Source organism: Oncorhynchus masou, chromosome 6 (assembly GCF_036934945.1).
Source record: "Oncorhynchus masou masou isolate Uvic2021 chromosome 6, UVic_Omas_1.1, whole genome shotgun sequence".
NCBI lineage: Eukaryota > Metazoa > Chordata > Actinopteri > Salmoniformes > Salmonidae > Oncorhynchus > Oncorhynchus masou.
Window position 1 is genome coordinate 70,098,600 of NC_088217.1, and position 72,089 is coordinate 70,170,688.

General features: G+C 42.9%; 1 protein-coding gene across 1 annotated transcript; it reads right to left on the bottom strand.

The window, feature by feature from the left end:
- Positions 1–3,662: 3,662 nt before the first annotated feature.
- Positions 3,663–24,310, bottom strand: LOC135542529 (cAMP-dependent protein kinase catalytic subunit PRKX-like). The gene is made up of 8 exons (XM_064969559.1): positions 23,546–24,310; positions 18,628–18,796; positions 17,838–18,101; positions 15,721–15,840; positions 10,591–10,686; positions 7,459–7,516; positions 5,900–5,977; positions 3,663–5,712 (listed from the first exon to the last, which is right to left on the bottom strand). Exons 1-8 carry the CDS (start codon positions 23,709–23,711, stop codon positions 5,587–5,589), a joined length of 1,077 nt encoding a protein of 358 aa, XP_064825631.1. The 5' UTR covers positions 23,712–24,310; the 3' UTR covers positions 3,663–5,586.
- Between the last annotated feature and the right edge of the window lie 47,779 nt (positions 24,311–72,089).

Genomic DNA, 72,089 nt, shown 5'->3' on the forward strand with positions numbered 1-72,089 from the left:
TAAGGACTAGAGGCCAAATTCAATATTTTATCAAATAATGTTTTTTTAAAATCTTTTGGGGATACCTAAAGGGACCCAAAAATTCAAAATCAAACAGCTAAATGATCCATGGTATGATCATATTAAAACAATTCCATATGTTAGCTTAGCTTGAGAGAGACAGCGGTAGAGGAGAGAAGGAGAAGACAGTGGGCAGAAGAGAGGCCAGGCAGGCTGTGTTTGGACCGGTTCCTTGCCTGAGGGATGATACATTTCCCGGCTGTCTTCCAGCCGTCAGGTTTTGTTTAATGTTTCCTTCCTCCATGCCAGAAATATGTATTTTGGAGATGATTCCAAATCATGCTTGACATTTCTATATTGCACCGATGCCAGGGCGGCAGCCAAAACTGCTTATTTAGTGTGTCAATAGGTTAAAAAAAAAAAACTACACAGCTTTAACTTACAACAAGCATGTACGAACAACCAAACATTTCTACAGCTGCTGTCTGAGCACTGTCTAACGTAAAAACTGATAAAATAACCAATCAAAACAAATCAAAAATAGACCTCAACTAATAAGGATAATAACTGTGCTGGAAAAATATGCCAATATTTCAAAACACATTGAGATTTGAGGTATTTGGAGTCGTGAATGATTTAGCCCTGTGAAGCGCTCCAATATGGGCCTTCAGCACCAGAGGACGTAGCTTAGGGACAAGACTTTGTGAGACACAATCACATCCAGCTGTTCAGCTGTTTTGTTGATGGATTATTTTTTTGGGAAGCATATGTATCCATTTACTAGTGAAAGGGTTAGGAAAAATAGTTCAAACTTACAAATATGCTCTCTATCTCCTCTACCCCTCTCTCTCTCTCTCACTTTGTTAGGATAGGAACACAAGTGAAGAAGAGAATGCAAGTAAATAAATATCACTAAATATGGTCAGATTTCAAACTATGCAGTAAGCAAAAAACTATCTACTGAACAAAAATATAAACACATGTAGTGTTGGTCCCATGTTTCATGAGCTGAAACAAAATCACAGAAATGTTTCATTCGCAAAAAAAAGCGTATTTCTCTAAAATATTGTGCACAAATTTGTTACATCCCTGTTGTGAGCATTTTTCCTTTGCCAAGAATCTATCCACCTGACAGGTGTGGCATATCAAGAAGCTAGTTAAACACCATGATCACTACACAGGTGCACCTTGTGCTGTGGACAATAAATGGCTACTCCAAAATCTGCAGTTTTGTCACACAACACAATGCCACAGATGTCTGAAGTTTTGAGGGAGCGTGCAATTGGCATGCTGACTGCAGGAATGTCCACCACACAGAATTTTTCAGTTGGTCCAACCGGCCTCACAACCGCAGACTGTATGGTGTCGTGTGGGCGAGCGTTGCAGATGTCAACGTTGTGAAAAGTGTGCCCCATGGTGGTGGTGGTGGGGTTATGCTATGGGCAGGAACTACAGACAATCAACACAATTGTATTTTATCGATGGCAATTTGAGATACTGTGACGACACCCGAGGCCCATTGTCGTGCCATTCATCTGCCGCCTTCACCTCAAGTTTCAGCATTATAATGCACGGACCCATGTCGCAAGGGTCTGTACATAATTCCTGGAAGCTGAAAATGTCCCAGTTCTTCCACCGATTTCCTTATATGAACTGTAACTCAGTAAAACCTTCGAAATTGTTGCATGTTGAGTTAAAATTGTTGTTCAGTATTTTCTTATCCACCAATCTCTCAATAGTGATACTTCCCGGGTCGTGAGTCCTTGAAGGGAACATGTCATGTAATTCAAATCCAGACCCTTCTTAGGCCATTAACCCCTTGGCTATAAGCCCAGACATATGCTACCTCTCAAATTTAAGGGGTGCTCCGTGCTCCCACTAAATAACCCATCATTAAGGTCATTTGCTAGCTCAGGTTCTCTGTCTCAGGTAGGCTACCATCCCCAGAGAGAGACAAGACGCTGAAGTCAAAACCTACCAGTCGCTGACTGTCGCCTAGCCTCCATGATGCGCTCATTCAGTGGTTAAGTCAGGTATAGCGTTGAGGGTACATGCACTTGCTAGCACCTCTCAACAAGTCCATTTCACAAGGCAATGCTAAACTGATGACAGGTGTCATTGACAATCTGACATAACAACAATGTTTAAAGTGTCATCAGAACGGACCTCCGCTTGTCATTAAGGGGTGGGTGGGGGATGCTCGGAGGAGCGACTAGTCTTTTACTTGTGGTCAGGCGTCCAGGCGGGGCTCCTGTTTACGACTGCCCGGAGGTGAGAGGTTAACACTAAAGCGTGTTGTTAGGGCTCTAGAATTGTGTCAATGACAGAGCAGAGGTACCTCACAGCACTTTTGTCCTAAAGCTTGAATTTGAATTTTAGGGAACGTAATCGTTTTTGTAAAAGGGTTTAATTCAATGAACTTATTCTCAACCACTCATAATGAGGAATGATTTACAGTTACATTTCCTTCAATGCCCAATGGGCGTCTATGGTAAGACTGTGATATGGAGTCATTGTGGTCGACTGGATCCCCTCTCCCCAGTCAAACATGAGTCACCATTAGCATCTGCTGAACAACACAGAAACATAAATGGTAAACACAGATGTACAAACGTCCATTACAGTATAACAGGACATGAGCTGCACTGTGCAGCAGGTGGAACATGTGATATTCCCAGAGGAACACCCCCCCCCCTTTCCTGGGATGTCAGGGAAAGAGTGTTAGTGTCTCAAATGGCACCCTATTCTCTATATAGTGCACTACTCTTGACCCAAGCCCAATGGACCCTGGTCAAAAGTAGTGCACTATATAAGGAATAGGGTGCCATTTGAAAAACAGCCGCAGAGTCTCAGTGGAGTCTCTCTGATCATAAGGGATTCATTAGTCAGTTATTACAGAGGCAGCTCCACTCTGCTCTGCGTCTCTGGAGTAGTCTTGGATGTCATCACCCAGCATGCAACACAAGGAGGTCCAGACAACACATGAGTCACTTTCCACTGTAAACACTAATGACTTTCTTGAAATAGGGCACCTTTAAAATGGTACCTTGCATTCGTACAGGCACCAACTATACCTCTATACCTTTTAGATGAATTTGGATGAATGAGAGCCTTTAAGAGAGGGGATAATGAATCTCCAGAATCGATGTGCGGTTTAAAGTGTTCATGCACACACAACTCAATTTCAATGTTGGGTAGATACAGACTAGGCCGGTGAACTTGTAGACAAATTACCAACCGACGGTAACACTCCGAAAGTTCATTTGTCTGATGACTTGAAATAGTGGTAGCTAACACTTCTAAGGCCAGCTAAGAGCTATTGAACCATAGAGAAGATTAAAAGGTTTTGATACTGTAATAGCATTTGGCCAACCAGACAACAGTCAGTCACATCAATTACATATTGTCTACATTAAATACAAAACCAATGTGGAAATAGAAAATCACATCCTACGCTGAATTACAAATCGAACCCTGGCTCCTTCCACCCCAAGTACTCTGGCATGTCTGAAATGATTCCATAGATGTAAGCAATATGGAGACAATTCCACCTAGCCTATCAGAAAGCAAAGTATAGCAATTACCAAATTATTAACACTTTATACATTACAATATATTATAACCACACTTCAGAGAGGAAAGAGAATCAGTTGTTGAGTCAGTGGATTGGAGGTGTTTTTAATCCTGGTTGTGTGGATCTTTTAAACAGTATCTGAAGAAGTTAAATACAATACTGAAACATTAACCATATGAAAAGGCCATGTAAGGTAGGCTGTTAAATAATAATAAAACAAATCTATACACTTTGACAAAAGGCATTGGTAAAATGGTATTGGGTATAAAATATATGCTTGTATTGACCTAAAAGTACAGTATTTTTTCTTTCATATTTGTTTTCCTTTTGCTAATACATAAAGATATTTTTTTTTTAAAAGGCAAAAGGCTGAGGATTGTAAAAGCAAAATTCCCTAGAAACACACTTCACACTAAAAAATAATAATAATAATAATACGTAAAAAAAGCTATACAAACGGACCGAATAAACTCACTGAGTTTTGTTCCATGATTGGTTAACAGATACATAAAACATGACATAGACGCAATCAAATTGTTCAAATCAATAATTTAAGTTGACTAAAAAGGGACAAATTACTTACTGTTACTAAGTACGTTTTTTGAGAGACAGTTTGTGATTGCCTCATGATGTGCTTTCTACTAGCCAGTGATATGATTGGTGGAGAGAAGACAAGAGTTTATTGGATGCCTGAAGCAGATGGCCAAGCATCTTACTGAGACTACTTCCTGCTTGGCTATACATGAAACCAGCTGGAGATATGTATTCTACAGTTCTTTAAAAGTATGTGAAAGAGACCTAGAGACAAAGATAGACACCAGTCAATACACAGGGTCATTTTTTGTTACTGTGTGAACAGCAAAATAGGACGAGGTGGACGGAAGAAAGACGGGAGGAACCAGATTCCACATATAGTAGCTAGCTACACTTCTTCCGCACAACAATTACTCCACATATATTATGATTAACAGTCAACGTTTTCAACAGCACAGCTCAAGTATAAACAGTGTGTGTTCTATAAATAAAAGTTGAAAAAGTGCCGCTAGCTTGTCAGGAGAAAAGAAGAAGACATACAGTATGTCACATCCAAGCTCCTGAAGTAAGTAAGGCACCTTTTACAAGAGCTTTCTGGTCTGGCCTTGATGCACACATGCATGGATATCCGGCCGATAGATAGCCAAGTACTTACAGCTCAAAATGACAAGTTTAACAGCCTATTTGACTAGCGGCCAGTCAATAAAATGATATTACAAAGCTTGCTTGGCATGATATTGTACTACGTTCCTGTACAAGTTTCATACTTTCTCATTGACAAATGTCAAGTACAATCTACTAAGTATGGATGTAGTAACTACACATGTAAATTCCATTTACTGTACAGCTCAATACTGAGTCTACTGTATGCGTGATCATTTTTGGATCATAAGCTTTGCTCGGTTGGTTGAGTCCTACAAGTTCCAATAAAGAAAACTGGAACCTTTTTGGCCCAACAAAATACATTAAAAAAATCCTGAATATTGCATTTTAAACATATTCATTTCAGTAACAATGCCCTTTGGTTCAAAGAGGACCATCTTTTTTTTTTTTTTTGCATAACAGGAGAAGGCTCAGAGAAACAAAGAAACTGACGACTGAGGTGTTAGTTAAGTGGAAAAAAACTTTTTCAAACGAAAGGAAATGAATGCTAGATGATTATTGTGGCGATATGATGGCTCTTTTAGTTACTTTTAGGTCAATTCTGTCCTGCTGTTCCACCCAATGTGGAACACTTCAATGTCTTCAAGCAAGATAAAGTTCTGGGACTTGGACGCTTGGAAGTTCTCTTGCTGACCATACAATGGTGACATCTCAGATGATTTACCAGTCTTTCTGTTATTCAGCAAGATCCAGAAGTCGGTATTTTTTCAACATCTAGAAGTTTGACTCACCTTCTCCAAGGTCTAAAACTTCCTGAGTCTCTCTCTACAAGACCTAAATGTTTTTGAAGTATTTCTGGCGTTACTTCCGCCTTTCTAGAAGTTCTTGAAGATTTCCAAGTCCTTTGCAGGCACAGGTGCATCTTTCTTCCACTCGTCCTCGGGGTAGGCATCAAAGTTAGACGTGTCACCTTCGTGGGACACCTTGGGAACTATGGGTGGCTGAGGGAACAAAAATAACATGACTCTGAATACATCAAAGAGCTAAAAAAAAAAAAGCAGGTGTTTTCTTTTAAAAAGTACATCAACTCTAAAATGGTGAGTTGAATGAAAACAGTACATCCTGAAAATAAAGTGTACGTTTACATGTGTTCCCATTGATGTGTGTAATATCGCCAACGTGACAGACCTTCAGTTTCCTCAGAGGTACACCATCCCAGTCTATAGACTTGAACCATCGGTGCTTTTTCACATCGTCTGCTCCGTTCTGCAAGAGAAGACACTGTGCATCAGAGCCGTCCGCGGGCCCTCTATTCGACACAATCTGGAATCAAGATAAATGACGCTCTTCACGTCTGGAATAAAGGGTTTGAAATAATAACGACAATTAGGAGCAAAACACTTCATTCTTTCTAAACACTTTGTGGTGTCTGTGGTGATTCTTCCTGTATACTGGGAGTGTGTGGCTAGACCACACCTAGAGTCGGCTAGCTAGTCAGCTAACTAGCACATGTTCCTCAGAAAACCCTGAGGCACAAGTTAATAACAGACCGTGTGGTGATTTATGTTTACTTAAATCATTGTGCTTACCAACAGTTGTTTAATTGAAAAGAGACATCATATACTCCCACATTGACTCTTATATGCCTTTGAACAGTGTAATTCAAAACACTCCGAACTCATCCTTCGATTGAACGTCAGTGCCAGATACATATATGATTCCAATGAATGAATCATAAAATGGCGGTAGACTACAGGGACGAGAAGTCTGAAACAGATAAACACTTGGTTTTTTTCCTTTCCATCTTTGGTGGCTGAGTAAAAGCCAGGCCTGCAGTGTTCCTGAGGCATACAGACAAACTGCACAAAACGGAGGCAAGCAAACAAGGAATAATCAGTCCGCCATGAGAGTTAAGATGTGCATGGCGCCTACATTGGACCGCTCGGTGTCTAGTGGAAAAAATTAAATCCCGCCTGTTACGACGGAGAGCCAATTCCATCACAGTGGTGTAAAAAAAGAACATTCATTTATTCAAGAGGAATTACAGATCACTCTATGGAGTGACACGGCGTCCCAAATGGAACCCTATTCCCTACATAGTGCGCTGCTTTCGACCAGAGCCCCCCCCCCTGTTACCAAGAGGCCCGTGTTCATTGTGGTGGGAGACTCCAGTTCTCGCTGTGCAAACACAGCTTCTCTGTTGCGTTCTACATATTTCCTGTGCAGATGGCTTCTGCATACTGGCTTCACTCCTACTACTACAGTGGACATCCTGGCTACCAAAAGGGAGCATCTTTTCAGCAAGATAGAATTGATATTTGCATAGAATGCCCAGTCATGTTGAAATGACAGGACTAAGTAATAAGCCCGTACCCCATGTGATTAACTACTAAACTGACTTGTGCAGGGGAAGAAATATTTCTCTGTGATCCACCCTAAACCCCTGCTGCCCCCTCCCACGCCTTTAAGGGTGCAAACTACCTCTACAACAACTCCCTCTATGTATCCAGCTAATTGGAACCAAATGCAGACATTCAGTCACTCCCTCAGCCCTTTCCTGTTTCAGCGTTGAGACGGTGACGTCAAACTGCAAAAGACTCACTCCACGACCTGACGAGTCAACAAAATACTGAAACATGGGTTTCATTAGTACCGTGTATCTGTTCTTGTGTAATGTTTTAGTATAGCTTGGGACAATAAACCTTTATAAATCTGAATCTCAATCATGGTTTGATCTTGAAACTCACCTTCATATTGCCTAACCTCCTGGCTCGGTCAATGACGAGTAACTTCTTGATGAGATCTCTGGAAAACAATAGAAAGACGGTCAGGGAGACAGATTGTTAGTGTGAACTCACTGTGACTGTCTCCAGACAGCAGTGTGTTTGTGTGTGTGTGTGTGTTCAGACAGCAGATCGACTGCAGGTCTGCAGTTTTCAGTCAGAAGTCAAGAGGTCCGTCTCCGTCCAAAAGCTGACAAGATAGATGAGCTTGGCTATTGGAACAACAGATACACTGACAGACTCATAAAGGTGCCATGGGGTAACAGAGAGGTACATCCTGTGTGTGTGTGTGTGTATGTGTGAGGTTCATCCAGACAGAAACTTCCTCTCTTGCTCGTTCCCTCTCCCTATTTTAATTGAGGGAAAGTGACAGGTTTTAAAGTGAAAGTTTTCACATCTATGAAGATGCTGACGTAGGGATACTTTCGGGATGAATTTGGGATGATTCACAATGCCTTTAAAAAAGACTGTGTAAGTTTTCCGATGATATGCGGCCGGCGCTGACAGAGTGAGCCTTCAATAAAGCTGCCGTATCTCACAACCAACGAGCTTGCCAGCGCAGGCGTAAATATACCAGCCGATTATTGACAGTGTGCATTATAGTGTCTTAAACCCTCCTAAGTAACAACAACTTCACAATCCTACAGCCTCCGCTCTCATTCAGTGGCTCTCTTTTACAGTCCCTATACGACAAGGACTGAAAATGGGGAAGCAGCCCCCCCCCGAAGAAAAATAACTAAATACATATAATGACAATCCTACTCCGATAATACTCCCTTGGTCCTGGAACGAACTACAAAATACTTTAAAAACTGGAGGAGAGTTTAAAGCTCTGGTCAAAGAAAATATCACTGACCATTGTAATTGTATGTACACACAGGCTACTTCCTGCTGACCTCTCTCTCGGTCTCCCTCACAAAAGACATTTTTAACATCAATGTTCCCCCCCCTGGTTAAATAAAAATATGGCCATGTAGCCTGACTTATGAAACGTTGAGGGGAAATACAACTTTCCTTAACTCCAATTGGTTGCCCAATCTGAGACAGTTCTATTTTACGCAATATGTAAGCGATAAACAATGTCACTGTACATTTCTATGGCAATATACCAGACAGCAGAGCTTTTTTTCTGGATCAAAATGGGGCTTAGGTGGTGGGAATGGCAGGGGCGTGGCCAATGGTTAAGTCACCAACCAACATGTGTGGAATTCTACACATTTTGCCTTGTGGTGGAGATCATTATTTACTTATTTTTTAAAGCACATTTCCTGCAAATCTACGCATTTTGCCATGACTTATGCATGTTTCTATGCTATCGGAGTGACTCAAAATCAACGGGGCCCAATGACAAAGACCCATTATCTTTTCTTCATAGTTTCTATCTGGTTTTAGTTGTTTAAGTTTTGTTTCTTTCTTTCTGTTTGGAGTAAGGCGGCCTGAAAAAAAACACACAAAAAAACAAAAAAAACTTTTCTATGCAGAAAGTCCTGCGCAGCGACCTTACTAAATTCAGTATATTCTGAATAGCATATTTATTTAAAAATATATATTTCTCTAGGCAAGGCAGTTAAGAACAAATTCTTATTTACAATGACGGCCTACTGGGGAACAGTGGGTGAACTACCTTGTTCAGGGGCAGAACGACAGATTTTTACCTTGTCAGCTCGGGGATTCGATCCAGCGACCTAATACTGTAACACGTCTGGCCCAACGCTCTAACCACTGGGCTACCTGCCACCCCCTATTTGAAAGGCATATAACACTTTACAACAAGTTGGTCTTACACATGTTCAGTAATACTGTAACACGTCTGGCCCAATGCTCTAACCACTGGGCTACCTGCCACCCCCTATTTGAAAGGCATATAACACTTTACAACAAGTTGGTCTTACACATGTTCAGTAATACTGTAACACGTCTTATCTTCTCTGCGATAGAAAAGAGTTACTGCAATGGACAGACAAACACAGACAGAGCCAGAGACAGACAACTCAGATTCAGGTTCTACCCATCAGTTCTGATGGATGGGACTGGGTCAAAGTGACAGTGATATAGCTGGAGGGAATATTAAAAAAACCCTTCTGTCTGTCTGGGGCCAAAAGATAGACGGCTTAAGTGTTTGGGGCTCTTTTGTTAGTGTGTTATGTAGCAGTGGGACTGTGTGTGTGTGTGTGTGTGTGTGTGTGTGTGTGTGTGTGTGTGTGTGTGTGGTAGCAGTGGGACTGTGTGTGCGTGTGCGTTAGGTAACACTGTATGTGTGTGGCCCCTCCCAGGTATCCGGCTGGGCCAGTGTCAGGGCTGATTGAGTACTGCCCAGGTCCTTCTCTCCTTCTAAAGCCGGTAATCTCCTAACATCCATCCTCCAGCTGTTCTGAGGAGCAGTGTGATGGTTGTGACGGGTTTAAAGGACGAGTTCCAACTCAGCAGAGTGTGTCATTAGTGAGGGCCTGCATCCGACATTTAGTGTAGCTAGCTCTTCATCTTCTGCACGGGAGGCTGATTGACCCTGCCGTTTGGGAGGATGGTTGCACTGTGTGATGCAGCACACACACACACACGTTGTCTGCGTGCGCAGGCAGGCAGGCACACACGTTCATCCACACATGCGGTGGTCACACACACACGCACGCACTGGAGAGATAAATTAAATATTGGATATGGTACATTCCTAGATGCACATACACAACTAAAAAGGTATTCACAATGCAGCCCTGCCAAATTCCAATTGTCAGGTCCTAATCATGAGTATTGGCAATGCATTTCCAAAACACACCATGTTTGTTATGGGTAGAGAGTGTGATGGTGGATGCGGGTGTGTTTCCAATAACATCTCAGGAACATTTTGTTTCCTGCACGCCAAGACCTAAATCTAAAAATCTGATTGAAATGTGATGTGAAAACCAACATCCATACATTCTCCTCACAAGTCAAAATTTTATAAGATGGGCTTATCGTATATTATGTATCATAATGGAATATGCTTGTGCCGAGGTAGTGGTAGACCTTGGGGATTTTCCCTCCATTATTTCACCCACAATCCCCTGTGCTTGGGTGTGTGCCTGGGTGCGTGTGTGTGTGTGTGTGTGTACGACCTACTTTACATAAAAATCCAGATGCCGCGGGAATTCCAGCTTCCCGGCGAGGATCTTCTGATAAATACCAAAGGGATTGTCGTCAAAAAACGGTGGGTACCTGGAGGGGAAAATAAAAGAACATGTCATAAAAACAGTCATCTCTCCTCAAGCGGTGATAACTTGTCAACTCCTTCAAAATGTTTGTTCCTATTGGCAAACACTAATAAAATTACATTAAATCACAGAGGAAAAATAGAATCATAAACCAGGTTTCCATCCAACCTATTGACGCGAGTCAAGCACGTCGGATTAAAATGTCACGACAGGCTTGCTGGAAGTTTGTCGGTAAACTTTCCAAATGTCTGCCAGGAAAAATACGCTATACCAAATGGGGATCTTTTTGTCTCTGTAAAATTGATTATGCGAGAAATGGCAGTGGAAATGCCTTTCAGGCGCAAATATTGACAACCATTATATTTGAAGTGAACTTAGAGTCACACAATTATATTTTGTGTGGTCCTGCGTAGCCCAGTTGGAAGAGCATGGCGCTTGTAATGCCAGGGTTGTGGGTCCAGTATGAAAACGTACGCACTCACTACTGTAAGTCGATCTGGATCAGCTGCTAAACTATGTAAAATGTCCTCCCACTACGACATGGGAAAGCATGCAGTTTATTAGGCTACAGATGAAATAAGTTGTGATGAACATCACAGGGTGGTGAAAGTGCATGGTGATGAGCTTGATGGTGACATGGTGATCAATGCATGTCTGCTGTTTGACAAATCATCTGGCTTTTCAGTCCATAATAATCTCACACATGTAGGTAGCCTACCCACACTGTATCTGAGAGCTGTTGACTTGGGGGCAGGTGCCAAGACCAGAGTGGGCACATTTGCTATATAAAACAAATGTTATTTTGTGACAAAACCATCAATAGAGTTGAAAATGCGATGGAAACCCATTTACTAGTATATTTTTTTTTCGTTACATGGGAATTTAACCGCAAAGGTTTTGATAAAAGCACAGCTTTTTATGAGCAACAAATCATTTTTGATGGAAACACGCCTGTGGTGGGAAAACGCACATATTTTTATGCAGATTTTTGATGGACGGAAACCTAGCAACAAAACAGGAAATTGAAAGGGCTGCAGTAAAGTACACGACAACACAACGCAGTGAAACACATGACCCTACAGTTTAATTAACTCATCTGGTGACCTGTGTGTGCTGTTTAACTCTCTGTGTGTGTGTGAGACCTGTGTCTGTGTATGTGTGTGTGTGTTGCTCCTCAGACCAATCAGCTGCATTCTGGTGACTGATGGTTTAATGGTGAACGCTTCCCCAGCACTGCTCCAGCCTGGACAAACCATTAACCGTGCAGGCTGCTTTACATAACGGGCCAGGCCAGCCTAGCTAAATGCATTACACATGCAGCAGACAGGCGGATCATCACACCAGTTTGTCACAGGGGCTGCCGAGCTGAACCAGTCAAAATGGAGACAGAGACCTCTGACTGTGGAATTGGGGCCTGGAGGCTGTTAGATGTGTAACACAGACCAATATTCGTTTTTTTATGTAGAAGGTCAGAGAATTGTGCAATAGATTCATTCAAGTCAGACGGTCAGACGAAAGCCAGATAAGACAACTATCAAAAGGAGGACTGCATCAGTGGACGACAGCACGCATCAGTCAAAACCTGTCAATAAACTGAAATGACTAAAACGGACAGGATAAGGAAGGGAGAAATAATGCCCGGTAATGATTTTTGGTCATGGCCTGAGATCAGAATAAAGTCCTTCAGAAAAGCTGCTTTCCAAGGGGAATGTAATGTCTTTAGCAGGGACAGGTCTCTACAGTGAATGTCAGAGCAGAAGGGAGGGGGGAAAAAAAGAAGAGGAAGAGTCAGGGTGTTGGTAGAATACGAGGGGAGCCAAAGGATGAATCAACAGAGAGCTGCTTTCCTGATGGGTCCTCCTCTTACTGGATGGTGAAGAGGGAGGCCAAGTGCAGGCTACCATCTCGCTCCCCCAGGCACGCCCGCCAGCCTGCCGGTAGATTAGTCTCGGTCCCCAGTGATGAACAGTGAGAGACTAGAGACTTGGCTCCTCTTATGCAACAGCAACCTACGGTTTACGTAACACCTGAGGTGTCGCCAAGATTCCACAGGGAGGAGGATGGGGAGAGGAACGGACGGAGGAAATGGTGAAAACAGGATAAATCAAAACAGGGAACGACTAACATGTTTAGCAGTAGGAGTTAGGATCGTCTGTACGCAGGAGTAGGCCTAGGTGTTTTGGGAGTAGATTTAAACTAGCACGGCTACAGTAAGAATCGACAAGAATGCTCATCTTCCACAGATTGCAGAGAAACAGAAATTAAAACGGTTTCTGGTTAGCATGGAACTGGAATAGGCTACATTGACCAGAGAAGATGTTGTGATGTGAGTGGGAGGGAGGACCACACACACACACACACACACACACACACACACACAGCGGTTTTCATTAAGGAGAGCAGGCTCCCCCTCCAGGCAGAATTAGATACAGGATGATACAAGCCTACTGGACTGTCTGTGTGTGTCGGTGTGTGTGTGTGTGTGTGTAAGATACAGCTGGGCTGGATTGAGTGTGTGTGGAGCTCAGTGCACAGGTGACCTCGTCAAGATTATTCCCAGAAGTCAGGACCCTGGGGCGGATGGATGTCTGAGTGTGTAAACCTACCGCACCACGTAACTTTCAGAAGCCCCCCCCTTTTACATTCCTCCACTACGGAAGCTACAGGACCTTTGACAAAACGGTTACACGGCAGGCAACCTTTAGGGCGTGTTGTTCTGAAGGGAGCTTTTGTCTCCTGGAGCGCTGAGTGTGTGCGCACACTTCAAAAGGCCAGTGTGACGGATGCTAAGGAGAAGGTCACGTTTTTCTTCACTAGAAGCCCAAGGCCACTGAATTCTCTACTGGCACATGAATATACTAGGGTGATGTGAGGAGGCACTTCACTAACACTCTAGTACAGAAGCACGTTTCTATATTCATACAGATTTAATCAATACGGTAAATAACAAAAAATGATTCATCAAATTCATGTTACAGATGATATTTTCCCAACTGTTCTGCCACGTAGTGAAGAAAAGCAGAGTGATTGTTTTAAACATCTAGCTGCTAAGTACTAGGCCTATCAATGTTCATTTTATTCAAAAGGCATAGATATGAAGTCAAATCTCTGATTTCACAACATTTTTACCCATTCTGGGGATAAGGGCTGTGCTACATTTTCATAGCAAAACAAACAATACACACCCAAACCCATCCTGTGTACTGTGTTGAGGTTATAATAACTAGTGCCCTCTAGGGGCGGCTAATTCACATGATAGGCAGTGGAGCCCAACTTTTTTTCGGGTTACTGTACCACCAACTGAATTTTGCTCGGCTGGAGTGCCCCTGATTTACCCCCTCATATGAGTATTTTACCAGTAGGACTATGGTCTCATGAATCTTTTCAAGTACCCTCTGTGGACAGGCCAAGTGCTCCTGGTTGGGAGCCTCTGTGATAGTGTTATGTTCAGTACACTATCAGAGCCCTTCTCACTTGCTGGGTGGTTCGAGCCCTGAATGCTGATTGGCTGACAGCCGTGGTATATCAGAATGTATACCACGGGTATGACAAAACATTTATTTTTACAGCTCTAATTACGCTGGTAACCAGTTTATGACAGCAATAAGGCACCTCAGGGGTTCGTGATATATGGCCAATATACCACGGCTAAGGGTTGTATCCAGGCACTCCGCGTTGTATCGTGACAAAGAACAGCCCTTAGCCGTGGTATATTGGCCATATACCACACCCCCTCGTGCCTTATTGCTTAATAATATGGCACTTGGCAGACACTTTTATCCACTCACCGTTCAGTGAGTGCACACACAGGCTACACCCTACATATTTAGCCTAGTACATGTAGCCTATGTGACGCCTGCAGAAATGCATGCTGATTAGAAGCAAAAAGCAAGCACTTAACTCATGTGTAGGATGGGCTATATAGAACAAATCATTTAACTTGGTTCCCTCGTCTCAAAGAGGAGCGGAAGAGCAGCCGGCCACGTGATTGATGCTATATGTTGCTAGCAGACATCCACTCAGTCATTCATTCAGTCATTCATTCAGTCATTCATTCATTCAGTCATTCAAGGCCAGTGCACTCCACAGAAGCACTGCTGAAATAGGATTTCTATAGGCACCAGGTCGCAGATGTACCATAGCTTAACGACGCCGGGTCTGTGTTCCAAATGGCACCCTATTCCCTATGTAGCGCACTACTTTTGACCAAGATTCTGTTCAAAAGTAGTGCACTGCATCGGGAATAGGGTGCCATTTGGAACACAGACCCGGCGTCGTTAAGCTATGGTACAACTACGGCCTGTCTACAGAAATCGTATTTCAGCAGTGCTTCTGTAGGTCTTGAATTAATGAGTGACTGAGTGGGGTTCTCAGACGAGAGAGCACAGCTTAAAGCCACCAGAGTTTGTTATCATGAAACCTTGGTCTCCACAGATCACACACAGGTGGGAATGTGTCAGAATAAGTTACCTTTGACCTTTCTTCAATCTGTAACCTTCCTTTCATCCTTAAGACCGTCCACCTCTGTCATCACAGAAACACAAGGCAGACTGGTCTTGGAATTAAGCCCACTACAGAGTGACGTAACCTCATAAGGGCAACTCTCTGAATAACAGCACACTTGTCACTCCATTGACTCGCCACAGACATTCTGCTGGATACTACCCATTGTTCATAGACAGAGCCCACTGTCCATAGAGGATAGCCACTCTTCATACATACTACTACACTAGCACGGGATCAATTCTATCTCAATTCAGGAAGTAAACTGGAATATCGATTCCAATATTTTTCATTAAAAAAATCAAATGAGGAGAATTGGAATGTTAGTTTACTTTCTGAATATAAATGAAATTGACCTACTGCTACTACTATGGCTACCTACTGCTACTACTGCTACTACCACCCAGTCATCTTGTCCTCTGGTGGACTGGGGCCCCCTGGTGTTCAACCCTGCCCTGTCAGGAGACATGACACTAGTGTTCAGCTCAACACCAGTCCTTCCCATTCAGTCAGAGGACAGGACAATACTACTCACCCAGCCAGCATCTCAAAGACAAGGATCCCCAGGGCCCACCAGTCCACCGCCCGGCCATGACCTTTGCTCTGGATGACCTCTGGGGCCAGGTACTCTGGGGTTCCACACAGAGTCCACGTCCTGAACGGAGCGATGGAGAAAGAGACATTAAAGAGAAACAATATTAGGTTTGAACCATTTACATTTGAGATGTTACGTTACTACAACAGAACACAGGAACACGCAGACACGTACAACGTTTATTTGGGATGTGTAGCCGATAATAGCGGACTGATGATCAATCCAAGCCTAGGTTTCCCCAAGGGTCACCCTGTACGCAGCACACACTGCACATTCCAATGAGTTCACCCGAGAGAGGAGACTTCTGTTACATACAGGGAAAGACAACCCCAGTCTTGTAAAGTGATCACCCTGCCGTTTATAGTAGTGTCCTGTATGTAGGTTGCTCTCACAACAGTATCAGCGGTCAGTCGACTGGTCCTTCCAGTCAGTAGTAGTGCAGCCTATGCAGACTGATCTCACAGTAGCATGTAGACTGACGTGGTATAACTAATACAGCCTGATCTCACAGTACTATCGGGTGGTATATGGATCCAACAGAGTGACGGAGCTTTAGTTTGCTGGAAGTATTGGTTCTGGTTGTGTTATTGGTAGATCAATGTCTTTGGTTCAATAGTACAGCTGATTAACACTGTTTGGAGGACATATACAACCCTGGATCACTATTATCAGGCCAGCAGGGAGGGTATCTGAAGTGGGGAGCAGAATATGACACAACAAACTATAATTTTCATCTGATTTATTTTTATGTTCTGAAGAAGAAGAAAAAAAAACTGGCCCTTTGGAAAATAACTCTTGGTCAGTTGCCGTGGTGATGGTTAATTTGTATGCAAATGGTTACTCTGTTTAAAGAGCAGGCTCGAGGTCCCTGATTTCAATTGTACATTTCCACCATTAGTATAGATTTTGATGTGAATGACAAATGGGACACTTTTTTTGTTGCATGCAACCTTTGTCTGATAGGCATATCTACCTCAAACTCAGAGTACTCTCTGGACAGAGTGCTACTCTACGACTGGCAAAGCTAGTCTAAAAAAAAACGGTAACCTCCGAGCACATCCTAGAACCAAAGCGGGTCCATTCTGCCATTAGGTGGCACTGTGGAAGCATCAACAGTGTGGTGTGGTATCGTTTCACCTTCTAAACTGATCGCCGGAGCACAGAAACACCACCAGTGGCAAGGCATTCAACTCAGCTCATTCATTTGTTCTTCACACCCTCGCCGCATTCGAGGCAATTCCTTCCGTTTCTTTAAGTGGGTCACAAGATGCACATCAGAGACACATCTACTCCAAATCTGGTTTACTCTCCCGGACAGAGAAAATGTCATCTTAGTCCATTTTGTTTACATGTCAGTGGGTCAGGTTTGTGTTCGGCGAGGCTCCCTGCAAAACACTAGTGCCACTGCAGTCTTACTACACTACCGCAGTGCAGATACAAAAAAACTGGTTTAACCCGGAGTGCTGTAGCTTTCCAATCCTACGGAGGTTACCGAAGAGGACTAGCTGCTTGTAACGCTAATATAAAAACTAAATAACGGCAATTTCCATCGCATCTTTGCATTTTTTTTCCGGATTCCGTCTTAGATAGAGCGAGGATTCCCCTCCATACACTCGGAATATTATATGGGTGTAAAATGACAACTTCAGGAAGGATATCTATGTCCCTACTGTACCAATCACGCAAATACGTCTGAATGGCTCTTACAATGAGACAGAAAAACAAACAGCATTCACTCCCGCAATTAACATGGCAGTCTAATAATATCCTGGTAATGACTTGTCAGGGGGCATAATATCTAACAATTAAGGATGTCCTGGCTGTGCAACACACCTGTTCCCAGATGGGATGATGCCTATGGGGATAACAGCTCATACTGGGACGCTGCTCTGCGGCCGACCCTGTGCTGCTTACAGTCTCTAGGGTGTGTGTTTCTGTGTGTGTGTGTGTGTGTGTGTGTGGTCTCAGGGAAGTTGGAAATATAATAACACAGGCCAAAGACACATTTCCGTGTCTCGATGGACAATAAAGTTGCACTCTACGGCATTACGTCATACCTGTCCGAGAGCTTCTTAGCGAAGCCGAAGTCCGTGAGGCGGATGTGTCCCTCGCTGTCCAGCAGTATATTCTCCGGCTTCAGGTCTCGGTAGACGATCTCTTTGGAGTGGAGGTACTCGATGGCACACACGATCTCCGTGGAGTAGAAGAGGCCCGTGGTGTTGCTGAAGCGCCCGCGGCTACGGAGGTAACTGAACAGCTCCCCGCCTGGAACGTAGTCCATCAGCATGTAGAGTAAACGATCGTCATGGTGGGTCCAGAACCTGGAAGGTATAAACAGGAAATAAACACAACGGTACATTTGAACAAGGTGACTCTTGTCAAAAACAAATATTGGTCAGGTAACAGTGGTTGGATGTAGAGAGTTAGACCACACGGTAGTCTGGTCAGTGTTTGCTCAGCTTACAGTATGTGGCATGGGCTTTGTCAAAACGGTTGTAGAGGACAAGTGGAAAGTGGCCCTGTGTGGGTAGGAGCGCGGTGCTAACAACACCAAGGTCATGGGATTCACCACGCTTAATCACACACATATTCTAGAAACGTATACACTCACTGTAGGGGAGGTCACCTTGGATAAAGACTTCTGCTTAATGGCATATATTATTTATATATTAAATCCACTTCCAACAGATCTGTGGCTGACAATGGCGTTGAGGCGATCAGACAATAACAGTCTGATGAGGAAGGGGTGGTGGACTTCGGTCAGGACTTCCTTGTCTTTATGTTATGACAGCCACGTTAGGCTATGTTTGGTGACGTTATGTGTCGATGAGGTGATCAGACACTCACAGTCTGATGAGGAAGGGGTGGTTGACTTCGGTCAGGACTTCCTTCTCGTTGTGGACGTGCTGCTCCTGCTTCAGCCGGATCACGTCGGGGATCTTCATCGCCTTCAGAGCGTAGAACGCCCTGCTCTTCTTGTCTTTCACCAGGAACACCCTGCCAAAGGTCCCTGTGCCTGAAGCAACGAGAGAGAGAGGAACAGTCATTGGACAAGGCGTTAAGTTCTCTCATCTCCCACCCACCCAAAGGTCATAGAGCAACATTGAATTCAGATTATTTCTGCAAAAAAAATCAACCACCATTATTTTTTACTTCACACTTATTTTTCTTAATAATGCATTGTTGGTTAAGGGCCTGTAAATAAGCGTTCATTGTAAGGCCTACACCTCTTGTATTCGGCATATGTAAAAAATAACATTTGATTTGATAAATCAGGAATAGATCTCTGGATCAAGTAATTTCATGAAATCAGAATGACATTTATTTTTGACATTCAATCATGCCTGACATGTCTTCCACCCTTCCATCAATTAAAAGAGGTTGAACCTGGAAGAACTGTCCAAGATTCCTTGAGTTGTCTTCTCACTCTCTTACAAGTCTGACCTCATTATTCCGGTCCCCAATTCAGATTGTTTCTCTATTCCCATCCCCAGGTCTAGAGGAGTACAAAATAACACCCCATGTCTAGTCATATTTCACTGTGAGTAAGGAGAGAGGGAGTAGACAAACAGAGAGATGGACTCACAATCCCAGATAAAGTTGGCTTCTGGCACATTTGGGCTTACCTCGCACAAGGATTCTTTGTCCTTCCCTGTTCTCAGTCTCCATAGTAATCTAATAGCAGCAGGCAAAACAAAGCCCAACCCCTTTCTTTGTCTTCTTCATCATATCACAAGACAGAGGTTAGATAACTGTCAGGTTTGACTCTGAGCTCAACTGTACTACTATACCTGAAAACATTGCTGGTGTAACATAGCGCCTCAAAGCAGATACGTTCTTGTAAAGTCAGCACAATCAGATGGATATTCTACGGATGTTTGTCCTCTCCTAGTGGGCCTAATACTACTTATCTAGAGACTCCCAACAAGCAGGCTTTAGGCCTACACTAATAAAGCACGAAAAACAGCTAGAGAAAATCTTTTGGCAAACATAGTGAGCACCTTGCTCAATATAAGTGAGTTAATAATGACATGTGTGTAGTCTTTAGGCAACAGCTCAATCAATATTTTGTTTGTATTCAGAAGGAATCTGCTGCAGAAGCCAATCGTCTAGGGAGATTAGGACTAGTACCTGTCGGCACAGTAAAGACATATGGTAATGTCCTTTTGCAATCACCGTTCGTTGCTCCCTCACGTAGCCTAATCTTGTGGATGCAGCAAACTGATATTTTTCTTCCTCTGATTTTGTAGCTACTGTTGCATTTTTAGATGGGTGCATGTACAGTTGAAGTCGGAAGTTTACATACACCTTAGCCAAATACATTTAAACTCAGTTTTTCACAATTCCTGACATTTAATCCTAGTAAAAATTCCATGTCTTAGGTCAGTTAGGATCACCACTTTAATTTAAGAATGTGAAATGTCAGAATAATAGTAGAGAATGATTTATTTCAGCTTTTATTTCTTTCATCACATTCCCAGTGGGTCAGACGTTTACATACACTCAATTAGTATTGCCTTTAAAATTGATTAACTTGGGTCAAACGTTTCAGGTAGCCTTCCCACAATAAGTTGGGTGAATTTTGGCCCATTCCTCCTGACAGGGCTAGTGTAATGGAGTCAGGTTTGTCGGCCTCCTTGCTCACACACACTTTTTGAGTTCTGCCCACACGTTTACTATAGGATTGAAGTCAGGGATTTGTGATGGCCACTCCAATACCTTGACGTTGTTGTCCTTGAGGCATTTTTCCACAACTTTGAAAGTATGCTTGGGGTCATTGTCCATTTGGAAGGCCCATTTGCGACCAAGCTTTAACTTCCTGTCTGATGTCTTGAGATGTTGCTTCAATATATCCACATATTTTCCTTCCTCATGATGCCATCTATTTTGTGAAGTGCACAAGTCCCTCCTGCAGCAAAGCACCCTCACAACATGATGCTGCCACCCCTGTGCTTCACGGTTGGGATGGTGTTCTTCGGCTTGCAAGCCTCCCCTTTTTCCCTCCAAATACAAAGATGGTCATTATGGCCAAACAGTTCTATTTTTGTTGTTTCATCAGACCAGAGGACATTTCTCCAAAAAGTACGATCTTTGTCACCATGTGCTGTTGCAAACCGTACTCCTGCTTTTTTATGGCGGTTTTGGAGCAGTGGCTTCTTCCGTGCTGAGCGGCCTTTCAGGTTATGTCGATATAGGACTCGTTTTACTGTGGATATAGATACTTTTGTACCTGTTTCCTCCAGCATCTTCACAAGGTCCTTTGCTGTTGTTCTGGGATTGATTTGCACTTTTCACACCAAAGTACATTCATCTCTAGGAGACAGAACCATTCCTGAGCGGTATAACGGCTGCGTGGTCCCATGGTGTTTATACTTGCATACTATTGTTTGTACAGATGAACGTGGTACCTTCAGGCGTTTGGAAACTGTTCCCAAGGATGAACCAGACTTGTGGAGGTCTACAATTTTTTTTTGAAGTCTTGGCTGATTTCTTTTGATTTTCCCATGATGTAAAGCAAAGAGGCATTGAGTTTGAAGGTAGGCCTTGAAATACATCCACAGGTAGACCTCCAATATACTAAAATGATGTCAATTCGCCTATCAGAAGCTTCTAAAGCCATGACATTATTTTCTGGAATTTTCCAAGCTGTTTAAAGGCACTTAGTGTATGTAAACTTCTGACCCACAAGAATTGTGATACAGTGAATTATACGTGAAATAATCTGCCTGTAAACAATTGCTGGAAAAATTACTTGTGTCATGCACAAAGTAGATGTCCTAACTGACTTGCCAAAACTATAGTTTGTTAACAAGAAATTTGTAGAGTAGTTGAAAAACGAGTTTTAATGACTCCAACCTAAGTGTATGCAAACTTCCGACTTCAACTGTATATTCTATTTTCATCATATTGAATGATTACCACCAGAAATGTCCAGTGATTTCATTTGGCAATGTGACATAGGTTTTCCCCTGCAAGTGGGTCAAGCCTGGTTTGTTCTTTTCTCTCCAATACAGCAACGCCGAAGCAAAGAGATATGCACCAAATGCTGCACTGAATACTTGCATGGTGTACTGAATATTGTTTCCAAAAAAATAAAAACAGCTAGGCTATATGATAATAAATGGCACAAAATGGATGTTTCTCACAAAACCAACGTGAGGTATTTTGCATGGAAACAAACCAGAGGTCTAGCTAACTTGGAAAAGTGAAGGGGAAATGACTGACCTATTTTTGCTCCACAACTGAACTGAATCAATTAGAGGGAGAAAGAGTGATACCTGTTTTCACAGCGACACTTGTGCTATTTTGTCAGATTCTTGGCTTGCTGGATGCTAGCCTACATGTATTTGAATAGAATACATAATGCTTCTTGTTCTAATTCTGTGGTATTAGAAATAGATAGTCAAATCAAATAAAACACACAGGCCTGACACTACATATTTGACAGAACAAGGCCAGACGTGGACTGATAAGAGCCTAGCTTGTTGATGCTACTCAATGCACTTGGCTTAGGCCCCACCATTTTTGCCTCATCACCAAAAAAATGTTTCCTATGCATGAAAGATGGGCAAAATGCCTGTAATGACTGTAAGCTTCGAATGTCACGTGAGAGCGAGGCGCCTCATTATTTCAATGACCATTAGACAAAAGCCGTCCTCAAGACGTGTAACTGATTAGTCATAAGAAGTAAATCCCTCTCATCATCATCATCATCATCTAACAAAAGGTTTTGCAAATTGGATGATTTTATCTTCGGCCTATAAGCTTCATCCGCTCCCTGATCGCGTGGGGCTTAGAATGATGGGAATTCTCTATTAGCTAAGTGTCCTGCTCGTCATTAATCAAATATGAGAGTAAAAGATGAAGTGGTTTTCGTGATCAGTAGCCTGTGTTCAGTGTTGAAGTAGTGCATGTTGTTTTAACATTCTTGGTTTCTGGCATTAGACTCACCACAGAGGACTCCACCCATGTGAAAAAAACACTGTTCAACAGCTGAGCCTGCTGACACATTACCCATGCAGCGAAAGGACTTCTTACGTGCCCATACAAGAGTGAGCAGAGCCAAACACAAACTTTGACATTCCTTTGACATTCACAGGGCACTGCTCACAATAACAAAAAGGAACATCTGACACCTCACTAATATAGCTATTTCCTTTTTTCTTTTTTCTTTTTTAATACAAATAATACATACTCACCCTCTCTGAACTAGTCAAAAGGGTTCCAATGTTGCAAAAGTCTGATAATGAGGGAAGTAAGAGTTTCCTCCATTAAGCTTTCACTTCTCAAGCTGGTTATTTCATGTATGCAATGTGACCATGTACCCTGCTTGATCCCTGAGATATACACAGATATTTCCCCTAATGTCATGTCAAGAAAATGTTGACCATCCCAGCAACTGTGTGGGCTGACAAATTGGGCACAGGGTGGACTTTAAACCTATGGGTGGGCTTGACCGAAATGGAGAATGTTCTTGTCACCATCCAGTTGACAAGTTAAGTAGCAGACCGAACAGGGTCATGACAGCTTTCTTCTGACTCAAGAGTTGAATGATGTTTCATGTTCAGCACATCACCATGTCATGATCTCATATCCCATGGAATGGCTGATCACACAGTCTCCTTGGCAAGAGCCAAACATGTACCAGTAGTAGCAGCCTATATAGCCTAGTTGATAGGCAGGATAGTGTGAGAAGCCCTGTGATAGACAGACCAGTTATACCAGCGTGTGTACTGTAACATACTGGCTTGCTGCCTAAACTTACCAACTGTGGCAATGGTGTCCAGGTCATCGAGTGAGTATGTCCTGTTGTTCAACGTTAACGATGCTGCTCCGGCCAACAACATGGGACTGCTCGCGCAGGTCTTGGCACTCTCGCGAATGGAGTTGCTTTCATTAGTTATCCCAACCTTTGCCTTTGTTGATGCCATTTTCCGTATGCATCCAAATGTAGCTATTCTAGCAATCACTTTAGCCAGCTAGTTAGCTACCAAACCGGTTTCGCCGAGGATAGATTGCCAATGACGGCTTTACAGTAGCCAATTCTCAAGATCAGTGTCCGCCTTATTCCCGAATACCAACTATGGTTTTAAATCAAATGTGGCTACTTCCCTTGGACCAGCGAGCATCTTGTCTTGATAGCTAGAAAACAGGTGCCGATCGTATCCTGGCGGAATCGCATGTCTTTCGAGCGGTCACTGCTGTCAAATGCAGGCGTTAGCTAGCCATAGCAAACAGAGTAGCTAGCAATATATAGCTAACACAAAAGAAAACCATCCCACCGCTAGCGACTGAATGAATGACCAACGCTACTATAGCTAGCTAATGTCAAACTACAAACGCATACTGCACATTTCCACACAAGCCGCCGCTTGAGTAGCTAGGGGGTCTCGTGTTGTCTTGCTAGTTTAACTTCCGTCATAGGAAGCTAGTTGGCTAGCAAGAAAGATATTTGAGACATTTAAATGATTTACTCATCCGCTTCGTTCGCAAGTAGAACCTCACCCAGTTCAACAACACACATACAGGGCAAAGGAGCGGTGGGGAGTGCTTTGTGTTGACAAAAAAACGACCAATGAGTAAACACCCCATGTGCAAATTGACCAATGGTATGATTAAAGGGGCGGAGACCCGTTTGACAGACAGCTGGGAAACAGTCGTAACTGTTCTTTCCACATGTACAGTTTGAAGACACGCCACTCAAATGAAACACGGTCTGCTTTCCACTGTGAGATTAAACTGATACAGACAGTAAAGAGTGCCAGTACACAGCACCAGCTAAATGTAGCCTAATAACAAATGGCAAGGTTTTAGAAAGCGGACTGAACTCCACTCTTTCTGTAAACCCTTGATACAGTAAAACCTGAAAGCTCTGGGTAATGGGGTGTGCATTATTTACTCATGGGCTGCGGTGGGGATGAGATGCTGGGGTGTGGAGAGTGACTGGTGGAGTGCCTCACTACCTTCTCAATTTTCAGAGGAAAACCCAAGACATGTTTGCTAATGACCTACTGTCAAAATACCCAAATGAGAACAGCTGTTTCCGGGCCTCAGATGACTTTTCACGTGACACACTAAGGGGCCTGGCTGGCTCACAGGCTCTCTCTCTCTCTCTCTCTCTCTCTCTCTCTCTCTCTCTCTCTCTCTCTCTCTCTCTCACACACACACACACACACATATGTAACGGATGTGAAACGGCTAGCTTAGTTAGCGGTGGTGCGCGCTAAATAGCGTTTCAATCGGTGACGTCACTTGCTGTGAGACCTTGAAGTAGTATTTCTCTATGCTCTGCAAGGGCCGTGGCTTTTGTGGAGCGATGGGTAACGATGCTTCGTGGGTGACTGTTGTTGATGTGTGCAGATGGTCCCTGGTTCGCGCCCAGGTATGGGCGAGGGGACGGTCTAAAGTTATGCTGTTACACACACACACACACACACATAACAGATGTGAAACGGCTAGCTTAGTTAGCGGTGACACAATAAGTGTCTGTACCTACTTTTTCACCACATAAAAAATACTACCGTTTACTATAGAACACTACAGTTTAATATAAAATACTACTGGAAGCAGAATAAATTTGGCTTGTTTTGGCTTGTCACCTAAAACCCTCACAAACTTTTACAGATGCACAATTGAGAGCATCCTGTCAGGCTGTATCACCGCCTGGTACGGTAACTGCACCACCCACAACCGCAAGGTTCTGCACAACGCATCACCGGGAGCAAACTACCTGCCCTCCAGGACACCTTCATCACCCGATGTCACAGGAAGGCCAAAAAGATAATCAAGGACAACAACCACCCGAGCCACTCTCTGCTCACAACGCTACCATTCAGAAGGCGAGGTCAGTACAGGTGCATCAAAGCTTGGACAGAGAGACTTTAAAACAGCTTCTATCTGAAGGCCATCAGACTATTAAACAGCCATCACTAACGCAGAGAGGCTGCTGCCTACATACAGACTTGAAATCATTGGCCACTTTAATAAATGGATCACTAGTCACTTTAATAATGCCACTTTAATAATGTTTACATATCTTGCATCACTCATCTCATATATGTATATATTCTTATTCCATTCCTTTACTTAGAGTTGTATGTATAAGGTACTTGTTGTGGACTTGTTAGATTACATGTTAGATATTGCTGCACTGTTGGAACTAAAAGCACAAGCCTTTCGCTACCCTCACATTAACATCTGCTCACCATGTGTATGTGACCAATAAAATTTGATTTGATTTACAGTTTACTACAGAATACTACAGTTTACTTTAGAATACTACAGTTTACTATATAATGCTACAGTTTACTATAGAATACTACAGTACTTCCTATATAATTATGTAGTAAACTATAGTATACTGTAGAATACTACAGTAAATACTACAGTAGTATCTGCAAAAATGAACTCTGTAGTAAATACTACAGTAATGTCCGCAAAAACACTACACTTTTTACCTGTAGTAAATACTACAATATTAAATGTGCATATATACCTGCCAATTGTCACACCCTGACCATAGTTTGCTTTGTATGTTTCTATGTTTTGATTGGTCAGGGTGTGATTTGAGTGGGCATTCTTTGTTGTGTGTCTAGTTTGTCTGTTTCTGTGTTTGGCCTGATATGGTTCTCAATCAGAGGCAGGCGTTAGTCATTGTCTCTGATTGGGAACCATATTTAGGTAGCCTGTTTGGTGTTGAGTTTTGTGGGTGATTGTTCCTGTCTCTGTGTTAGTTTGCACCAGAATAGGCTGTTTAGGGTTTCACGGTACGTTTCTTGTTTTGTAGTGTTCGTGGTTATCTTTTTATTAAACATAAATCAAAATAACTACGCTGCGCTTTGATCCGCCTCTCCTTCAACTCAAGAAAACCATTACACCAATTTCCCTCCCCCATATCGCAATTTGTGCCACCCGAAAGTGAGAAACTTTCAGTCAAATCTAGACCATATATTGTTTCCTATAGGTTATAGACAAGTGCAGAAGCTCTGAACTATCCATTTAGACCACAGTTCTACCTACAGCTTATGGAAAATGTGCTCTTTTAGTATTTAACCAGGATGTTTTCTGAAATATGAAGCATTTCAAAATATATTTATTTACAAAAAGGTAATATGTGTTTTTAATTCTGGTGCCGCTCTGCACACACAAGCTTGTTAGCTTGCTGTCTCAAGTTCTAGAATCTAGACCAACTTAGTAGACTTCGAACTAGAACATACAGTAGATCTATCTAGACCACCTATTTATTTCAAAAGCAATCACAAACAACATTTTATATGTAAATATAAATGTTTATTTTTGGGGAGAAGAAATGAGATGGACATAGGAGAGGTAGGTGGCTGTTGGTTTTACACCTGCTGGAGGTGGGACCCCTTGGGGGACCAAAGGGTGAAGAGGAAGGTGGTAAAATCGAGAGCTGCAACAAAATAAAAACAGGACATATGGGGGTTACGGTTAATACTGGGGTCAAAGGTGAGGGTTTACTGAATTGATTGATTATGTGTTGGTTTCGGGCTATAAAATGTTCTACTCCTGGCCTTAATGCTATGTAGCGACTGTCACTGTACAGTTTTATTTCTCTTTAATTCTCGACCATCCTACTCACCAGTCTCTGTCTCTCTTTCACCAATGCCTCCAACTCCTCCCTCATCCACTCCTTGTCAGTGATCAGCTTCTCTATCTCTCTTCTCTTTATGTCCAGGAGTTTTGAAAGAGCGTCCTCTTCTCTCCATCTCCTCAACATGGACTCCGGCCCTCAGCCTCTGCTTCTCCTTTCCTCTGTCATCTCCTTCTCTTTTGCGAGCTGCACTCTCACCTTCTCCACCTCCTCTCCCACCTAGGTCTGAACATTCTCATTCTCCTCCCTGACAGCCACCCTCTCTTCCATCAGTCATTCGCTTTTCAGAACGATCTGATCCCTCTCCTTATAATCTTCTCTTTCCTTCCCACAGTCTTCCCCTTCCTCTTCACCTTGCTCTTCTCAATCTCCCTCCTGTCCTCCTCCACCTTCTTTCTATCAAATGACACCTCCTTCCTCTCCTCTGCCAGTATATGAAATTAGTATTGGAACCCACTACAACTAACAACCCATAGAATAAGAATGAATAGAACCCATACATTTTTGCCATTTAGAAGACACTCTTATCCAGAGCTACTAGGGTTGAGTGTCCTGCTCAATGGCACATCGACCAATTTTTCACCTAGCTGGCTCGAGGATTCAAACCAGCGACCTTTCAGTTACTGTCCCAACACTGTTAACCGCTAGGCTACCGGCCGCCCTACAGTATGAATCCTTCTAATTCTATGGGTTGATAGTTATAGTGGGATATAATATCGAATTGTAATGAATAGAACCCATGTAATGAACTATTCTAATTCTATGGGTAGATTGTAGTGGGATAGAATATATAATTGAAAAGAAAATGACCCATAGAATGAAACATTCTAATTCTATGGAACAATCTGACCTGGATTCAAATGTGTGCTTGATTAAGCTTGCCTGGCCCGTTGGAACGAATTAAATAGTCCCAGAAGTGCAAACCCCACCCATCTGGCACTCCAGACAGGCTGAAGTGGGTACATCTCCACAGTGTGGAGGTGCTGGCTCCACCACAATCACTAGCAGGCCCGCTAGTTTCTCGTGCACAGTTCGCACATACCGGTGTAGGTTGTGCGTAGAACCAGCTTTATATGAGACTTTGTTTGGGCAAATTCTACACTGTGCTCTAACATTGTCTACATTATTAAAATGCATCCAAATGCTACTGTGCTTCAGACTCATTTTCCAGCAGTTGTTTTCACAGCTGTCCTTCCTCTCTCTCCTCGGCTGCTAAGTGTGCGACTGTGAGTGAGTTGGCTCGGCTCTCAGAGCCGACTCCTTCGTGAATGACCCATCACTAAATAATCCCCTTTACCACAGTTCTTAGCCACCTAGTTCCGCTTTGTCTTACAATTTCCCTCGCATAGTGAATGCGCAAACAATTAAAACAAAAAACAACGACACAGACTGATAGGTAAATTGTCAGTTACATGAAGTAGTCCAGAGATCCCACACCTGAGTTTCAAAATGAAGTAAGACACCTGAACACTGTATATGCTGCCACTTTCCCCTCCTAACTTGTCCCCTCTTGGTCTCCTGAATGCAACTTGTAAGATGCAGCTGCAAAGCATTTTTGGAGAAGTGTGCATTGCTTTATGTGTATTTTGCACACTGCCTGTGACTGTTGCTGGTGGCGAGAGAGCTTTCAGTGAGCTAAAACTATTTGGAGGTCCACTATGTCCCAAGATAGGCTTTGCAGTCAGTTAGCTGGAAAGCTGGACTTCAAAGACTTGATCGGTGACTTTGCTAAGCAAGAAGACTCGGCTCTGGGCTCTGGGCTCTGGGCTCTGGGCTCTTGGCGAGCAAGGGCCAGTGATAACGGTTAAATGGCATGGCTGTGGATATTGGATCACTACACACATGACAGCCACAGGCTGAGAACAAGACTGAGAACAGACTGAGAACAAGATATGTCTCATAGTAATGGCTGAATTGCCATAAAATTCGTTGTGCACAATCAAGACCCCAAGTGGAAGAAACCTGTTGATTTTGGTGACCTCTTGACCTTTCCTCTAGCACCACCATGAGGCCTTTCCATTTCATTTTCCACTTCCATTTTTACAGCTGTGTAATGCAGTGCGTGCTGGTGGCAGGGAAGTCAGGCGCAGGAGAGTGAACTTGGTAAAAACAGAGCTGTTTATTAAACATACAAAAAACCTCCAAAAGCCAAAGTATACAAAAAAATAACATAAGTTGCAAAACCCATTACACACCAGAACAAATAACACACCTACATACAACAAACAATCTCTGACAAGGACATGAGGGGAAACAGAGGGTTAAATACACAACATGTAATGAATGGGATTGGAACCAGGTGTGTACGAACAAAACCAAAGGAAAATGAAAAATGGATCAATGATGGCTAGAAGGTTGGTGACGTCGACCGCCGAACACCACCCGAACACCGACTTCGGCGGAAGTTATGACAAGCTGCTTATTTTCCAGTTGGTATGTATACTTAGTTCAAAATTCTGCTGCTTATTTTATTATTTTGTTTGTTACATCATTCTATAGATGATAATGTTAATTCGTTTTAATTGAAGAGGATAATGTATATTTAAGTTGTATTTATTTTAAGTTATTCATTAATTTTCTATTCAAGAATTGTACTATTTAAATTGCATTTAGACTGTAAAAAATGGCCTTTAGCACATTTCTTATAGAGGGCATCAGTCTTGGATCAAATAGTGAATTTCAATGTATGCAGAATGTTGCATGCATGTCTGCACAGTGTTATATTATCACAACTCACCGTCAGTAAATATTGTACAGTAAATATTGGACTACAAGAGAGTTGCAAGCCTGCAAAGATAGAGTTATTTAAAGCTTTGAATGGGTCGATTGGGTTCTGGAGGTATGTGGTTACAGGAATTGCACAGGGTTGGTGTGGCCTGTGGTGGTGAGGCTCAATGTGACATCTTTTCATGGGGCCCAAAATCCCTGGCGGTGCCCCTGGGTGCAGGTGTAGTACTGCTGGTAGTAGCAGCATTTGACATTGTGTTATTTCGCTGAACGCTTGATGGTTTAATTTTATTTTTGGCAGTGAAACTGTCACACCCTGATCTGTTTGTGATTGTGATTGTCTCCACCCTCCTCCAGGTGTCGCCCATCTTCCCCATTATCCCCTGTGTATTTACACCTGTGTTCTCTGTTTGTTTGTTGCCAGTTAGTCTTGTTTGTCAAGTCACCCAGCGTTTTTGTGTCTCAGCTCCTACTTTTCCCAGTCTCTCTTTTTTCTTGCCATCCTGGTTTTGACCCTTGCCTGTCTTGGCTCTGAGCTCACCTGCCTGACCACTCTGCCTGACCCTGAGCCTGCCTGCTGACCTGTACCTTTGCGCCACCTCTAGATTATTGAGCTCTGCCTATCCTGACCCTGAGCCTGCCTGCCGGTCCGGTACCGTTGCCCCACCTCTGGTTCACTGACCCCTGCCTGCCTTGACCTGTATATTGCCTGCCCCTGTTGGATTATTAGAACATTGTTAATTCGACATTGTCTGCATCTGAGTCTTACCTTCACACCTGATAGAAACAAGGCTACTCAGGCGAGAAAAAAAACGTACCTATATGTAGAGCCCCGTTGGAAAATCTAAATGGACTATTTGAAAATATAAATTTTACATGTGAATCACATTTTTATTTGGCGTACCCCCGACAGCATTGTGTGTACCCCAGTTTGGGAATACCTGGTCTAATAATATAATGGAGTAGTTTTAACTAACAGTTTAGAAACTAAATACACAAAGTAAATAGAAAACATAAAGTAAAATACAGAAACTTGACACTGGTTTTAGAGACTGTCTGCCTCCACAATCTCCCCTTCACGGTCAAGACAAAATACCATACAAACGATAAACACTAAGTTCTCAAAACACTAGGAACACCCGTTGCCCTTAGAACAGTCTCAATAAGTTGGGGCATGGACTCTACAAGGTTTCGAAAGTGTTCTGCAGGGATGCTAGCCCATGTTGACCCCAATGCTTATTCTTAATGTTTTGTCCACTCAGTTTAATCAAACAAAGCAAAAAATCGAAACAAAAAAAATCTAGATAACAAATAAAATACATAATATCAAGTAATACAAAGAGAGTAGAGTAAAAGAGAAATAGAGTAGGCTAAATAGTATTCTGTTTATTATCTATCCTGTTGCCTAGTCACTTTATCCCTACCTATACAGTACAGTACATACTGTATCTACCTCAATCTACCTGCTCATCGACTCGGTACCGGTACCAAGTTATTGTTACTCATTGTGTATTTAGTCCTTGTGTTATTATTTTTCTATTATTAAAATAAGATCTCTCTACATTGTTGGGAAGGGCCTGTCAGTAAGCATTTCACTCTTAGTCTACCCGTTGTTTACAGAGCAAGTGACAAATACAATTGGATTTGAATACTTCGCAAGCATTCGCAAATAGTAGGAGATAGTTTTTGGTAGCAGTAACACTGGAATGTTTACACCATCCCTTGCCAATTTAAATGGTCATGTCACAGAGGTAAATCAGGATAGATTTATATCTGTGACATCATCACAGTTCTGGAATTGCAAATAAAAAATAATCATTCATTTCATTTGTGAAGAGTTTTTCGCAGACCCAAGGCGCAAAATAAATACAAATAGAATAATACAAATTCAAAACACAGAACATAGAACAGAGGCAAAAGTCAAAGCTGTCGACAGGTGTCACCAGATCTGGAGGACGTGAGAACAGAATTAGCAGAGGTACTTGAAAGCTCTTCTGATAAGCACAGTCTTGAGCAAATATCAATATGCCAACATTCTAGATTATGTAATAATGATAGGCCAAGATCAGTGGCCTCTACAATGATAGTACTAATACATAAAACACTAAAAAAAAAAAAAAAAAAAAAAAAAAAAAAAAAAAAAAAAAAAAAAAAACCCACAAAGAATCGATACAGTTCAGATCAGCTTTCCCTCCCCCAACCCCAAACTTAACCGTTAATCGGGAAATGCTAAACTGACCACAGATGTAAGAAGCTATTTTCATTTAGTATACCCTGCAACAGCATAAGGATAACATCCAGGTAACTTGGTACATGAGACACAAACAGTTGTCATATTTGTCCAGCACATTAAACTATTGGCTCTCTGACAGACCTATTTTTTGACAGCCTACAGGCTTTTCTTCCTCATACTTATACGCAGATACAAACTCAGAACGAAAGGGGACAATAGACATTACTGTATTCCCCAGTGTGTTTGCATTGGTGTAGTAAAAAGCAACAATGTAACAACAATTGCATCGTAAAAGGGCATGGCGAGGTCATGCTGGAGCTAACAGAGAGACCCTGTCATCATAGAGTAATTTTCACCCTTCAGGGACTGGAAATATACAGCGCATAGCAAGACAGCAACACGTTGACTGGGCTCTGGAATGGAGAGCGGAATGCTACAGTAGGTGGCCTTCATACATGCAAGCATGGACAGGAATTTGATAGATTAAAAAAAACACAGCATAAAACTTTATAGGATCAAAAACTGGTGGAAAAAATACAAACAGGGTAAAGGAACGACCTTGCATGTCTTGAAAGGGAGCTAACCAGCAGGAAAATGACCTACTTTAGTGTCACGATTGAGTTTGTAAAAAGACTCCTGCAAGCACAAGGAAGCAGAGGAGAACCACTTCGCCCGATAACTGTAGTTGTTAGAGATATCTTCACCTGATGAATCTTATTAAGAGAGGAACACATGTTGACAACAGTCTGTTACAGTCAATAGTAGTGAGCTGCATCTAAGGTAACTAGAGAGAGCTGGGATCTCCCTACTCTTCAGTGCCTAATATCCTGCAGGGAATAGAGCTTTTTTCCAAAACAAAAGGTCACCATACAGTAGAACAGGGGCTGCATATACAAATCATCTTAGAGTAAGAGTGCTGATTTAGGATCAGTTTTTCATAACTAATAAGATTGCATGAACAGGGGGGCCTGATCCTAGATCAGCACTCCTACTTGTCAGGATTTGGCCAGGGTTGTTCCGGGTTTTGGTCACTAGATGCCCCCATTGTGCTTTTTGACCTTATGTTTTTTCCCTTGTTCCCCATTATTATTTGCACCTGTGCCTCGTTTCCCCTGATTGTATTTAAACCCTTAGTTTCCCTCAGTTCTGTGCTCTGTGTTTGTATGTTAGCACCCAGCCCTAGTGTTCTGTGTATTCTTGTCGATTCCGGTGGATGCTCTTGTGGAATTCTGTTTTTGTTTTTGAGTATCTCTTGAGGCTTTTTTGTGCTATTCCTACCACCTTTTGGATTTACCATTTTTGTGTTGAAGGACTTCTCCTTTTTTACTTTATTAAATACACCGTCTTAAGTACTGCTGTGTCTGCCTCATCTTCTGGGTTCTGCTGACTATTCGTGGCTCAGTTGGTTAAGTGACTGTTTCTCACTCCGGAGACCCAGGTTCGTAACCGGGTCCTGACACTACCCTGACAAACACTAGCACTAAGAACAACTTGTGGGTTTGTGTTGAAAGCTCTCATAAATACCCATAAGATTAACTATAATATTCCTAAATGGATTTTTAGGACAGCCACCAGTATTTAAAATGACTGCAATTATCCCTCCTCTCTCAAATCCCTCTCACTGATATTATAGTCAATCGACTGTGTCGTTTGTCATCTTAAACTAGCTTGCTGTAAGTCTGGGACCGAGAGACTGAAAAACAGCTTCTATCTCAAGGCCATCAGACTGTTAAACAGCCACCACTAACATTGAGTGGCTGCTGCCAACACACTGACACTGACTCAACTCCAGCCACTTTAATAATGGGAATTGATTTGAAATGATGTAAATATATCACTAGCCACTTTAAACAATGCTACCTTATATAATGTTACTTACCCTGCATTATTCATCTCATATGCATACGTATATACTGTACTCTATATCATCGACTGCATCCTTATGTAATACATGTATCACTAGCCACTTTAACTATGCCACTTTGTTTACATACTCATCTCATATGTATATACTGTACTCGATACCATCTACTGTATCTTGCCTATGCTGCTCTGTACCATCACTCATTCATATATCCTTATGTACATATTCTTTATCCCCTTACACTGTGTATAAGACAAGTAGTTTAGTTAGTTAGATTACTTGTTGGTTATTACTGCATTGTCGGAACTAGAAGCACAAGCATTTCGCTACACTAGCATTAACATCTGCTAACCATGTGTATGTGACAAATAAAATTTGATTTGATTTGAAGTCTGTGTGTGAGTCTATGTGTGTGAGTATTTGTGTTTGAGCATTTGTGTGTGTGATTGTGAACGTGTGTGTGTGAGCGAGAGAGATAAAGCGTCTTAGGAGTGTGTCTCCTGGATTCTTCAGACTTGGTTGTGTCTGGAAGAAGCCATATGTTAGTTTAGTTATGTAACTTACGTTGTTGTTAATACGGTTTCCCCCTAGATGGAATATTAGAAACTGCAGTAATGTGCTGCTCTTTTCATCCAATATAATCAAACATTGACCTGAGTCAAAAAATGCCCAACTACGTGTCTGTATTGGCCACAGTGTTAGAGTTACCTGCAGCACTTCTACCTCTAGTTCACCTTGCCTGCCCTCCCATAAGACACCAGTCTGTCTGTAGAAACAATGCGCACCAAACCAGTCTGTCTTCGTATCTCCCCATAGACCTCCTGAGGTTATGATTGGTTGCTGCAACCAGTGGCTGGAACTGATAGAATGGATAAAGCTTCATGCACTCTCTCTGACTGTATATGCTCTAGTCAGAAGGAAAGAGTCCCATATGGTGTATTTCAAGCTTCGGAAGACATCTTATTCATGTGATTATGTGTAATATGCGACGTCAGATCCCTCATATTTGTGTGTGTGTGTATGTGTATGTGTGTGTGTGTGTCATACATAGCATCACCTTGCAACATTCCCTCCTATCACTTGTGATAAATTAAACCAAATTATCATTGACGGTTCAACCTCAGTAGACTAAGCAGGCAGTGAGGCTGATATGTACGCTACAGCCAAAAGGTCTTCTATCATTCAAGGTTAATGGCTAATAAACATTTGCCAATGGACTGGTGCTGGGTGCTCAGTGTTTGCAGAAGGTAAAGATGTTGACTTTACTACACTGGCTCACGTAGAGTTCAACATTTGCTTATAACCAAGGGTTTAGGATGAGCATTAGTATTGAAGGTTGAAGTCCAGGCCACAAGTCTGGCCACATTAGCTATTGACCTTTCAAATGCACTTTACAACGTAGGCTGATGACATTTGCATAACATAGCCTATTCACTGTGAACTGATCAAACACACTGCATTCCAACTTCAATATTCATATGCTATAAGAGCAGGAGATAATACACGTCCCTTTAATCCAAACACAATGCAAAATCATAAACATTTTGTCTTAGTTCTTCCCTTATGAATGCTTGGTTACTACAGTACCACACCTCCCCACTTCTCTCCCTCTGCCGTGCCCACTATGTGGGTGTGACAGTGGCAACTCTGCTCTCTGTCTGCAATAGACTGCAGACAAACACCAACACAGTAACATAGGCTACAGCTCAACACGTCATCCCCACAGTGACTGTACGTACATACCCCAATCAGAAGCCATGGATTACAGGCAACATTCGCACTGAGCTAAAGGGTAGAGCTGCTGCTTTCAAGGTGCGGGACTCTAACTCGGAAGCTTACAAGAAATCCTGCTATGCCCTGCGACGAACCATCAAACAGGCAAAGCGTCAATACAGGGCTAAGATTGATTCGTACTACACCGACTCTGACTTTTGTCTTTGTGGCAGGGCTTGCAAATTATTACAGACTACAAAGGGAAGCACAGCCGTGAGCTGCCCAGTGACACGAGCCTACCAGAAGAGCTAAATCACTTCTATGCTCGCTTCGAGTCAAGCAACACTGAGGCATTCATGAGAACATCAGCTGTTCCGGACGACTGTGTGATCATGCTCTCCATAGCCGACGTGAGTAAGACCTTTAAACAGGTCAACATTCACAAGGCTGCGGGGCCAAACGGATTACCAGGGCATGTGCTGACTAACTGGCAGGTGTCTTCACTGACATTTTCAACATGTTCCTGATTGAGTCTGTAATACCAACATGTTTCAAGCCGACCACCATAGTCCCTGTGCCGAAGAACACGAAGGCAACCTGCCTAAATGACTACAGACCCGTAGCACTCACATCCGTAGCCATGAAGTGCTTTGAAAGGCTGGTAATGGCTCACATCAACACCATTATCCCAGAAACCCTAGACCCACTCCAATTTGCATACCGCCAAACAGATCCACAGATTACTTAATCTCTATTGCACTCCACACTGCCCTTTCCTACCTGGACAGAAGGAACACCCACGTGAGAATGCTATTCATTGACTACAGCTCAGCGTTCAACACCATAGTACACTCAAAGCTCATCACTAAGCTAAGGATCCTGGGACTAAACACCTCCCTCTGCAAGGGTGAGGGTAGGTACAACACATCTGCAAAGCTGATCCTCAACACTGGAGCCCCCCAGGGGTGTGTGCTCAGTCCCCTGTGCTCCCTTTTCACCCACGACTCTATGGCCAGGCACGACTCCAACACCATCATTAAGTTTGCAGACGACACAACATTGGTAGGCCTGATCACTGACAATGACGAGACAGCCTATAGGGAGGTGGTCAGAGACCTGTCCGGATGGTGCCAGAATAACAACCTATCCCTCAACGTAACCAAGACTAAGGAGATGATTGTGGACTACAGGAAATGGAGGACCGAGCACGCCCCCATTCTCATCAACGGGGCTGTAGTGGAGCAGGTTGAAAGCTTCAAGTTCCTTGGTGTCCACATCACCAACAAACTATCATGGTCCAAACACACCAATACAGTCGTGAAGAGGGCATGACAAAGCCTATTCCCCCTCAAGAAACTAAACAGATTTGGCATGGGTCCTCAGATCCTCAAAAGTTTCTACAACTGCAACATCGAGAGCACTGGTTGCATCACTGCCTGGTACGGCAATTGCTCGGCCTCTGACTCCAAGGCACTACAGAGGGTAGTGCGTACGGCCCAGTACATCACTGGGGCTAAGCTGCCTGCCATCCAGGACCTCTACACCAGGCAGTGTCAGAGGAAGGCCCTAAAAATTGTCAAAGACTCCAGCCACCCCAGTCATAGACTGTTCTCTCTATTACCGCATGGAAAGCGGTACCGGAGTGGCAAGTCGAGGACAAAAAGACTTCTCAACAGTTTTTACCCCCAAGCCACAAGACTCCTTTAACAGGTAATCAAATGGCTACCCGGACAATCTGCATTGTGTCCCGCCACCCACCAACCCCTCTTTAACGCTACTGCTATTCTCTGTTTATCATATATGCATGGTCACTTTAACCATATCGACATGTACATACTACCTCAATCAGCCCGACTAACCTGTTCCTGAATGTAGCCTCGCTACTGTATATAGCCTCGCTACTGTTATAGCCTCGCTACACATACACATGTCTACACACACGTACGTACGTACAAACAAACAAACAAAAAACGGATATATTGTCATAAAACACTATGAGCAAACAAAATTGATATTCATATCTTCAAACAAGTTTTAATGAAAAAAAAATCCAAGATGCATCAATAAACAGTCATAAAGCTGGGATAGAAGGCTCTGTGAGACTGTGTCCCTATTCGCTATTTAGTGCACTACTTTTGACCAGGGTCTGTGGAATATGGTGCCAATTTGGACGCAGTCACAGACATATATGCTCTTCAGAGCACACAAGTGCAGCGCCAACGACCTCTCGAGACTTGCCTTTACTGATAACCCTGAGCGTTTGATGGGTAAACGGTCTTCCTGCCTTTATCAATCTCAAACAGAGAGCTTTTTCCCCTCCATTATGTTGTGGCAGGTCTAACTGATAAGGTGTAGGTCCCAGAGTGCCCTGAAAGACTTTCCACTGACCATCGTCCACCGAGACAAAATGTGACTGAAAAGCTAAGAGGGGAGCAGGAGGACGCATGCCTTGTGTGTATGTCCTGCTACTTTGTATGACTTCCTTATTCTAGAGTATTGAATTCTACTCAGCCTCTGATGCTTGTTCTAAGTGATAGGGAGCATTGTGGATTATGGGCCTTGATGTTCTTTTTTGAATCCTTAATCTCCCACGGAAGAGACACTCATCGATAAAATGTACCTATGTTAGTACAATATCTATTTGTCAAAGAATAGCCAGTCTTTGTCATGACTACTGTGCTTATCAGCAACATTGTATGTCTTTGAGATACCACGTTATAAACGGTTTGATAATGCAAACAGGAGTCCAATAAACAATAACATCAAACTTTATTTGTCTCATGCGCCAAATACAGCACGTGTAGACCTTACCGTGAAATGCTTACTTACAAGCCTGTAGTAGGCAAAAAAATACAGTTTCACTGTGCACAAACAAGCTCCCTTTTTTGGTTCTCCATAAAGGAGAGAGAGAGACCTAAACTGCCCTCTCGGTAATTAGCAACTGCTTTCTGTAACGAAACAGAATCTTATGCTCGAGTTGTGACCTCAATCTCATTTACGGTGTAGTGTTTTTATAGTATAAAACAACACCATCTTCCAGGCCTCTCTCTGGAGGATCTCGCTTCAAGAAATGTGGTGATTATTTTGCTCACACTGTAAACCCATTTTACTCGCCATGCGAGTAAAAAAAACTGCGAGAGAAAACTGAACTGCTCAGATGAGAGTGAGATGATAAAGATATCCAAGTGTTCAGGGGGGGGGGAATGACGGTAACTCGGCAGAATACAGCTCGATACAGGAATCTGTCAGAGCCGGCTGAAGATGAGTAAGATATGAAGCAGGTCGGGACTGTTTCTCTCCTGTCCTCGTCTGTCAACGAAAAGACAGTGACAACTTGATAAGTGTCTGGTGCTAGATCCTAGTGTCGCTGTGCTCAGTTGTCACCATGCAGCGATGGGATCAATTACATTTCAGTTCAGGCGGAGTGAAATGACAATTCAAGAAGGTAATATGTATTTTGGAATTGCAATTTCAACCCACTTCCTAAATTAACAGAATTTAAATGGAATTATACACCAACCCTTTAGAACATAATGTTAGTTACACACATTTGCATTTACCAGTTGGGTAACACTTTACTTGACACCCAGCGTCACAACACGTTATCACACGTTCATAACTATGTCATAATATGGCCAAAACACATGATATATATGGCATATATTTAGACCTGTTGTGACATATATTGTGTTATTATATGTCTGGTTATGACATCTACATCAGAGTGTAAAAACCCACAAAACCTACCATGGTAGTGATTTTATGGCTGGTTATGACACCGACATAAATGTTTAACTTCTATTTAACTCGGCAAGTCAGTTAAGAACAAGTTCTTATTTACAATGACGGCCTACACCGGCCAAACCCAGACGACACTGGGCCAATTGTGCGCCGCCCTAAGGGACTCACAATCACGGCCCGGGTTGGGATACAGCCTGGATTCTAACCAGGGTGTCTGTAGTGACAAATATAGCACTGAGATGCAGTGCCTTAGACCGCTGCGCCACTCGGGAGCCCAAAAGTATGAGTGTCAAAACCCACAAAACCTACCACACAAGGCAAAACATACGTGTTTTGGGCAAAGCCTACGTGTCAATAGTACGTAAATTGACCGTATTAAATTATCATTATAATTGTGCACATATTGATGTTAGACATGGACCTACCCCAATGCTCTGTTGCTGATGACTGGGATGAATGCAGGAGCAGATTTCAGGAGCAAGACAAGACACCCTCTCTTTGGCTGAAGACTGATATGAGGGCATGTACGTGATAGGCCTATCTGGCTATATGATTATGATGAGCATAATGCTTCTTGACATTGTCACATTGTGTAAATATATGGGTCATTATAGTGTTATGATCATATGAAAGGTTAGGACAAGTTATGTCAGCTGTTATCACATGGTTATGGGTGTCAAGTAAAGTGTTTACTGGGTGTCGAGTAAAATGTTCCCACTAATTGTGATAAAATAACAGACAATCAGCCTCCCGAGTGGCACAGCGGTCTAAGGCACTGCATCTCAGCGTTGCTGCTTCACTACAGCCTGGGGTTCGATCCCAGGCTGTGTCACAACCTACCGTGACTGGGAGTACCATAGGGTGGCGCACAATAGGGCTTGGCTCATCGCACTCTTGTGGTGGGCCGGGCGCCTGCAGGCTGACCAACATCAGTTGAACAGTGTTTCCTCCGACACATTGGTGCAGCTAGCTTCTGGGTTAAGCGAGTGGGTGTTCGGAAGCGCACGTTGGCGAGTCATGTTTCAGAGGGCGCATGACTTGGGGGCCCTTTCCTGAGCCCGTTGGGGAGTTGAGGTGATGAGACAAGATTGTAATCATGAAATTGGTGGAATAAAGGGGTACAATTAAAAAAAATATAGATGTAAGAGATAATCTCCAGAAAATATAAAGGTGAAAAATATGTATTTTTAGACCACAAAGGCACTGACATCAGTCCATGCAGAAGTAGGCTAACCAGTCTCTCTCTTTCTCTCTAACCATGACAAAGGCAAAGAAAAGCATCTCTCTTTCTCTCGGTCTGTCTCTGATGTTTCTTGGGGTGGGGAGTAATTGACTACATGTAATCAGTTGCATGTAATACGATTACAAAAAACAGTAACTGTAATCAGTTAAAAAAACATGACACCTTTCTGTTTTCTCAATGTCATTCAATTCAGCATTGAATAAGCCACAAGTTAAGGTTTGTTCCACCTGAGCGAGTCTGACCACAAGTCAGAGACCACTATGATGACACACATAATGCGTTTGATGTATCCTTCATGTCTTCTTCTAATGTCTCTTAACAGGAAAGTAATTTAAAAGTAACGGAAAGTAATCCGATTACTATCGGATAGTCCAAAAGTTACATTATTGATTACAATTTTGGACATGTAACTGTAAATTATTACATTTAGAAAGTAACTTACCCAACCCTGTTCCTGACTGACAGTACATTTATATGCTAGCTTTCTGTGAAATGGATGGAGTATGTTATGAAGGAAGGTTTACATAATATCTTCTGAGGCTCTGTATTTTAGCTAAACATAGCAAAACACCTTTGGCTATATAGCTGAGCTCTGTCTGCTTTAATAAACAGCCTGATGTTGCCTTTGAAAGCACTGTAATGCTGCGCCCATCAATGAGACACTTCCCCAGATAACCATGTGGGGGCACTGTGGAACTGTCTCTGCTCCACACAGCATCCCTGTTGATTTTACTTTGCAGTGATGGTTTAAATTTAACATTAAACATTGAAGCAAGGGAGAGGAGTGGGAGTGAAATAGCAAGACATGAAGAGAGAGGAGAGAGGGAGAAAGAACAAGACATGGACAGAGATGTGGGAGCTAGAGAGAGCGAGAGAGAGAGAGAGAGAAAGAGAGAGAGTGTGCTGGAGAGAGAGAAATTGAGAGATAGAGTGTGCAAGAGGGTGTTAATGTACCAAAGTAAGAGTGATGCGCTACATACCTTTATAGCCAGATCTACACAGAGTGTACAAAGAACATCTTCCTATTTAGTTGCACCCCCCCATTTGCTCAAAGAACAGCCTCAATTTGTCGTGGCATTGACTCTACAAGGTGCCTGAAGCGTTCCACAGTGATGCTGGCCAATGTTGACTCCAATGCTTCCCACAGTTGTGTCAAGTTGGCTAGATGTCCTTTGGGTGGAGGACCATTCTTGATACACACAGGAAACTGTTTAGTGTGAGTAACCCAGCAGCAGTTCTTGACACAAACCTGTGTGCCTGTTTCCTCCTACCATACCCCGTTCAGAGGCACTTCAATCTTTTGTCTTGCCCGTTCACCCTCCTGAAGGGCACACATACACAATCCATGTCTCAATTGTGTCAAGGATTGAAGTGGATTTAACAAGTGACATCAATAAGGCATCATAGCATGGTCAGTCTATATCATGGAAAGAGCAGGTGTTCTTCACCTCTACAGGATCGGTGTCCCTTAACCGGGACTGTTGTTGCTAACGTGCGCTAATGTGACTAGAATGACGTTGTAAGTAACAGCCAACTTTCCAGGACATAGACATGTCTTATATGGGCAGCAAGCTTAAATTCTTGTTAATCTAACTGTACTGTCCAAATTACAGTATCTATTACACTGCAAAATGCCCTGCTATTGTTTGAGGAGAGTGCACAACAACAAAACACTTTTATCACAGCGACTGGTTTGATACATTCACCTCTGAAGGTAAATAGTGTACTTACATCCAGTAACCTTGCTCTGATTTGTCATCCTGAGGGTCCCAGAGATAAAAAGGTAGCATAGTTTTGTTTGATAAAATCCATTTTTATACTCAAATGTAGGAACTGGGTTCTACAGTTTGAACACCCGCTGTCTTCATTTAATATAACAGGCTGTTGAAATTAAATATTGGTGCACAATTTCAACTTAAAAAAAAAATAATCAATGGAAAAAAAAGGCACTCTTTCATGGAATAACCCGTCTAGTATGCAGTTCTCTTTATCACAACATTCCACATCCACCACGTCCAGGTTCACATGCCACATTCATTGCTGATTTGTTCCAGGAAATGCAAACGATTTTGGCACCAACCTCCGTAAAGTTGTACCAGATACAAATTACACAATGCAAGATCCCAAATCGAAGCAATCCTGGATAAGGTTACATTTCTCTTTACATCCAAATAACCTTCCGTCTTCCCACAGTCTGTAAAGTCAAGACAACGTGGACATATATATATATATATATATATATATATATATATATATATATATATATATATATATATAGACAGAAATATTCAATCAAATGGATTCAAGGCTATTCATTGAAATAATTGATCAAATGTACAACAGATGTGCGATACAACAGAGCTTCACACACAGCGAAAATGTCAGGAGCGGTAGTGGTGATCGAGGTGGCAGTGACTCGGTGGTGGTGATCGAGGTGGCAGTGACTCGGTGAGGCAGTGCGGTGTCATTGTGGATGGATTAATGCAGTGCTGGGAGGCACGCAGTCCCCTTTTGCTATCATGACCTTGCCGACTGGCTGCCACTCCACTCGGCCCTCGGAGGGGTTACTGCTCCTTAGGTAGGGCCTCAGCCGTGTCTGTCAGTTCCAAATCCTGCTTCCTTCCTGGGCTGCTTCATGTAGCTGTCTGTCTGTCAGACTCTGGGGATCGGAGAGAGCACGTTGTAGTGCTCTGTGACAGAAGACTGTTTGGATTGACTGAAACTTGGCCAGGAGAACTTTGGAGGAGTTGATGTGACATGTCATCCTGGAACGATAGATTCAACCTTAATTAAAGCGACCACCTTGGATTTGGTTTTTTTTTTGTAGCAAAATGCCAGGGCCACCACATACTGCTGAGTTTAGGGACTCTGTTCAAACAAACTTGTGGGAAAGGAAAGGCCTTTACCTCTTTGAGGGAATCCGCCACACTGGAAAGGTTTGAAGGACTGGTCTGGTGACACACATTGAAAGTACCTGACTACATGGAAAAGCGATGTTTTTGTATGAAAGTCCCGCTCACAAAATGGCGCTAATAGACCAACCATATTTTGAAAAACAACATGCGACAGCGCTTAAACACTTGACACGAATACCCAATTAAGATCCATTAGAAAGCATGTAGTATTGCCTTTCACAACAAATATATCACCAAATGGTCTACTCTATGATAGCCCTGTTTTTAATTACGCAATTACATGGACGACTCACAACCGCCTTCCCTCTCTTCGGTGCGCCGTTTAAACCAGCCCCCATAGTCAAGGCCATTTGTTCGGCATAACGATAGCTTTGAACGTGCAGGGAAATGTTATGCAAAAATCTTCTGCTTTGAAGCGGAGCAAAGTGCGCTTATTGAACAATTAGCATAGTTATTCTGGTCCTAATCATCCAGAGTCTACAGTTGGCAAGAGGGGGTTTAAAATAGAATAAAACATGTATTTCACAAGCACAACCCTAAGGCAAATGTATTGATTACTGTGGTGTTCCCAAAATGACCCTATGGGGGGAATTGACTGTCTCTCTAAAATCTCTTTTAGGTGTTCCTGTAGAGCAGTGGTTCTCAAACTTTTTATAGTCCCGTACCCCTTCAAACATTCAACCTCCAGCTGCGTACCCCCTCTAGCACCAGGGTCAGAAAACTCTCAAATGTTGTTTTTTTGTCATCATTGTAAGCCTGCCACACACACTATGCGATACATTTATCAAACATAAGAATGAGTTTTTGTCACAAACCGGCTCGTGGGAAGTGACAAAGAGCTCTTATAGGACCAGGGCACAAATAATGATATAATAATAATAATCTATAATTTGTCTCTTTATTTAACCATCTTACATATAAAACATTATTTGTTCATTGAAAATGGTGAATAACTCACCACAGCTTAATGAGAAGGGTGTGCTTGAAAGGATGCACATAACTCTGCAATGTTGCATTGTATTGGAGGGAGTCTCAGTCTGAGATAATTCTCCACACACAGTCTGTGCTTGTATTTAATTTTCATGCTAGTGAGGGCCGAGAATCAACTTATACATAAACTCAGCAAAAAAATAAAAGTCCTCTCACTGTCAACTGCGTTTATTTGCAGAAAACTTAACATGTATAAATATTTGTATGAACATAACAATTTTCAACAACTGAGACATAAACTGAACAGGTTCCACAGACATGTGACTAACAGAAATGGAATATTGTGTCCATGAACAAAGGGGAGGGGGGTCAAAATCAAAAGTAACAGTCAGTATCTGGTGTGGCCACCAGCCTGCATTAAGTACTGCAGTGCATCTCCTCCTCATGGACTGCATCAGATTTGCCAGTTCTTGCTGTGAGATGATACCCCACTCTTCCACCAAGGCACCTGCAAGTTCCTGGACATTTCTTGGGGGGAATGGCCCTCGCCCTCACCCTCCAATCCAACAGGTGCCAGACGTGAGATCCAGGCTTTTCCCTGGCCATGGCAGAACACCTACATTCCTGTCTTGCAGGAAATCACGCACAGAACGAGCAGTATGGCTGGTGGTATTGTCATTCTGGAGGGTCATGTCAGGATGAGCCTGCAGGAAGGGTACCACATGAAGGAGGAGGATATCTTCCCTGTAACGCACAGCGTTGAGATTGCCTTCAATGACAACTAGCTCAGTCCGCTGATGCTGTGACACACTGCCCCAGACCATGACGGACCCTCCACCTCCAAATCGATCCCGCTCCAGAGTTCAGGCCTCGGTGTAACTCTCATTCCTTCGACGATAAACGCAAATCCGACCATCACCCTTGGTAAGACAAAACCGTGACTTGTCAGTGATGCAGCGATGGTGGGTTTGTGCCCATAGGCGATGTTGTTGCCGGTGATGTCTGGTGAGGACCAGCTTAACAACAGGCCTACAAACCCTCAGTCCAGCCTCTCTCAGCTTATTGCGGACAGTCTGAGCACTGATGGAGGGATTGTGCGTTCCTGGTATAACTCGGGCAGTTGTGGTTGTCACCCTGTACCTATCCAGCAGGTGTGATGTTCGGATGGACCGATCCTGTGCAGGTGTTGTTACACATGGTTTGCCACAGCTAGGACGATCAGCTGTCTGTCAATTTATTGCAATTTATTGCCCTGGCCACATCTGCAGTCCCCATGCCTCCTTGCAGCATGCCTAAGGTACGTTCACACAATGAGCAGGGACCCTGGGCATCTTTCTTTTGGTTTTTCAGAGAAAGTCCTCTTTTGTGTCCTAAGTTTTCATAACTATGACCTTAATTGCCTACCGTCTGTAAGCTGTTTGTGTCTTAATGACCGTTCCACAGGTGCATGATCATTAATTGTTTACGGTTCATTGAACAAGCATGGGAAACAGTGTTTAAACCCTTCAAACATTGAAGATCTGTGAAGTTGATTTTTTACTAATTATCTTTGAAAGAGAGGGTCCTGAAAAGGGGATGTTATAGATGAGATAGAAAGGTGGTCGGTCGACCCAGGGAGAGTGCCGGAGCCCCCCTGGGATTCTCTGGAACAGTGCGAGGAGGGATACCGGAGAATGGAGTTGGCACGGCGGTCAAGATGATGTCTTGGGGGTGGGCAGACCTGAGCCAACTCCCTGTGCTTACCGTGGAGAGAGGTGGACCGGGCAGACACCGTGTTATGCCGTGAGGCGCTATGCCGTGTCCCCGGTGCGCAGGCATAGCCCGGTGCGTTATATCACAGTGCCTCTTATCGGCCGGGCTCGAGTGGGCATCGAGTCAGGTGCCATGAAGGTGCCATGAAGCCGGCACAGTGCATCTGGTCTCCAGTGTGTCTCCTTGGGACGGGGTACATGGCACCACTCTGAGTGCAGCCCAATCCAGAAATCTGGCAGTAGCTTCTGATTAAATTAAATTTTCACAGAACCGCTTGTTGCAATTTCAATGACACTCTCTTGTTCAGATATCGGTAAGTGGACTGGAGGCAGTGCATGAAAGGGATAAAGAATCCAGTTGTTTGTGTCATCCTTTTCGGGAAAGTACCTGCGTAATTGCTCACTCAACTCACTCAGGTGCTTCGCTACATCACATTTGACATTGTCCGTAAGCTTGAGTTCATTTACACACAAAAAACAATACCATGTTGGAAAGACCTGTGTGTTGTCCTTGTTAATGCAGACAGAGAAGCGCTCCAACTTCTTAATCATAGCCTCAATTTTGTCCCGCATATTGAATATAGTTGCGCAGAGACCCTGTAATCCTAGATTCAGATCATTCAGGTGAGAAAACACATCACCCAGATAGGCCAGTCGTGTGAGAAACTCGTCATCATGCAAGTGGTCAGACAAGTGAAAATTATGATCAGTAAAGAAAACTTTAAGCTCGTCTCTCAATTTAAAAAAATGTGACAATACTTTGCCCCTTTTAACCAGTGCATGGTCGCTGCCCATATCATTGCATAGTGCAGAAAATACACGAGAGGGCCTTGCTTTAACAAAGTGAACCATTTTCACTGTAGTGTCCAAAACATCTTTCAAGATGTCAGGCATTCCCTTGGCAGCAATAGCCTCTCGGTGGACGCTGCAGTGGACCCAAGTGGCGTCGGGAGCAACTGCTTACACGTGTGTTACCACTCCACTATGTCTCCCTGTCATGCTCTTGCGCCATCAGAACAGATACCAACAGGAGCAGCAGCTACATTTGGCTACACATGGACAGTTAGTGGTATTCCCGCGAGACAGTAACGGTTAATGTGATTGGATGTTAATTATTTGACTAGGCTACCTGTATTTGACATTGTGTTGTTATTTCGCTGAACACTAGATGGTTGAATTGGTTTTTGGGCAGTGAAATGAGGCTACTCGGGCGAGAAAAAAAACCTCAGCCAAATGTATAGCCCTGTTGGAATCAAAAATCAAAATGAGGCGCCTCCCGGGTGGTGCAGTGGTTAAGGGTGCTGTACTGCAGCGCCAGCTGTGCCACCAGAGACTCTGGGTTCGCGCCCCGGCTCTGTTGTAACCGGCCGCGACCGGGAGGTCCGTGGGGCGGCGCATAATTGGCCTAGCGTCATCCGGGTTAGGGAGGGTTTGGCCTGTAGGGAAATCCTTGTCTCATCGCGCACCAGCGACTCCTGTGGCGGGCCGGGCGCAGTGCGCGCTAACCAAGGTTGCCAGGTGCACGGTGTTTCCTCCGACACATTGGTGAGGCTGGCTTCCGGGTTGGATGGCGCTGTGTTAAGAAGCAGTGCGGCTTGGTTGGGTTGTGTATCGGAGGACACATGACTCTCAGCCTTCGTCTCTCCCGAGCCCGTACAGGAGTTGTAGCGATAAGACAAGATAAGATTAAATTGGGGGGAAAAATGGGTCAAATTCAACAAAAAAAAAAAAAAATCTAAATGGACTGTTTGAAAATGTGTATCACATTTGTATTTGGCGTACCGCCAACGGCATTCCACGTACCCCCAGTTTGGGAATACCTGACGTAGAGTAACTAGTTAGAATAAAGCCTTGCTTGTTGCGCGTCACTGTGCGAGAGAGTGGGTTCCAATATACTTTTGGATGTAATCTCTTCTTTATTGAAAACAGTCCAAAAAGATTGGGTGCATATTAACTTCTATTTATGTGTAAAACAGCGTTTATATAGGCTACTAGTGGATATCATCTAATTTGACTATAAAAACACTAAACAAGACAATGCTCTCACAACAGGGTATATCAACTTGTATTTTCCAAATGACAGTTCAATACTGCATGATGGCTGACTGCCTTGGTGGATAAATGACTGCTATAGAAAAGAGGGAATTAGAGGTCGGAGATGGAGGATGTCAGCTCGTCCTCTCACTACAGCTGTTACAGAGAGGGGGGAGAGGAGTCGGGATGTTCATTTGTCCCGTGTGGCTCAGTTGGTGGAGGACGGCAAATGCAACACCAGGGTTGTGGGAGCGATTCCCACGGGGGACCAGTACCAAATGAAAATGTTTTTCAACACACACTACTGTATGTCGCTCTGCATAAGAGCATCTGCAGAACAACTAAAATGTCAAAACAAATGTTGATGTTAGTCCTCTCTCTTATGCGTTCCATATAAATGAGTTTTTTTCTTCTTCTTCGTTCCCCTTCTCTGAGAGTGACTCATACAAGCCCTAGATCATTTTTAGAACATCACAACCCATTAGTGTCGCGGAAAGCCACGCCCACCTGTCACTGACTGGCTCAAGAAGCACAGACATTCAGAAAGGTCTTTCGAGTAGAGTGAGCTTTGGGATGCGTATAGACTACAGATGGTGTGTAAATGGATGGTGGACAGCCAGTCAGAATATAAGAGAATACCCAGGGCCGTGATTATCAGAGCTCTGCTGCTGATGCAACCGAGTTCACGTGTTCTGTTTTTATGAGTTGTAAAGCTATAGCTGAGGATGACCTTGAGGGGGGCAGAAAAGTGTGTGTGTGTGTCTGTGTGTCTGAATCTGAAGAGTCTTTGGGTGTGTGTGTGTGTGTGTGTGTGTGTGTGTGTGTGTGTGTGTGTGTGTGTGTGTGTGTGTGTGTGTGTGTGTGCATGCATGTGTGACAGTGTGTGTGTCCAGTTTTTACAGCTTCTATCTATCCTCTTTTACATAAGCCTGCCATGTTTGGACTACATACTCTTGTAGTCACGGCAACACAGGCAAACCGATGAGAAGTGCAGGCAGAACACCTCATCTTTGGAGAGACATTTCAAAAACATATGTTGTGGTTCTACACTCTTAGATAAAAGGGTTCCAAAAGGTTCCTGCGGGTGTCCCCATAGGGTTCTCCTACGGGGACAGACGATGAAGCCTTATTGGTTCCAGGTAGAACTGTTTTGGGTTCCAATGTAGAGTCCTCTGTGGGAAGGGTTCTACATGGAACTCGAAAGGGGTTGTTCAAAGGGTTCTCCCATGGGGACAGCCGATGAACCCTTTTTGGTTCTAGAGAGAAAAAAAGGTGCTAAGCATTTACATGCTCTTCTATTAACCAATCATTGTTCTTTCAGTTTACCAAGGACAAGGTCTACAGTATGTTGGGTTGAGCCCTTGTCAGTTATCTGGGTGCCTTAAGTCAGCTATATCGTTAGCAGAGCCGTACAGACAGCCATTGAAATAGTACCATTTGAAACATTTGTTTACAATTCACAAGTTCTTCATTTTGACAACTCGTCATAGAGGCATAGTGTTGTTAAATTGCAGTTAATGTCTCTCTCTCTCCGGTCCAGTGACCTGTGATGGCTCCGTTTCATCTTCACTACATAAAGCCTGATGTTTGCGAACAGTTAACTCATCACTTCTTATCCGAGCGCATCTCCTGTAACCGAGATTAATTACAAGAAGTCCCTCGTCATCAAAACTAGGGTGCTCCATTCACAAGTGATACATCAGCTATGTACATGCCAAATACGGCACGGCCATGACAGCATACGTCTCTCTTGTTTTCTCTGCACAAAAAACAAGTCTTGCGACGCAGTCAGTAATCCTGTTGTCTGCCTCTGTGCTGGTGTGCCAGAGCCTGGTGCTCACACAGAGGGAGATGTACCTTCAATTATTGATTGCGGCTATTACCGACCACACCTCTGCTGGGTTCTTTTGGAAACAACATATGGGATAAACAGGCCGCAGCCTCCAAAAAGGACCCACAAGACCAGCTTGTTGTTTTTGAAGACATTAGCATTGTAGATTTGACCTCGGGGAGCCACCCTAACCCCTGTCTAGTGATGCATTAGCACCTTGAAACAACATTTTTGTTTTTCAGAAGACAGCTACATTTTAATGGGTTTCTCACTCAAAGGAAAGCAGCTAGGTGCCAGGGCTCAGACTCAAGGTCATACATTGGTTCAGCAGCCCCTTTTATTCTTTTAGTTTGTATGCAGAAAATATCTATGCTCCAGCAAACACAGGCCTAGGGGCATCAGGTATGGCTTTTTTTCCTTTGCTAACTTAGGAAGCAAACGCTCCATTTTAATGCTCCATTTTAGGCAATATTGTATAAATGTTTTACTGTCCTACTCCTAGTTGCAAGGGTTTGTTTAAATAATGCTAGGAGATAGACAGTAGCAATTTAGAAGCTCTCGTAGAGGACAATGAATTATTTATTTATGATCGAACAAATGAGTTTCTTTGAATGCCAAACGACAACAGTTGCAGTCCTTGATGTCGCCTATATTTTTTTTATTTTGCAGCTTATTATAGTTTAAGAGCTTCAATCTAGGTTTTTTAAAGGACGGGCTGGCCTGCCTGCTCTGCCCTGCATCCTCTGATGAACGGCGAATTGCAGGTTCCCATAGGCCATACCGCACCATCTGTTGTTCAGCCGTGGAGTGGAATGGGGGATGGGGACTGTACTACATTTTGCCTGCCATCAGTTCAGGTCCAGCATAGCACACACACCCAACTCCAGTATGCCTATTAGGTGTGCACCGTGGTGTGAAACAAGCTTTTGCACCTGTCGAAGTGATGCTCCCCTCCATCTCCAACACCCCCCTGGGACGCGCCAAGGTGAGAGAGTCTCTCAGAGTCCTCCGAGGGTGAGCTCGCTCACAAAGAAAACATTGGAATACATTTGGAACAGACGTGTAAGTTATTTCTTTATACGGCATCCCCCCGCCTCCTCTGCCACCACCAGTACGTTGTACTCCTCCAGCCTACCACTTCCGCGAGTCAAGCAGTTTCTTTTCTATGTCTAGGCTCCCGCAGAAAGGTACCACCAGACTACTGTTGCAGGCCTCTTCTAGCCCACCACCAAGCTCATCTTGCAGTCATGATACACCACATATCTCTGACCCTGATACCATCGTTGACTTGTTTAATCATTGAAAACAAAAGGCAAGATGGTTTCGAAAGGAATTCCGGAAGGGTCGGTCCCCTCCAATCCATTTCTCTTTTTCTTCTCGCCAGACTGCTGGAGTAATGAGGCATATTAAGTGGCTGTTCCAGATAAAAGGAGAACACTCAGAGAGCGTTTAAGATCCCGATCTCATTGACAGAGGGTTAGGGAGAAGTGTTGAGCCCAGATCTGGGATCAGAGATAAAGCTTCAGCTTTGATCTGGGGACGGGTCTTCTCTCTCTAAACTCTGGCACCGGTCATGGAAGGAGGTAGCCATTTGCGACCAGCCCCACTCACAACACAAGATGCACGCCACGCTCCACTATACTGAGAATAACACTGCTAGCAAGAAGACAGTAAGAAAGATGGACTTTGCTGGTAGTTACAGTAATCATTGTTTAACCCCACAACGTCTGTTACATTCTAGTATATTATGAGACTGATCTGACAGAGCTGTCTTGGGGGTGAGCAGAAATGCAGAAATGTGCCGTATCATTATTAATGATTTGTGTTGTTTTTACCTGACCTGAGGCCATGATATTTACCCATCAGATCCTACCTTTGGTCCTTTTAATTACTGTATGTTCCAGTCTCATTAGACCCAAACGATCTCACACACCACCGCACATTTGTATGCACAGATTATTGAGTGGGATAGGGTAACACGGCCATCCTAATTAGGAATCAGAGTGCACCAAATGACACACTATTCCCTTTGTAGTGCGCTACTTTTGGTCAGGGCACATAGGGGTCTGGTCAAAAGTGGTGCACTATATATAGGGAATAGGTTGCCATTTGGGACATACAGGTGACACACTAATCCCTTTGTAGTGCGCTACTTTTGGTCAGGGCACATAGGGGTCTGGTCAAAAGTGGTGCACTATATATAGGGAATAGGTTGCCATTTGGGATACAACCAGTGGCAAGAAGCCTTTAAAGTATTATAGATTTTTGTAAATCGCTACTGTGTCTTTGATTTCGGGGCTTGTCAAAAAATGCTGCAGAGGAAGTTTTTTCTCACCCCCCCCACGGACAAATCCTGTGAACGATGATCGAAGAAGAGTTCATTTATGCAAATAGTCAGTGGAATGCCTCACCTTAATTACTGTGATTGAAACAGTCAGCGAACCTTCTCTCTTCACTGTCTTTTTTTTTGTGTGTGAGACCAGTGAAATATATTACACGGCGTTAATGGCAGGCCCTAAGACAGATCAGTGAAGAAGGGTATTATTAACCTGTAGGCCTCCAACTAATCATATCACTGGTCTAACTGCACCTTTTGCGACACACAGGATGTGCATCCCAAATTGCAGCCTATCCCCCATGGTCAAAATAAGTGTACTATATAGGAAGTAGGGGGCCATTTGGGATGCAAACGTGGTTTTTAACCCTCACACGTAGGACATGCCTTGTTTTTCTACATCTGACATCACATGCACCTGTCCTATTTTGAAGGCCATTCCCTGTAACCTACACTTGCACTCAGTGAATACTCACAAATCCACTTAAATTGAGCCCAGTTCAAATTCAGGATGACACTCCCTCACACTGCCCCCGCATCCTAGAGTCCTGGCTAGCACTCACAATAATGACAGTCTGTCTGACACTTCAGGACACAGGATACACACACGCATGCACGCACACACGCACACACACAGATACATTGCAAAGGGAGGATGTATTACTGGAAATGTTTAAAGTTCACCAGTAAACTACCAGAATTTTGGTAGCTTTCAAGTTTTCAGGAGGAATTTTATAAGATGGCAGTAATGACAGTTTTTGGTACTTCAGATTATCACAGGTGTCTGTAATTATCTCTGGCCCTCTGTGTGGCCTATCACATGTGACAATATAGACAATAATAAAATAAGATGATAAAAAGCTGTAGAACATTATCCTATATATAAACCATCAACTTAATGCATACCATTGGGGTTTAATATGAAGGTTTCAGCATGACATATCCTTTATATATATATTTTTTTACACACTTTTATTTATTTGTCTATGCCAATATGTCTTTCTTGTTCATGTTTTGACACCAAACTGGTGGCAGTTGTAAAAGGGTCAATAGTTGGAGGAGTTGCAGAGTCCCTTCAATATAATGCCATTAGATGCTTTTTAAAATATTAATTAGGCTATTTTCAATATAACAAATGAATAAATGTATATGCATGCATTTTTTTTATTCAAGTATACTTTACCAAAGTTACCATAGATTACAATAATCATTACATGTTAATTACCAAAATTACTGAAAGTCAAAGTAACTTTGGTAAATTACAGCGAGCTTTGAAACCCTGCACGCACGCACTCACTCACGCACGTACGCACACACACACACACAGTGTGTGAGTCTCTGAGTCATGGTGGGGAGAACTCCTCTGACTGTTGAGGTGTTACACTAAAGAGTTTGAAACTCAGAAAGGGTGTGTGTTACTATGTTACACCTCAGAGAGTTGGTACAGAAGCCAAAGCTGTCAGTTCAGACACCTTTTTACTTTCTACCGTTTCCACAGTGGCTGCCTTCAGTGGACAGGAAATGTATTTTGAACTCAACCTGTCTTGGCATATAGTAGGATGTGTGTGTTTGTTCGCACCCAATAAACATACCATCTGTGCTTCTATGGATTTCGACATTCAATTGTGTTTCCACAAGGGTAAATCAATGAATCATATGTACACACATTTTCTCCAAAGTGCCACTGCATTAGGTTGATCTTTTTTGACGTCGGTGAGAAACACTCCGGCAGGCAGCGAGCCTCCTGACGTTCAGGCAAACAGGAAATTAATTCAGATGATCAATATTGCCATTGACGGCTCAGGAGAGACCTGTCGTATAATATACTGTATATGCTTTCTCCCTGCTGAAGCCGCACTCCACCTAAACGCACGCACACACACACACGCGCGCACACACACACACACACACACACACACACACACACACACACACACACACACACACACACACACACACACACACACACACACACACACACACACACACACACACACACACACACACACACACACACACACACACACACACACACACACACCATGCAGCAGCAGCATTGTGTAAAGTTGACAGCGTGTTTTTTACCCGGATGATGTGGCAGACAGATTGCATTCGCTGCTGTAAATAGAAGGTGGAATAGTGCAGCCAAAGCAGGCCTGACAGCCAGACCATCTCATGTCACTGTGTGGTAAAACACAAACACAGCCAGGCACCACCGGTCAATATCAGCAATACATAACAATGTAGTGTTTCAGACCAAATCCACTCACTTCTCCTAAAAACAGTGCAACTGCAGTATTGGAAGCATGTCCACCACAACTCAGATTGTAAGTGTTGTGGTTGAATGACATATGTTAAATGTGAAGTTACCTCACTTTTGGAGAGCAAACTCATCTCGTATGCTAAGTGGGCTGTTATGGGGTGTTTTTCACGTGGGCTGCGGCGTGATGAGGAAAATAGTGGCTGACACGTTGTAATGACATGACAGAGACTATCATTATGATACTTCCTGTGATAAATTAGTGCTGAAAGCATAACCAACAGAAACAAAAGCCTGCACGTCCATAGATGAAAAATAAATTGGCTCTCAAGATCTTAGGCTTAAAAATCTGTTCAAAACCATGGGGAGTTTGGTGTGGGGGAGGAGGAGGGTGGCAGGGAGGATGGGGATGAGGGTTGGAGGAGGGGAAGGTTTGTGGAGGAATAGGATGCTGTGCTATCTTGGCAACCTCTGAGATCACAAGCTAGCCAGGCCTTGGTGGACCTGTGTGCCCGACTGTATTTCAGTTGCACCTACAGTATGTCTCATGGGACGGGCTTCCTACTGAAGGACAAGAGCAAAGTAGAGGAAGGACAAGGAAAGGGATATAGCCTTTCTCTCTCTCTCTGCTTCTCCCTCTCTCCTTCCCACTCCCCTTTTCAAATTGATATTATATAATGGTATCGATCTTGTCTGGGATGATACCGTGTCCAGTCACATAACGATCGGCTAAATTTGTAATCTGGTAAATAAATCATTATTACTAGACTGATTTGGCTAATACGAAGTGTCTGGTTCATTTAGTTCTCATTCTGTTGTATTACTTTAGCCGTCAGAAAAGATGACTTGCACTTTCTTCTAATTGGTCCACCGTTCCTGTTCTGTTATTTGTGTTGACCTTGTAGCCGACAGTACTGGCAGTAACCAAACTATCAGGTGTAGACTATTTCTATTGGGAAATATATCATCTCTAGTTTTGCCACTGATACAACAAAGGATGTTTATTGCATCAGATAAGGTACAAAATAGTATGTATCCAAGGAAGTCATATATTGAGCAAGACAAAGACCATAGTGTTATATTTAATAATTGATTGGCACTCCTTTTGGTCAGATTTAGTTAAAAAAAAAAAAAAAATGAAAAGGCCAAAGAATAAGTAGAACTAAAGTCAAGACTGTCTTCTGTAGGCTGTGGATTATACACTGCAAGCTTTCCCTCTGCCTTTCTGAGAAGGAGCTGTGCAACTGAAATCCTCATTCCCTGGTATTTCCATCCCCTCCTGAATGAAGGGCAGATACTTCAGCCTGTCCGTTATCACGCCCTGACCGTAGATTGCTTTGTATGTTTCTATTTTTAGTTTGGTCAGGGTGTGATGGGGTGGGTATTCTATGTTTTAGCCTGGTATGGTTCCCAATCAGAGTCAGCTGATTATCGTTGTCTCTGATTGAGAACCATACTTAGGCAGCCTGTTTTCCCACTATGGGTGTGGGTAGTTGTTTTCTGTCTTTGTGTGTCTGCACCAGACAGAACTGTTTCGTTTGTTTCCACTTTGTTGTTTTTTTTGTTCTAGTGTTCAGTTTCTTTATTTAATTTACCATGAACACGTACCACGCTGCACCTTGGTCCTCTTCACCTTCTTCCACCTACGACAGATGTTGCGTAGAAGGACACCATTGGTTCTGTGTGCATGGCCATATAGATCAAACTTATGGCAACTATAAATGCAACTGAGATTCCTAGAGATTCCTGTATTATTGACAGAACTTAATGTATTCTGTATCTACAGATCTTGCAGCGGAAGGGAAACCCTAGGGAGAAGAGTCCTTCATGTACTACATCATTCAGCTATGCAATGTTCTTGGCTCAGATGATCTGTCATCAAATATCTAATCATTGCCTCTTAATTCAGATGGCTCATGAAATATGCATTGCGGCAACTTTGGAATGGAAAGTGAAATGGTGCTCCCTGTTTGGCTTGAAATCTGGGCCAGATTTCTACAGCCGTCTCGGCAAGAGCCAATAGATTGAGCCTGCCTGCCAGACCAATGGGCGTACTCTAGATGGCACCGACACACATCAGAACTTCTTCCTTCCTTCCTTTCTTCCTTCCTTTCTTCCTTTCCTCCTTTAGCCAATTTGTTTGAAACACACACACATGCATACGCACGCACACATACGCACACACTCACACACAACATTGTGTGCAGTGCGATGACATTGAATTAGGCACTGCTGGACTGCCCTCCACTGATGGTCTGTGGTATACATTCCTGTATTAGCTGTCCACCCCGACTGTAAATACAAACCTCTCCAAAGTCCAAGGAGGGATTATTTATCCATTCTCCGGGGTTGTGCCCCCAACTGGCACCCTATTCCCTACATATGGCACTACTTTTGACCAAAGCCCATATGGCCCTGGTCAAAAGTAGTGCACTATATAGGGAATAGGGTGCCATTTGGGATGTGGTCATGTGTTACATGGCCCAGGGCCCAGAATATGGGTGCTAAATGTTGCTTCTGCTTTATTGTTGACGGATGCATAGTCACCCCCATGCACAGAAATCTGCAGTAAGCAGCGTTGTCTCACTGTATAGATGGCCCACTAGCTAATACATTCTACGATGTTCTCACTCAGTACTCTGAGGTTGTACAGAACATATTAAATTTAATTTGCAAAGCGTGGCTGATAATTGGTTTCCTTCGACGCGCATCTATGCCTCATACAAATGTATCAAACTGCCCATGGCACACAACTGTGATATTGCATGAAAACGTGGGTATGAAGCTTTAATATTGCTACATAGTTTAAGGGAAAACATCTCCAATTGGCTCAAATTGTGATTGTTAGATCCCTGATTCATTAGGTTCTTGTAAGTTATGGAGGACGAGGATAACGATGTACCATTCTGAAAAATAAACCGTGTTGCTAGATGCTAGATGTTGCTAAATGTTGGACGTAATGTCAGGCTAACAGCTGTACCGAACAGAGGTCCATTGATTTAACATAAGGAGCTTGGTGTTGTCAATTAGTGGGTAGATCACTGGTACAAATAGCAGTTGTAAATTCATCCAGGTTTTGAAAATTCCAATTCTAATTTACGGGCCTATTTCTAATACCCTTGCCTATTGAGAATGGTGTGAGTAAGGCTTTGCTAGTCACATTCATCTTGAGATCCTCCATTAAATGTTAACGTGAGAGAGGGTTTGAGAATTCCTTGGCGCTGGTAATATCGTATGTTCTATGATGTGCTTTTCCCTGTGATCTGCTCATGATAATGTATACCTCACTCAGTCACCATGGGAGAGCGAGCTGGATGATCATATTCATGTGCTTGCATGCATGTTAAATACATTGGAACCGCGTAGTGATGGGGGCTTGGAGCGTTGCCTATAAGTGATTGAAGAACCACCATGGTCGATTGTAATGACTTTTTATCTTAAGAGGGATTTTTATGTTTTTGTTTTTGTTTTTGTTGTGGAATTGCCTGTGCTTCAAAACCGAGCTTCGAGTCTAGGAAGTGTTGTTTTATTTTGTGTACTGTATAAAGGCGATCCTGTATCGAAATCAAAACATTCATATGATACATTGACTAGATACATATCCCAACAGTTATCATCAGCTAGTTGCGCATGTCTCAAATGACTTAGCAAACTAACAGAGGGCGATGATATAATATATTGCTCACGGATATCTACACAGGCTATAGGCTTTTTCATCACACCTCAAGATGAGACCGCAGAACCAGAATAGACTTTAGAAGGCAATTGGACTGGTGAGCGAGCACAACTAGGCCAACTGGCAGGCTATTTGCTATTCCATCGGTGGGGAGGAACTAATACAGAGAATAGTTTGGGAATAGGGAAGCTCTTTAGAAGACCTGGTCCCTCAAATGAAACAACCTGCCCACTGTGTAAGTGGAGCTGGTTTAAAGTTCAGTATAGGTCGATAGCTAGCACAGTGCGAAATTACCTCCTCTTGCCACTGGCTCGCCTTGCACCACACACTGATATGTCACTTAGAAGTTAGCTGAAGGGAAGGGAAGGGCCAGGAAGAATCCTGGACAACGCTTGGAGGTCCCCCACACCCGTGTGATAAAGCCTCCTGACATTCAGCGCTTCTAAAGGAAGGCAGGGAGAGCATGAGAGTTCTTTTCGTAAAGTGCCACCGAGATTGAATGTCTGTCTGGACAGCACAGAGAGAGCCAAGTCAGTTACTAGAGGACTCTGGGGAGAAATGTTTTTTTTTAATCGATTACAGCCATCCTCCTCTTCTCCTGACTGAAACCATGAGAGAATAAGAGGGAGCAAGAAGTGGGAAAGAGAGAGAGTGGGGGAGAGAGAGAGAGAGAGAGGGAAAGAAGAGAGAGAGAGAGAGAGAGAGAGAGAGAGAGAGAGAGAGAGAGAGAGAGAGAGAGAGAGAGAGAGAGAGAGATAGTGGTGCCACCTCAGCTCAAAGCATTGTAAATATTGTGGTTTTCAATGGTGTCTGCTTAGACTATACTAACTCTATAGCAGTGTATTGCAGTCATTTAATCTCTTACCAGGTGGTTATGGGATGCCACTATGACAGGAAATACAGTACAACGTTTCCCTCGTGAATTTTTTCTTATTTCTATAAATATGTTGTTGGGAATGTATATATAAACAAATGTATATACAGTAATCCACCTAACGTGGATAATTGAGGATCTGTAATATATTGAGCTAAAACTATCCTGTAAACCTAAGCCTTTAGTTTATAATATTAGTAAGAACTTTTATCTGTGTATGCCTTTTCATGCAGCAGATCAAAGCGCTCTCTACACACTGAAAAAATATCACTGGATCAGAATGTACAAAATATATTTCAAAATGCACAAGCAGATGCTAATTGTTTAACGTGGGTGGAAGTGAGGTAAGTGGCACATCAGTGAAAACATCAGCCACATAACACAGTGCGGGGGAGATGCAGGAGCATCACTGTTATTCATTACGGTAGCACTATCACATTAAGCCCACCCGTGTTCTACTCTTTGTTTTAGAGGGGACTGTTCATATGGTACATTGTTAGTTAGGACGACTGTTCAAAATTACACTCATCTTCAAGCCTTAATAAGGTAACGGCAATGGACTGTTCTCATGAGTATAAGTCTTACCATTGTGTAGAAAACCTGTTGAAGTGCAGTGGACAATGCTTACATCCTGACATTATTTCTGAATTGAAATGGTGCCATTAATCAGTTTCTTCTGAACTTGCAGTACAAATTAATTAACCGTGACCTTCAGAAACACAGCACATAAGGAGTGGTTTGAGTGTGTAAGGAGGTGTCCCAAATGGCACCCTAATTCCCTTTATAGTACACTACTTTTGATCAGAAGTAGTGGACTATAAATGAAATAGTGTGCCTTTTGGGAGACACCCTAAGTGTTTTCTGGGCCTCTCACCAGTAGCATCTGTTCTTGTTAATAGGCTACTATATAATTCACTATTAGCAGAGTGACCAGTGTATAGGGTGACAACCAGAGACCAACACTCATGCACTGTCACGCCCTGATCTGTTTCACCTGTCCTTGTGCTTGTCTCCACCCCCCTCCAGGTGTCGCCCAACCTTCCCAATTATCCCCTGTGTATTTATACCTGTGACCTCTGTCTGTTTGTTGCCAGTTCGTCTTGTTTGTTCAAGCTTACCAGCGGGTTTTCCTGTCAGCGCCTATCGTTTCCCAGCCTCTCTTTCCTCGTCTTCCTGGTTTTCGACCTTTGCCTGTCCTGACCCTGCAACCTGCCAGCCTGACCTCTCGGTCCGACCCTGAGCCTGCCTGCCGTCCTGTACCTTTGCACCACCTCTGGATTACTGAACTCTGCCTGACCCTGACCCTAAGTCCGCCTGCCGTCCTGTACCTTTGCCTTACTCTGGATGTTTGACCCCTGCCTGCCTTGACCTGTCGTTTGCCTGCCCACACACACACACACACACACACACACACACACACACACACACACACACACACACACACACACACACACACACACACACACACACACACACACACACACACACACACACACACACACACACACACACACACACACACACAGCAAGTCAAGTGTGTTTGTACGTGTCCCACACACACACATGCACATAGGCAAGCAGGCAGGCGCACACACACAGAACTACATGCAAAGGACACACACGATATACATGCTTTGATGCTTCTCCCAAAATAGACTCGTACCCTACACTTTAATATGCGGTGCTACATACGCAGACATCAGCAACATTCAAGCAAGAGAGAAAGAGAAAAAGAGAGCAGAGAGAGAGTGAGTGAGTGAGTGAGAGCAGAGAGAGAGAGAGAGACGGAGAGCAGAGACACAGAGAGAGAGATAGACGGAGAGCAGAGAGGGAGAGCAGAGAGAGAGAGGGAAAGCAGAGATAGCGAGAAAGAGAGCAAGAGCTCTGTTCATGTTAATTGCTGCGGCTGGATGCTTGACAGTGACGTATAGCCTAGTATAGGCCAGACAGGCCTGGGAACTGGGATTGTTGATGGTAATTAGATAGGACCATTATTATTATTATTGTCATAATGCTCATGCAAAGGCCCTGTGGGGCCACATACTGTACAGTCCAGCACTCACCATCATGCTTCAAATGACAGGCAGTATGCAGATGGACAGAGGGAGGGGGAGTGGAGGCGTGGAACGTTCATTGCCATCTCCTCACAATAAATACAACTTTTGCTGAGTGGTAGGCTAAGGATGCATCCCAAATGGCACCCTATTCCCTATATAATGCATTTCTTTTGAGCAGGGCCCTATCAGCCCCCGGTCAAAAGTAATGCACTATCAAGGCAATAGGGTGCATTTTCATAACTTGCCGATGACTTGTCTTTCTGAGCCATAAATCCTAACACCTTGAATGCAAGAGGAATCGGCTTTATCCATGGATTGCTTGAGAGGCCTGGCTTTGTGTAAATGTATGTTCAAGTCTTAGTCTGGTGATTGATGATGGGTTGATGGGTTGCTGTTGTCCTCATGTATCTTTCATGCCATTTTTCAAGGAGAGCCTTCACCACTCAACATTCCCCTTGAGTTTATTTTATGGTCCTATTAATCACTCTCTCTCTCTCTCTCTCTGTCTACGTCCACCCTTAATCACATGGACACACGCACACACACACATATTTACAAACAAACACACACACACACCTCTACTATGCCTCTGAAACTCTATTACAGTTTTTCTCAATTGCTAAAACACTAAAACCCATTTGGCTGAACAAAGTTCTCAGTTGCCTGGACTCATTTAGCTAATTATGCAGTCTGTTGTCAATACCTTAAACCATTTCACATGATAAAACACAGTTTTCAGATCTCACTTAGACTTTTCAGCAAAACTCTAAACACATTCTCATTCTCCAAACACATTCTGCATACTAATGCACATGTCATCCATACACAAGTGACAACAATCAAATACAAATAGAGAACATACAGTATGTCATTGATTGAACACAACCACTCAAAATGGATTTAACCTGTTTCAAATGATGCGACACAACCCATATAAGCCAGTTCAGAGAGAAAACAGGTTGTTGAAGGTGGGACGGAGAAATTCTGAGAATGGATACTGAAGTACAGTGCATTGTAGGCTGTATACTGTACAATGGACAAATTGTATGGCCCTGAACATTGCACTTTCTATTTATTAACAGCACTGACTGCTCAATAGATTTTGACTGGTTGCAGGTTCATATCAACAAAGAACAAGAATTACAGTATCACAGAGACAAAGGACAAGTTTGTGAGATGCAGGGTACAAGGAGGAGGAAGAACAAAAAACAAAATTGCAAAGAGCAAAGCAGAGTAGTAATTTCTGATCATTTTCAATTTTTTGAGCTACTATGATAGAACATGTTTTCATTCATCAAAAGACAATGACGGAAAAACATGAATATTCTTTTAGATAAATGTACTTCTCCCTGAGAATTGTATGTTTTGAACAATGTGTTTTCTATTTTTTGGTGTATTGTTTACTGACTGCTTGAGAGTGTATATCATTTTGATCACTTTGTTTATGATTTGATAGCAGTGTTTGATTTGGAACACAGGTAAAACTGTTTTGAGGCGAATGTTTCATTTTGCAAGAGGAGTCAGAGGTCATGTAAATAGTGCTTGAAGATGAGCTTTTGTGTTTAATGTTTTCAGGAAATGGAGCAAGGTTTCAGAAATGGTGTTTTAGCAATTGAGAAAAATTGTAATATACAGTTGTCCTACCCCACTGGAAGGGAGGGGGGGGGGTTCACATTGTTCAATTCTACTTGTGGAGACAGCAGTGGCGATGTGTGTAATTCCATGTTAGTGTGTTAAGCTTTTGTGCCCTGGCGGCCAGCAAGGCAATTATACTATAGAATAGATTATATTTAGGGTGGAAAAAAAATACACTCCCATTATCATGTAATCTAGCTAACACAAGTTCCATTTACTCTAGGCATTAGCCATTTATCATATTTACAAATCCCCCTATGCTTTTTTAAAAGTAATTCATTAAATCTAGTGGTTTAAACACTTTGTAAGTGTCATGCCGTTTGTTCAATAGTTAAATAGAGTTTTTTTCAGTTCATCTCTTTCTCTCTTCCATTTTCACTTTCTTTTATTTAGGCCCCCTTAGCCAATGAAATGATCCACTTATGACAAGACAATTCATCTCTCCGATAAAAGATGCAGCAACGAAGATCTGACTCTGCAATGTCTAATTACTGAAGTGTAAATAAGGGAACTCGTGTTACCAGACTGATACATTTAGTTATGGTAGATGTAATGTGGCAGAAGGATATCAGATGAGGTTTTGTGGTTCCAGTTATTAAACAGTGAGAATGAAATACATGGGAATCAGCGAATTGAATAGATTCTTTTTTTTAAATAAAAAAAATAAACGTTTTAAAAATGTATCTAACACATGGCTGGTCCACTATACCCCCGATCATTGTATCTGCACATTCGTGATTGCTCTTTACAGTAGAAGAAAATGATCACATCACTTATCGTAAGTAGTCTCTGACCAACACATTTCTGAGGGACCATTATGTTCATTTGATGCGGTATAGTGTGTATATTAATCAAATTGTTGGTTATTATTTGATCCCTTACCTTCCTTCAAACACAATAAACATAGCCTTGCCTTTGGTTAATCGTTTCTAATTAGAACCATAATATTATTATTCCTGCACACCACATGGGGCATAATTTCAACACATTACATTGTGTCCAAAAAACCATGGGCTATTGTGATTTCTCAACAATGCTTTTGAACATCTATTTCCAACAGGACATTGGTCTGCGGCCGGTGTGCTGTTTATTTATTGTGAACGATAAAAGAGAGCGAGGGAAGTCAACGCTTCACGGAGAGGCGAATAGCCAGGACAGATGCAATGACGTACGCTGGTGTGCCCAACAAAGATATGAATATTGGATTGGAGTGCTCAGGGGTCGGTGCATGTCATCCGTGACAGGCACGTAAATCAAGTGGACTATCAAGCAGACAGGGAATGTATTTGGAGAGCAGTGGACTGAAACCACTGTTTGTACTGTACAGAGTTAGCTGCAGTGGCCAGGTCTCTCTCTCTCTCTCTCTCTCTCTCTCTCTCTCTCTCCAGGCTTTCAATTAGGCAGCTATCCCCTGCATTTGTAGTACAGTACATACTCACTCCCAATGACATGAGTCAGATTGTACACCATGTTGTCTTGGCACAATTACAAGAGCCGTCATCTCTGTGGACTGGCAAGCTATTGGGACTCATCGTAGAAGCGATAACAATAATGTCAAGTGTGCTATTCCGACAACAGCAATCTCTGAAAACAATCCGCATCACCCCACGGTGGTTGTTACTCAGGGAAATAATATCTTATGCTGTTTCATGCAATATGTCTTTATTCACATTTTAGTATTTTGTTGAGAATGTATTCAGCCCACATGTACAATCGGTAACTTCTCCCATTGCTTGAAACCAATAACTTCTTCTGGAATTCTGACCAATAGTGTTTATTAAGTGAGCCTTCGAAGCAGTGGTTTAGTCTAACTTTATAAAGGAAATTGACATCCTCATTGGACATATCCCTCTGTGAGATGTTTTTGTTTCAGTGACAGTTGTGTTGATTTGGCTGCATTTTCAAAACAAAACACATACCTTGGTCTTTCATAGGGTGGCGTCTCAATTAACACCCTATTCCCTATAGGACACTAGTTCGGACAAGAGCCGTATGGGCCCTGGTCAAAAGTAGTACATTACATGGGGGAATAGGGGCCATTTTGGACACAGTCGGGGGCTATTCTTGAATAGCAACATACTGTAGCAGAATCCACTATACTACCCGTGTCTCTATTAAGGAATGAAACAGCACAATAACTAAAGCCACATAGGGATAGTTCTGTTTACAGACATAATGCACAGTCATATTATCCATCCTAGGGATTCCCCTTTGTGATTGAAGTCACCTCAAAGCGCTCAGGTCCGTTACAGGGCGGCATGTTCTGATTCCACATTGATTCAGCAAAACAGACACCATCACGTTTAATTCCCTTCAGAGTAGCATTGAGAGAGATCTGTGTGAGACGACGTCAGTCGACAGCACAATGGCACCGATGGTCATACCCTTACAGACAAAATACAGGGATTTCACATGTGAATACATGTGAGGTGTTCCAAAAAACATATATTTTCACATGAGGTACAATGTGACATAAATTGGTGGCGCTGTAGAGAAACACAGTGTTTACATCCGAATTTAAACCCTGTTCTCTATGTAGTGTACATAGGGCTCTGGTCAAAGGTAGTGCACTATATAGGGAATAGGGTGCCATTTGGAACACAACCAGTGAGAAGTGATTATTGTCCTCTGAGAGATATAGTCAAAGGTGGGATTAATTTCTCGTGAACAATGTCATGTCAACTTCATGTCAATTGTTTGACTTTCCTTAAGTTTGGGAAGTATGCAATGATTATCATTATATGACTGGTTGATGTTGGAATGACCAAAATATAGACCTGCATTTTAGGTGTGCGGTTGATAGGTTAGCCTGTGTGGGTATACTTCTGACAACCAATATCAATGTAAACAATGGTTATTTTTGCCAGAACAGTTACTATTTCAAATAATTTATTTTGTGACCTTGTAGACATTGTAAACAGACAGGCAGCAGGGCATAGAATTAGTATATTACCTTTGCAAGACTCGTCTATCTAAACTGAGCGTGAAAACTTGGTCACACAAGCAGTTGAAGCGTCCCTCGAAGTTGAAACACTTCCTGTCGACACAAGTTGACAGGTCCAGGCTTTCGTCTACGTCTGGCCAGAGTAAAGAAAATGTGAGTGCTTGATATCTCAAAAGTCTAAAGACGCTGGCAACGATTAACTCCTCACCTTGAGGAACTGCCTTCATCAATAGGCTACATGACGTGGATCTCAGTGATGTGATGATGTAATAGCGAGTGATTCTGACCGTGGGCCTCAAAGTGTTAGAGTGTGTCAGACCTGGCTTGTAACCGTGGTAACCGACACTGACACCTATAAAGGGCAGTCATCTCAGCGTCTCTGATCTAGGATAAGTTTAGATTCCAATGAATAAGATAACATGGACGGGGGGGCCTGATTCTAGATCAGCACTCCTACTCTGAGATGCTTTATAAATACGGGTTTGTAACCAACACTGGCACCTGGGCTATTTACCTCAGAGCACGGTTTCTCTCTTCTTGATGATGCATTTCCTGGTGTGTGTACTGCTTCCTGATTTGACATTCGGGGGATCTGGTTGAAGATCTGAAGACTTAATTGCGCCGCTGTGAAGGCAACAGAGACCAATTACAGACAGTCCTGCGGTGCGTTTGAAATCTATCAAACCTTTTGTCTGTTTAGTTATTTGTTACTTTTATTTTCAATTTTTTACTTAACACTTTTTTTCTTAACTTCTTAAAGCCTTGTTGGTTAAGGGCTTGTAAGTAAACGACAGTCTACACCTGTTGTATTTGTCGCATATGACTAATAAAAAGTGATTAGATTTGATACTAAAGGACATCAATAATAATAATGACATGTCTGGTGGGATAACTGTGTGTGTCAGAGTTGTGTGCAAGTTGACTATGCAAACAATTTTGGATTTTCAACACATGAATGTTTCTTATGAAAATAAGAAGTGATGCAATCAGTCTCTCCTCAACTCTCAGCCAAGAGAGACTGGCTGCATAGTATTTATATCAGCCCTCTGATTACAATGAAGAGCAAAACGTGCTGCTCTGTTCTGGCCAGCTGCAGCTTAACTAGGTCTTCCCTTGCAGCACTGGACCGCACGACTGGACAATAATCAAGATTAGACAAAACTAGTGCCTGCAGAACTTGTTTTCTGGAGTGTGGTGTCAAAAAAGCAGAGCATCTCTTTATTATGGCTAGACCTCTCCCCATCTTTACAACCATCTACAGTGGGGCAAAAAAAGTATTTAGTCAGTTACCAATTGTGCAAGTTCTCCCACTTAAAAAGATGAGAGAGGCACTGAAATCTAACAGTACAGCTCCCACAATCTTCTTATTGTCTTTCAACCAATCATCAGTCATTTGTGTCAGTGGAGTACATGTTGAGTGCCTGTAACGCTCCGGGTGTCGTGGGTGTGGAGTCAGGCGCAGGAGACAGAGGGTGCAATGCTGTGCTCTTTAATGCACCAACGCACCACAGGGTGCTCACAACAATAACGGCCCCAAACACAGGGGACGAAAAAATGTACAACCGAAATGCACGACCAGGAACAAACACATTCCTCTACTACAGAACCGAAGGTCACAATAATTAATCCCGCACAACAAACAGGCGGGCCGGCTGTCTAATAAAGCCCAACTGATCATTCACACACAGGTGCTACCAATAAACATACAAGAAGGGGGAGGAAAGACAATCAGTGGCAGCTAATAGGCCGGTGACGACGACCGCCGAGCGCCACCCGACCGGGAAGGGAAGCCACCCTCGGTCGGACTCGTGACAGTGCCCTTCTCTATAAGCATGCTGACAGTCTGTTGTTAATTTGTTTACAGAGAAATAGCATTGTATTTGGTCAAACACAATTTTTTCAAAAAGTTTGTTAAGAGCTGGCAGCAAGCTTATAGGTCTGCTGTTAGAACCAGTAAAGACCGCTGTATCACTCTTGGGTAGTGGAATTACTTTTTTATGCATGAATACAATTGTTCACTGTTCGTTGTTGGCATTTCCTGTCTAAGTTTGCCCACTTTGCCAATTAAATAATCAATAAAAAAATTGGCAACATCAAATGGTTTTGTGATGAATAAGCCATCTGATTCGATGAAAGATGGCGTTGAATATGTTTTTCTGCCCTTAATTTCATTTAAAGTACTCCAAAGTTTTTTTTCCATAATTCTTTAAATCATTGATCTTGACTTCATAATAACGTTTCTTCTTCTTTTTGTTGAGATTAGTCACATAATTTCTCAATTTACAGTAAGTAAGCCAATCAGATGTGCAGCGAGACTTATTAGCCACTCCTTTTGCCCCATCTCTTTCAACCTTACAGTTTTTAATTTCCTTATCAACCCATGGAGCCTTAAAGTTCTAACAGTCAGTTTCTTATCAGGTGTATGTTTATCACTAATTGGAAGAAGCAATTTCATGAATTCATCAAGTGCAGCGTCTAGATGCTCCTCATTGATCACATCAGACCAACAACTATTTTTAACATCATCCACATAAGAGTCACAACAAAATCATTTGTATGATCTCTTTTTCAGGCCCAGCTGTTGGAACTTTGGCTTTCCTGGATATACAGTAGCCTCTATATTGTGATCACTGCATCCAATGGGTACGGATACAGCTTTAGAACACAGCTCTACAGCATTAGTAAAATTGTGATCGATACATGTGGATGATCTTGTTCTTGTTGTGTTCGTAAACACCCTGGTCGGTTGATTAATAACCTGAACCAGATTCCAGGCACTAGTTACAGTAAGAAGCTTCCTCTTGAGCGGACAGCTTGATGAAAACCAGTCAATATGCAGGTCCCCAAGAAAGTAGACATCTCTGTTTACATCACATACACGATCAAGCACTTCACACATATTATTTAGATACTGACTGTTAGCACTTGGTGGCCTATAGGAACACCCCAAAAGAAAAGGCTTTAGATGTGCCAAGTGAACCTGCAACCACAACACTTCAATAACACTTGACATAAGATCTTCTCTAAGCATTACAAGGATATTGCTCTGAATGTATACAGCAACACCTCTCCCATTGCTACTGTATCATGAAATAAATTATCTAAGTGAGTCTCAAAATGGCTAATATATGAATGTTATCTGATGTTAGCAAGTTATTGATTTCATGAACCTTATTTCTAAGGCTACATATATTAATATGGGTTATTTACAGGCCTTTCCTGTGTAGCTTATCAGAGATAGACACAATACTGAAAAGAGCAAACAAAGCAAGAGAAAATATACATTCAGCAGTCCATTAATTATTGGTGTGTGTGTGTGTGCTGGGCTTGGCTCTCATCCCTTCCAGGCTTCTGTGAGGGAGGGTAGACAATGAGCCTGTCATAGCGGATTTAAGCAATGTCCCCACGTCCCCACTCTGACAGCTTTCATGGCTGGGATCAGTTCTTTCCTCTTCTGGCGCACAGCTTCAGGATAGTCCTCGTTGATGAAGATATACGTTCCTCTCAACTTCTTGGCTCTTTCCAGAACAGCTACCATGTCCTTGAACCTCAGGAACTTGATTACTATCGGCCTGGGCTTATCACCTGGGCCGGTGGTGGGTTTTCCAGTCCTGTGGGCGCGCTCCACCTCAATCTTCCTGTGGTCCATCTTCAATTTCTCAGAGATCATTTCGGCAGGATCAATGGAAAGACACAAGCAGTCCCAGCAACTGATGCCAACTGCGTCATGGGATCCAAACTAAGAAGCTAGCTATCTACCAGAGACCAAGATGAGAAGTGCAGGTTCTCAAGTCTTTATTCACCAGTGTGTGTAAGATGGAATACGAATAGTTCTACCTCTGTTATCCTGCTAGTTAACCAGATCAAACACTTAAACCTCTTCTCCACCCCAGCCTACAGTAACGTTGCCACAGTCTTACCATAAACCCTGTAATTGAAAATCAAGAGAAGCCAACAAGTGACAATTGATTGCCTTGATCACCATTATAATCAACAGTGTGTAAATTAGAGCACACTTCAGTTTCAAGTGCTTATGGCTTCTGTGTGGCTAATTAGGCTATGGAAGGGAAGAGGAAGAGGCTGAAGATGCTCCACAATCATTTGTATCATGCAGGCTTTTCGTAATGACTGAACAGTGAACAGAGTAAACAATTTACGCTCCCCAAATGGCACCCTAGTTCCTATTTAGTGCACTACTTTTAAGTAGGGCCCATAGGGTACTTTACTGTATATAGGAAATAGGGTGCCATTTGGGAAACAACTAATGTCTAGTGGTTCTAAGTGGAAGTCATCTGATCTTTATTATGATTCTGTGATTCAAACTTTTTCATTTATTTATTACAGCGGACCCATTTCCCCAATGGTATAGTATACTGTGGCAGTCACAGGAGGCTGCTGAGGGGAGGATGTTTCATAATAATAGCACATGGAGCAAATGGAATGGCATCAAACACATGGAAACTATGTGTTTGATGTGATTTGATACCGTTCCACTGATTCCGTGATTTGATACTGTACCACTGATATCGTTGTCACGGCCATTGGAAGAACTGGACCAAGGTGCAGCGTGGTAAGCGTACATATTATTTTTAATAGGAAAGACGCAGAACAAAACAATAAACACTACAAAACAAACCGTGACGCTAAAGGCTATGTGCCATGAACAGAAACTTCCCACCAGAGACAATGATAGACAGCTGTCCCTGATTGAGAACCCTACCCGGCCAAAACATAGAAATACAAATAATAGAACATAGAATACCCACCCTAAATCACACCCTGACCAAACCAAATAGAGACATAAAAAGAATCTCTAAGGTCATGGCGTGACAATCGTTCCATTATCACGAGCCTGTCCTCGCCAATTAAGATGTCCCCAACCTCCTGTATTTTTTAACAGTTGATCAGACTGAAAAATAGTATCGTTTTCATTCGATACAGCATGTCGAATGTTAGGTGTAGCCTAGGCTGCTGCCACATTTATGTCATGAGTTTTTGCTTGTCTGTCCGGTGTTATCATCTTTGCTAAATAAATATCCTTGCTAAATATATAGCGAAGGAAAGTGGAAAGCCTACCTGAGCTCACTTGAAAAAATACCATGCGTCAACCTTTCTCTTCAATCTAACTTTTAAAAGATGATGCGATGGAAGCTATCAAATCATTCGGAATTGTTTTCGACATCCCATCGACATTTCCATGTACCCCAGAGAATGGAAGGGGTTCTTCAACAAAATGTTCACAACATTTTTGGCAGAGTTGGCCATTCTGTCAGAGAAAACTGCACACTGGTGCTGGCAACGTTCGATATGTTCAGCAAGTAAAGCATCGTAACGCGCAATTACCTGCAAGCTCCTTATAGTTGCCTTTGTTAACGGAACTTTCCCTCTCGTTGTGACCTCTAAAAGCAAACTCTTGCATGCCCTGCTTTTGTTTTTTTCATGTAGCTGAACACTCAATGTTCATCAGGTCACTGTACCTACAGTCGATCAAGGCTCAGACTTTCCAAAAAGCCTGCAAGGCCAGCAATACAGGCTCCCTGTTAACCAGCTATACATTTGATACCAGTTGGTATTGAATGACCTCACCTTTTCATCCTTCTTCATGAAACTGATCTCAGGCAGAGGTTGACCCTGGCTTTTAATTCACACATTTTCCGTGTACCCCAAAGAATGGAAGGGGTTATTCAACAAAAAGTACACATTATTGGCAGAGTTGGCCATTCGGTCAGAGAAAATTGCACAAGGGTGCTGGTAAATTTAAACTCCCTCCAGTCCCTCCTGCAGCAAACCACCCCCACAACATGATGCTGCCACCCCCGTGCTTCACGGTAGGGATGATATTCTTTGGCTTACAAGCCTCCCTCTTTTTCCTCCAAACATAACAATGGTCATTATGGCAAAACAGTTATATTTTTGTGTCATCAGACCAGAG

Coding starts and splice junctions, on each gene's coding strand:
- LOC135542529 (XM_064969559.1), bottom strand. CDS start 23,711: ATGGCATCAACAAAGGCAAAGGTTGGGATAACTAATGAAAGCAACTCC. Junction 18,102..18,627: donor CACCCCTTCCTCATCAGACT/GTGAGTGTCTGA, acceptor TATACCTTCCAG/GTTCTGGACCCACCATGACG. Junction 5,978..7,458: donor GGAGGTTAGGCAATATGAAG/GTGAGTTTCAAG, acceptor CTTCTCTTGCAG/AACGGAGCAGACGATGTGAA.